Source organism: Blennius ocellaris, assembly GCF_963422515.1.
Source record: "Blennius ocellaris genome assembly, chromosome: 10".
Taxonomy (NCBI): Eukaryota; Metazoa; Chordata; class Actinopteri; order Blenniiformes; family Blenniidae; genus Blennius; species Blennius ocellaris.
Window position 1 is genome coordinate 3214113 of NC_137659.1, and position 60948 is coordinate 3275060.

A 60948-nucleotide genomic window follows, 5' to 3' on the forward strand; every position below is an offset into this window, starting at 1 on the left:
AAGCTGAGGAATGTTTGCTTTGCCTCCTCCATCTGAAAACACGTCTGAGGAACACAAAAAGAGTGAGAGAGGGAGAGAGAGAGGAGGATGAGATACAGCTGCCAGAGTTAAAAATAAACAGAGAGTGCACTTACGGGAAGAGAGCTGCTGAGAGCTTTAGAGGCGGCTTCAAGAGGCTGACCCCGTGGTCCAGAGGTCGTACGGCGAGGGAGACGACGAGGGAGACGGGAGTTGGGGGGGATGTTGGGAGGGGAGGGGGGGGGGGGGGGATTTTGGTTTGGAAAGTCCAAGATTTTCGCAAGACTGAGCAAACTTTGTCCAGCACAAACAACCGGCAAGCAAAACAAAAGAAATCTGAAGTGTATCTGTGAAAACAGGAAACATGATGATGAAATTAGCAGAGTATGTGCTGACTTGGTGAAAAATGCCACAATGCAATGTACTCGTAACTGGTTACTGGTTATAGTTACTGATGGTTCATTGTTGGGAAACAGTTATAGAGCTGCCACCTCTCTAACTCGTCGACAATGCCCTTGTGGATTCCTCACCCTCCTACTACGATGTAATTTGTATAGTCCAGATTATAGAGCATCTTCCTCCACTAACGTCCAGATTATAGAGCATCTTCCTCCACTAACGTCCAGATTATAGAGCATCTTCCTCCCACGGCTTTGTCCAAATTATTTCTGTCATCTTTGCAATTTGAGCACCGCTGCGCACAAAACTTTTTGTAACATTTATGGTTTTTACTTTTTAACGATATTCAGCTATTTAAAAAATAAAAATAAAAAATAGAGGGGTGTATTATAACAAAACATTACAGTAGTTTTTATATTAAAAACACGTGCGGTTTTCTCAATGGAATATTTTAAAAAAATGTCCCCTGTTCCTCATTTATTTGTACCTATTTTATCATGTGGACATGACTGATTTCACAATTTCTTTAAAAAGGAAAAAAAAAATACCATTAAGCTTCACACCTTCATCCATTTATGTGTTCATTCTATCAACAAACCTCATTACACCTTTACAAAGGACCGGTTCCAGCAGACCCACTGAGATTCAAACGATAAATGAAAAATGTCTTTATGGAGGCCTTATTAGGATGCAGCTTCAGCCCACTATGTTCTGAAGAGAAGAAAGAAAAGCAGCCTTCACATCATCCATGTGGGAATTCTGGCAGCTGTCGAGATCCTTGTGTGATAATGCGAGGCGGGGAGGCACGGCGGATGTGTTGAAAGAGCCGCGGTAAGAATAGTAACTTATCAAGCGCAGCAGATCCCGCTCTCTGACAACAGCCTGTAGCTGAGTCAAGGCCTCCACCACCACCATCACCACCACCACCACCCCATCCCACCCCCACCTTCGCTCTACGCTTCATCTCGTCCAGCAGAACAAACCGGAACACATCCAGCACCTGGTTAATGCATGTGGGAGAACCGGGGTGGGCTTCACAAAAACTTCAATTAAAACTGCAATTAATTATTTTCAGTATTATTAATTTGAAGTATTATATTACACATTTGGAAGGATTATTAAGTCTATTTGTCACAGGAACAGAAGATATATATTTCATTATGAAGCAATCTTCATTGCATATCACAGTAAATTTTTATACATACGAATGTACAGGTCTACAATAATCACAGTAAATGTATCAGTAATACACAGTTTCCCCAGATGTTGAGCTGGAAAACCAGGAAGGTTGTGGCTGATTGCTCTGCGGGAAATCAGGAGGTGTGATCAGAGAAACAAAGCCTTATAATATGGTACTATGTATATATATATATGGACATATACTAGATATATGGAAAAAAAATATTAAATATCAATTAGAAATAACATGTACATTGTACAGGATCTATTTTGCACATTATTCGATTACAGTTACTACTTTGAAGCCGGGGGGATTACTTTCAAAGGTATTGACAACGTAAACTTGTGCAAGTTACAGAAAGTTCTTTTAAAAGTCACTTACTGGTTCATGAAATAAAGAAACGTGTCGTATTTTACGTAATAAGGGAGACGATCTGTCAAAGAACAGGAATGGACGGGGGGATAAAATGGCACATAACACATACGTCCCAATTTTATCTCGATCATCTTTCTAGTGGTAAAATAGTGCCATAATAGTCATATAACATAAAATTCAAAGTTTTACTTTTTCATGGTGCGGAGCATGCATGGGGAAAGCGTTGACGTTTTCACAGAACCAAACAATTACGTCCAAATATTATGACTTTTAATGAAACCTTCTGGTGTGTATGTAGTGAAACGTCAAGAAAAAAAATTCTCCTATAGCTGTTGCATTCGGCATGTTTTTACAAACTCAACCTGACAATCTGTCCTTGAGGTTTTCATGGCAGCATCACCGATATCTCAGCTCGGGTCTTAGTGTTTTGTTGTGTCTGTTACCTTTTAATACATTTGTTAAAAAAAAAATATATATATATGTTTTTTATTTTTGGCCTTATTACAACTTCTATTGGGCCAATTTTGGCCCACTGGCCTTATATTTGACAACTTTCAAAGCAAAACTGCACAGACACTGCAAAAACAAAAATCTTTTTACTACAATAACCTAATAACCAGCCACTGATGTAAAAACGTATAAAGTTACTGGAAAAATGTGGCTTAAATGCTTTATCACACTTTGGACAATTACATCTGATTACATGTTATTATTATTGGTTGCTGTGGGGCAGTGGTCAGCGCTCTCGCGAGGAGGTTGCAGGTTCAAATAAGGGCGCCGGATATTTGTGTGTAGCGTTTACATGGTCTCGTGTTGCGTGGGTTTCCTCTCGCGGTCGTCCAAAGACATGCATGTCAGGTGACCCTAAATAGCCCCGAGGTGTGTGTGAGAGTGTGTGTGTAGTTGTGTGTTTGCCCTGTGATGGACTGCGGTGCGGGTGCATCCTGCCCTCGCCAGTACTACGCTGGGATCGGCTCCGGCACCTCACGACCCTCCAGAGGATTAAACGATATAGACGATGGATGGTTGCTGCCCACCTCCTTGTCAAATGCGTATTAGTCGCCGTCTTTGACGGGGACCAAACTAGTAAATCTTCCTCCCTCTGTGTAAGCGTCATTTCTTAACTTCTACTTAACTGAGCGCCCAGGCCTGACGTCTCACCTGCGTTTCGTAAATTATGTAACTTCCTGCAGCCGGTGTCACCGCCTCACCCCTCCACACACTCCTGCTAGTGCAAGATAATACTCAAAGCTTAACCTCCAAAATAATTCACCGTTGCATAAGATTTTGCTCCTGCAGGGGGGAGGGGATTATACTCCAGCTGTGGGATTCTTTTTTTTTTTTTTAAGCATAAGCTAGAGTGGCACAAAGTTCCCTGCAACGTACACAAGTGACAGATGGAAAATGTTCCGATTCCTCCACAGGCAATCCTCCCCGTGTGGAGAGTCACTGAGGTATTGTTTTATCAGAGGTTCATATAGAGCCTCCTAATGGACTTTCCACGGCGGACAGTAAAATTGGTTCTTTTTCTTTTTTTTTCTCTCCATTTGCAGAATGGGATAACATTTTATTTTCTTCATTCAGTCGTATTACTTGTTGGGCCCAATTAACCTCTCCGTCTGCACGCAGCCCGACACCCCCCCCCAACCCCCCGGCACATTGAAAAACCCGCTCAGAGATATGAATGCTTGTGGAGTGAATGCTGATGTTACTCCAAGCTACTCTGGGGGGGGTCAAAGGACAAAAGAAGAAATGCATTACATTGACGGGTACAGGGGGGGGGGGGAACAGAGAATTACCTGCAGTAAATGAAAGCTGGGGCAGGAGAGGCGGGTGGAGATAAAGCGGGGCGGGTAAAAATAGACAAACGTGGCCGCCTGTTTGCAGATTTGTTGTTGTGGAGTAAAGCCGGCTATTATCTGTCCAGCCAGGAAGGTTTTTTTTTTTTTTTTTTTCTCGAAAGCACGGTGTGAGGAATGCAAAGGTGTGTCCTGGCATGTAATTAACAGATAAAACTGTTGGTTCATTAAATGCATATGCAGTGTCATGCATTCACTGTGTCGGTATTGATCGTGCGGACGTCTCCTACGAAGCTCACCGGACTTCTGACACACTACATCCATCACGCCACCTTCCCTCCACCATATTTATAGAATTTTAATTAGTTCGGAGCTCAAGCCAGCGTCATTAGCTTCTCTCTCTCTCTCTCTCTCTCTCTCTTTCTCTCTCTCACTCTCTCTCCTTTTTTTATTCGCAGCAAACAGCCACGCATGGTAATAACGGTGCTCTTAGACACAAGGACACAGCTTCAGAGAGGCTGACAGTTTGAAATGACAATGAAAAATGGGAAGACGAAAACAGCCCAACATGTGAAACGCAGACAGTAATGTCACCTTGGAATAATTTCGCTATGATTAAATGAGGAGCCGCAAACGCTCCAGTGTGATGACAGTATCTGGAAACAGTCAATACGGCTGAATCTCAAGCAGCCGGGAACATCATCACGGTTCGCCTTCAGAACATGACTGGACAATACATATTGTTTTTTTTTTGCACAGGGGAAACCGATGCCACATGTCACAGCCAAGCACCTTGTGTGGATGTAATGGAGACGTCAATGCCATCTTTTCTTTGTGCATGCACAAAAACGTGTTTTTCTATATAAACTACACAAGCGGTGGTGGTGGTGGTGGGAGGGTGGGGGGGGAGGATCTGGAGGAATCGATTGTGTTTTCAATCATTTTTCTTCCAAAATAAGCCAAAAAAAAAATCAACAGAATTGACTTTTGATTAATACCATCCCTGAAAACAAACTCGCTGTGTGTGTGTCTGTGTATAAGCTGCTAAAAGTGCCATCAACTGTGCAAAAACAGTTTTCTTCAGACGCTAACGCAAATACACTCCATATCATTCACATACAAAAACACAAACATTTAATTATTTTTACACTTTTTAGAAACCAGCAAATACCAACAGTGTACTCCATTTACACATTAGAAAATGAGTTAAAACGGTCGCAAATTACTTATATTTCGCCTTTTTAAAGCTCAAAATTGTCTCCATGTAGTGAAATTCTCTACTGAATGCTTCATAATTACAAAATCCAATCCGCCAAGAGTTGCACAGTTCAGAAATCTAACAAGTTAAAGAAATGCATTGTTTTTGTGTTTTCACTTCTCCTGTTTACACAACAATGTCTTGAAAACCGAAATGGCAGAAATGCTAAAATGTATGTAGTTTTCCTGTTGTGTCACTAGTTGGTGCCGTTTTGTGTAAACGCAGCCGAAAGCGAACGTGTGGATGATCTTTCGCGATTCCTCTCGCAGCCGAGTGGAAAAGCATTTTTTCCACAGCTCACTCTGTAAATGTGCTTGACCCCCTCAACCCCCCCTCCTCCCCACCCCCCCTCCAGGTCTGCTGGGGGGGGGAAACACCATTTTGCAATCCTCACTTAAGGGTGACCTAATTAAGCCTGAGGGTAGGTGTAATTACATGCAACCTTCATCTGCCCTGCTCTCCATTGTTGTGGCTACTCACCGGTGATAAACTGAGTCACCATGACCTCCCCCCCACCCCCCACCTCGCTCCACCCCCCCCCACCCCCCGAGACTCTGGCCTTTTTCCTTTTTCTCTTTGCTTTCCTGAATCTATTGGTTTAATTCCACGGAGACACAAACATCATACATTTAGTTTTAAGGAAAGATATATTTAGTCTGCTGCTTTAATATTCCATTTACTTTTCAGTGGAATCACATATGGGATCACATTCGGGTTCTTTCATTTGGTTTGATAAAGGAGAGGTATAAAATAATTACTGAAATGAATAATTGAGGTTGGGTTACTTTTTTGTAAAAGACACAGTAAGTACATTAATTTACTGAACTTAATAAGTATATATATATATATATATATATATATATATATATATAAAAGTGACATTTTATCCATCAATATGGAGGGGGGGGTTTCGGGGGGGTTTACATATTTCAGTAAAATGTAACATTAAAGAGTCACAATAGGCTTGAAGTATCATGGGTAACATTGTTCTCTTTAGATTTGTACTCGCGTATCACCATTTAGTGAATAAATGCTCATACCTGCAGGTTTACACCTGGCTTCCTCTGATTGGTCGGACACAGTCATGTGACTGAGCCTGAGGCAGAAGTTTAACAACATGGGCAATTTTTCTCAACATATTCATTCAAAAGTAACAGTAATGAGTGACATTAAGCTCAAAGCAGCAGTATTTTTTTTTTTCCCCCCTTTAGATTTAAACTCCAGTAAAAGTGAAATTGAATCCACGCTACGGAAGAACAGTTTAGTAAAACTGTTTCCACTGGGAGCTGGAAGCCGCGGGATTCCTGCAGGACGCCTGTTACCTGCTGACAGCGCGCTCACACGTTCTTCTCCCGGTTATTAATGGGAAGTGTTTTACCTCATAAATACACCTTAAAAACACACACACACCGTATATTTCTCCACCTTTAATCCTTCAACTGTATTAATAGAAGCTCTTTCCACTGATGATAAACAAGCGGCGCCTCTTCAGGAAAGTGACTTTACAAAATGTTTCCCCATATTTCAAGTTGTCTGGAGCCTCTTTTTGGGAGAGACGACACAAATGTGGGCTATTTATTCAAAACGTTTGACTTAAAGTTAAGTTGCAATGAGCAGATTTGGACGGGTACCTATTTATTACATTTATACACGGCTTTTTCGCCAGGTTTGGTTGTATTGTTTCACTCTGACAAATTAGTGCTTACCCTCAAGTGCCACTTCGGTATTTTATTTTCTTGACTGTTTTAGTTGTTTCCCTATTTAAAGCCTCTGTGCTTTTCCTCATAGTAAAACTTTTTAAGCTATACTAGCAATTTTACTCATTTTTCCTGGAGTTTTTTGGGGGGATTTTGTCACTTCTTATAGAAGTGTATTGCATTCACATGAAAAAATAAAAATTCAGTTTTTTCTGAATCCATGAGATCACAGTTTTCTGAAAAAATAAAAAAAATCTGCTTTTTTCAGAATTTATGAGATAATTTTCTCATCATTATTATTATTATTATTGTTATTATTATTATTAATATTATTATTATTATTGTTGTTGTTGTTATGAGATATTATCTCATTGATTCAGAAAAACAAGGTATATCTTTTCTTGTGAATGTAATAAGCTTCCATAGTTTCTACTGTTTATTTTTTATTTATTTTAGTAGTTATAGTAATGTATTCATTTTTAGGAATTCCAACGTTTTGAGCTGTTTTGCCTTATTTAGCTGTTTGTTTTCACAGTTATTTGAAAACAACAACAACAAAAAACAGTGTGGTATGCACGTGACATAAAAATGAAAACAAAATGTTTATTCACACTATTTTCTGGAAGTTTCCGGGAGCCGCTACAGTGGAGCTGAAGAGCCACATGTGGCTCCAGGGCTGCAGGTTACAGACCCCTGATCTCGATGGAGTTTTCGAAAAGTAGCGTTTTCCCTCATTTATACAGACACAGGGCCAGAGGTTGTTTTTTTGTTTTTTTTAGTTTTTAAAGCATTTTCCACCTGTTGCCATGGAGACAGACTTGGAAGTGTTTTATTTATTTAAAGCTCCATCTTTTGAGCCATTTTCATAAAGTTTTTTTTTTCCTTTTCTCTCATTTTGGAAGACAAATGCTTGCAGATTCCACTACAAGATTTCCACTTTTTACTTGAAAAGATTGTGTAAACGCAGTCATGTTGTTGTTGTCCTGCTGGTGTTACGCATTCGCTAAACTGGAGTTACATCAGTAAGTGGGCGGAAGCCGCTGTAGAATCTCACCGCGAGTGGCAGAATTCAACAGCTTAATCTAGACTAGGACGTCCTTGAGTCAATCCATTAAATAATAAGAATAATAATCTTTAAAAAAGAAGCACTTTCTTCATGGATTTTATCAGCGTAATCTCCACTTGCATGCGCTCGCTGAGTGAGCAGACTCTCACGTCATGTGTGACTTCACACATCTGCGAGGTTGTAATTTTATCTTTCTTTAGCAGTTTTTCTCGTGATCTCTCGCTCTGACCTGCGTCATTGTTTAACACCTTGAAAGAGGAAAGAGAAAAGGGAACATTTCTGCTCTCCTCATTCCTTCGTTCATTCCGGCAACAATAACTCCATTAACGCCTTCCAGGAGAGACGAGCTGACGTGTGTGTGTGTGTTCGTGATGTGAGCGATGAACATCACCGATAAGAAGTGTTATCGCGCCGGTTGTCATGTGCAGCGTTGATTCGCTGTAGGCCGCGTTCCTAATGAATCACGGGGCGTCTGAAAATATGTTCATCCCATGAAGAAAGAGAGGATTGATCACTGTGGACCCTGCAAAGGTCACACTGCCGAGGAGTCGGTCATTCTTGCACAGATTCTCTATATATGCACATATTAAATAAGAAAGACTGAATTTTAATGTGTCTAATAGAATCTTAATTAAAAAGAAATAATTCTCACCACAGCAAGTCGGTGTACAACCACGTTTAACCCTTCATAGTCTCGACATTCCTTTTTTTCAAGCTTGAGCTAAAAATTGTTTTTTTTTTTTTACTTTTTTCATCTTTTCTTTTCTTCTGTTTTTTTTTTTTCTTCCCAATGTTAGGCGGGGGTGGTGCTAGTCTCAGATTCACCTGATTTGTGGGGAACGATAAAAAATTCACAACACTTAAAAAAAGAAATAAAATGAACCGGGCGCTTCTCACAAGAAAATGTGTGAGAAAAAAACTGAGAAGATCTGGAAAAAGTCGTCATATTTAATTTGGAGGTGCAATGCCTCTGGTGGCAAATAGATAGATTTGCCACCAGAGGCACCATAGGTTTAGGGTTAGATTTAACATAACCCTATAGATAGATAGATGGATAGATACAGTAGATAGATAGCATATGATGTTTTTATTAGAAAAACCCAAAATAGACTGCTTTCTTTTTTCCTTTTCTAAAACCTAAACATCGAGGCCCAATTTATTCAGCGTTTTCAAGTGAAAACCAGAAACCTTTGTTGTGTTTTAGGGTTCAGAGCCACATTGACAGTGTGAGTTGTAGAACAGTGCCTTTTCACTCGGCTGAAAGAGGAATCGTGAAAGACCATCCACATGTTCACTTTAGTTGTGTGTTTTATTCTTTTTGATGTTTGAGGGCAAATTAAAAAGGGAAAGGAAAACACAGCAAAGTTCTACTGATGTTCATGCGTTTCTCTTCGCCTCAGCCTATTTTTTTCTTTCTTTTTTTTTTTCTCAGGTTGAACTTCTGGTGTAAAACCAAAGTTGCTGTGAGAGATGGAGGGAGACGTCTATCTCTTTTCTTTGAATCTCCCTCGACTGTTTTCACTGGTTTTTAAGTGAAAATGTAACGTTTTGATAAGAAGCTCCGTCTCCTAAACGGTTGAAATGGCAACTTTTTGAAAACCGTGCCACTCAACATGCCGTAGTTTTCAAAATTTGCTGGGTAAACATGAAACTTTTCAAAAACAATGCATTTTCACTTGAAATATTATCATGTAAACGGGGGCCTCAGGCTTTTTATTAGTGCAACACATACACACTTTTATTGTTTTAGATTTGTGTCAAATTCCCGCTAAAGCTGTTGACAATGTGTTGTTGTGTTCCAATGCGGTGACATTAATTAATTCTGCTCGACAAACGGAGCAGAATTAGGAGGAATTCCAGCGGTTCAGCCTCCCGGTGCCGGAACGGCTGACGATGAGCTTTGATTTGACCCCTTGCCGGAGAGGACGAAAGGTCGGGAGGAAAGGAATGACTGCCAAACGTTCTGTCATTGATTTCTCCTCCTCCATTATTCCTTCACCTGCCACTCACAATAGATGGAGTGATTTCTGGGATGTCGGGGAGGCGATCAATGAGCGGAGAAGAAGAGGAGGTAGTTTGGGAGCTTGTAAGAAGAGCTGAAAGAGAAGCTTCTTTTTTTTTTCTTTCTTTTTTTCCCAGCAGCGGCAGAGGAACAGGTGATCCTCCGTGGGAAGCAAACAGGTCCGGGTCGGATGTTTGCTGAGTGAGATCTGCGCTGGGAGCAGATGACACTTTTTTTTTGTTTTTTTTTGAGAAAAAGGGGTAAATATAGAAAGCTGTAGCACACCGTTTTATTACTTTGCTACAGGAGCGCTGTTTATTTTAGGATGACTGAAGCGGAGGTTTAGAAGAAATCGCTCTACATACTCCTGCATATGTGTCAGTGTGGGAAAACTTGGTTTTGGCGAGGAGAGATTTGGAGAACCGCCCGCAGGCAGACAACTTGATCTACCAGAGGTTTTTGCAGGAATAAAAACGAGGAAGGGTTGACACTACCAGATGAATATACACATATAATGCGTTCGTTTTTAGTTTATAAAAGGAGGTGTCAATCAGCTGAGAGACATTTTCTCACCTGGCCCACCGCAGGTTTTTTGTTTTCCAGAAAGTTTTTGGAAGGTAGTTGCAGTTCTTAGGCCCCGTTTACACAGCGTTTTCATCCCTAATCCCTTAAAAAAAGAAAAAAAAAAAGTGTGTGTGTTTACACTTCTGCAGCAGACACACTGACAATGATGTAGTTAGCATGCCGGGCCATGGGATGGCGCTGTTTCTTGTGTGCAGAGAATAATGCACTATAAACCCGAAAAAAATGTAAACCCCCCCCCATAGTAAAGAAAGTTTTGCCAATACACTCATTTTTGTTGTCATGTAAATGGAGCTTGAACTCTTCTGCCCCTCCCCCCACACACACCCACACACACACACACACACACACTTTTTTAAAGCCAAATTTATTAACTTGTAATGCTCTGATATGGGGTTTTTTTCTTCCTCCTCCAAATCCTTCCATTTGTCAATAAATAGGCTCTAATCCATGCAATACGCTTCTTTCAATACTATTATTTACATGTGATGCAACTCGTGGCATTATTCTTAGTTGATCACTTGCAAAATGCATGAAAGTGGATGTAAATTAAAACTTGTTTACACGCCATCTGTCAGACTCACACCCATGACAATGTGCTTCAGCTTGCATCTATCTGCAGATATCATAATCAGGATGAAAAAAAAACTTTTTTGTGTGTGCGTTTCACGATACAGCCGAGGGCTCGTGAGGAGTTTCATGTCAACTTTTGCGTTGCGATTACACGGACGTGACGTGGCCCCATAAACTGGCCTCAGCAAGGCTCGCCGCGCTCTTCCAGTCGAAGGCAGGAATCTAAACATCAAGCTTGTAAACCGAGTCTCCAACCAATTAATGCGGTTTCTCCGGGTTCACCTTTTGGAGCAGATCGCAGGGTGGATCCGTAAACACGGAGCACACCGCTGCGATGTCTTTCATTTCTATCGATTATCCAATTCACGGACTCGGTTGAATCGTCTCTTTAGAAGACATCCATCACCCGGCTGCCAATTTTCCCAGTGAATGCCGGCAGCCGAGTGAACTCTGGCAGAGATCATCAGCTCCGTGTGACACTTCTTCTCCGGAGCCACTTGCAGGAGATTCCAGGTCGAACCGTCGCTTGCTGGCGTGTTTGTGCGGCACGTGGCCCGCCGCTGCATATCGAGCTCTTTTGTCGAGGCCGAGGCCAACTCGAGCCTGACAGCAAAATCAATGCATTCTATACCCTCGGCATCAGTGTTGGTGGATAGAAAGAAATGTGTCTTTTGAGCTCCGTCTGTGAACATGAAAGGGATCAACATGTAAGGATGTGTCAGGGCGGTTTAAGTCCTCCTGACTTCGGCATGAAGAAACAACAAAGTGGCCACCGGGCTTAGTGAGAGATTTGCTGCCTCACAGTATCTGATTGTTTGGCTCCTGCCGTAGATGTATTTATTCAAAGATAATGAAGTTGTATTCGTTTGTGTCTTCTTGTACATATAGTGTTTGCAAGGTTTTTTTTTTTTTGCAAATTGTCCTCACGATGTTTGATATACAGCTGCTTACTCTCTTTTTTTTTAATGTAAAATGCATGAACTGGGCACATACCTGTCTTTGAATACATCTGGAAATGTTAAATAGGAATGTAGTGCTTTTTAAATTAAAGCAGTGGTATCTTTACTGCTACCGCTGCAGGCGTGGTACATTCACAGACACCGAAGGTGCTGGAGGGGGGATTTATAAACGCCTCATACTTGGAAAAATAGAAATTATTCCTGAACCTATATAATTATAAGAAACACTGGATCAATAGAAGCATGTCAGAGTGGATGAATCCAATTTCCAGGAAAGGCTCGCTGCTCGTGAAAAAGCACCTTATAGTAAAACTTTATCGATAATATTTGAATCCACAAAAAGGTGCACTTTATTAAAATGCTTAAAAACAGCTACCTCTTTCAAATGTGGGATTAGACCCTTCGGAAAAGATGCATATATGTAGTTTTAGATCAATTAAATGAACCTAAAATCAAAGGGTCGGCCATGTTCAATCCATACTGACTCACTGCGAGAACACAGACATTCTAGTGGACAAATGACCAAGTTGGTTTGTTATTCCAGTGGCTCTCAAGTATAAAACTACCAAGATCCAGGAGAATATCGACTGGGAGTCGTGACACTCTGGAGAAAACACCGTTTTTAGTGTCCACCTACTGAGCATGTGCAGGAGAACCGTTTGGCCAGAGTTCACATCTGCAGTGGCAGCATTTTCAACACAGTTGGTTTCCCCCGTTTCCATGGACACTGAACCGATATGTTTTCAAATAAGTTGTGTTTTTGGTGAGTCTGAGCACCGTAAACGGACACACAAAACACGACGAAAGTTTTCTGTTTTCACTTTTAAAGGTTGTGTAAATGGGCTAAAATGTCTGTTTTTACAAGAAAGTTTGTAAATTCAGTTAAAAAAAACAAAAAAAACCCCGGCTATATGTGCTTTTTATTAAAAGGAAATGTAAAATGGACAAAAATCTACACATTTTTCATGATTTATTTATGAAAGTCTTATTCAGGGCTACTCTTCTTAAGGTGAAATACATCCGTGTTTGTTATTATAAGATTAGTTCAATGTGCCATGACTTCTGATTATTCACACAAGTCACTAAATGTTTATGCCATCTGTGATCACGATAAACTTATCACAGTTGGTTTGGAAGAAATCAAGAAATTACAAAATGTGAATGAACACGTGGCTCGTTCTCTAATAAAAACCCGCTCAAATGTCCTTCAGTACTGGAATAAAACATGCAGATTCAAACCTGTACCTTCAAACTACTCCTCCACCGTGCCACGCCAATAGCTCAAGAAACATTTATATATTATGAATTCACGTTCACAGAAGAAGAACTCGGTGAAGTTCAGCTCAAACTTGAGTTCAGTGCGGTTCAGTGTTTAGCTTTCATTACCCTCGTCATGTCTCCCAGACATATTTGTGCTCAGGTCACGCAGCGCTGGGCTGAAAAGAGAAGATTTAAAAAAAAAAAAAGAAGAAAAACTCTCAGAATCGTCGCTATAGAGAATCCCTAAAGCTGTTTAAATGTTTACATGAAGTCCAATAATCCTCGCATATGTTTCTGTTTTATTTATTTTGAATCTGAGAGGTGACTCCCGGCTCCAAAACTTTCTAAACACCCTCATCAATATGTAAATGTGTGTGTTCTGGCCAATGAGCTCGGAGGTCTTGAGGGGGCCGAGATTTGGGCCGCGAATTCTCCAAACCTTTCGCTCGTCTCGTTCTGACACCTACAGTGTCAAAACACTCCCCGAAGTTAAAAAAAAAAAAAAAAAAAAAAAGGCGCAATGGGCCAATTAAAGTCCACATTGAGACTGTGTGGTCAGCGGGGCGTGACCCCGGGAGAGGCCCTGTTTTGTAGTCAGCTGGAGTCTCTTTGTGCAGGCGGCGGCGGCGGCGGCGGCGAGGGAGAAGCTGCAGCTCGTATGGTCAGCCATATAGATCCAGACTGCAGGATGAGACTGGGGGGGGGGGTTGCGACGTCAGTCTCTGATATCAGCTCGCCAAACCACACCTGAAAACGATCTCGCCTCTGCTGGTATGTGCGCGACAAGAAGCAGGTGAATGGAGGACTTCTGGAAGAAAACTCTATTTCTGTCTCATTTCAGTCACTTCAATGAGTTTATCACTGAAAAGGGAAAGTTTTCAAAAGTGCTGCTACTGTACGTGCTCGCCAGGCCATAACTATTCAACTTCTGTACCTATGAATTCCGTGTACTCGCCATTCCCGATATTTGTAGCGGATTAATTACAAAATAAAATGTGAAAAAATCAAGACAGAAATTGAATCAATGATGAAGACAATACAAGTCTGGGTTAAAAACAGGTCAAAAGAAATTATTGGAAATATTAAAGTAAATGGAAAAGCAGAAAGAAAGAAAGAAAGTATTGAACAAGATTTTTTGTAATTTAAATTCTTGATATAATAAACTACTATTTTCAAGAGAAATAAGACAATAAATAAATAAATATTAATGTTAAAAATTTAAGAAAGTGTGAAAATACAAAATAATAAAATAAACACCATGTTTCTCGAAGAATCTGAATATTAAATATGAGTAGTTTTAAAATAATAGGATGAGATGGATGAAAAAATACCGAAGAAAACCAAACAAAAGAAAAGTTGATGAGGGGAAGAAGGCAAGATATATATATATAAACAAAAGACAAAAGACTTCTTTATTTTATCATCCATTATCCCTAGTTCTTTGAAAAATAAACAAATAAAAATTACAATAAAATTGAATAAATAAAACCATAGCAGAAGCTATTTAAATCAGATTAAACCACAGAGTGTGCAGGCAGGCTGAATGGAGCCGGAGCCTCACCTGTCAGGCACTGCGCTGCTTCTCTTTTCATGCTCCTAATCTATCTGTTTATCCTCGTCTCCTCGGCTTGTCTAACCCCGTCTATCGCTTTTCTTTCTACTCGGCAACTCCGCTGATCCCGCTACGTTCGCCTGTTAAATCCGAGCGGTTCAGCTGCTAAATTCCAGCAGTTAGTGAGACATGACAGAGGGCTCACTTTGATTATGACGACTACAGAGGAAAACACAAACGCGTGAGGCCCCTGTGCTAATATGTGGTGCTTCTGACGGGCAACGTCGTCACACTGAGTCCCTCAGTCAGATCTCTTCTCTCGAGGCTTGCGATTATGAGCCGTTACCCTCCCCCCCCCACATATTCATTAAACAGATTATTTGGTGTTGTACTCCGACATGCAGCAGCAGCCGCAGAAGTCACTTCTGCCTCATAGCAGCAGGACCAGCACAAGCTGTGAAGTTCTCTCAGAACAATTTTCAAAGCCCAACCACCTGACTGGAGAGTGTGCGCTGCAGTGTAAGCCTCAGCTGGATGAGCCGTAATGAACCGGAGCCTTCACGCTGCCGTTGCGTCGCGCACGCATGTGTGTGTGTGTCCTGTGTCGGCGGCCCGACATAAACTTTACTGCACTTCTGCAGCACTTTTGTTCAATAAAGGCCTCGCGGCTTTTGATGTGGCTCCGAGGTGCCGACTGCGGAGCCGAATGGGATCACAAGCAGGCAACCTCAGCTCCTCATTTGAAACAGTAATGAGTGTGAGGCCGGCGTCCTTCACCCAGCTGTTGCTTTTCCCGTCGCTCCATGGGTGGAGAGAGAAGAAGAGCGCGGCGGCTCTGTCGTCCGGTGTCACATCCTCATTAGGAAACTGAGGATGAAAGTGGAGCTTTTATCTCGTTACGCACCCTTTTAACTATTAAGAGCAATGCAGAAAGCTGCTCTTCTGTGTGTCGGCCGTGTCCTCGTTTGCACCTATTACCACCACACACACACACACACACACACACACACACACACGCACACACACAAAAATGCTTCTGAGGGATAATGATCACATGGACTTTTCAATGACTTCACAGAGACTAATGACACACTCATTTAGACGGTATTTACAAATGTCAGCGCACTCATTATCTTTTCAGGTTGAGGTGGTTTGGACATGTGGAGAGGAGAGATAGTGGATGTTTTAGATGAAGGGCGAGGGAAGATGGAGCTGCCAGGCGGGAGGAGGCTGTGGAGATGGTCGGTTGGAGAAGTGGAGGAGGTGGGAGGAAGGGTGAGACGGGAGTTAAGCAGCCAAAAAACAAAAAAACAAGAAGAAAACATTTCAGAAAGCGTTCAAAGTTATATCTTAACCGTATGATGAATACATGTGTGGCCCTGTCGAGACTTCAGAGTGTGAATTCATTTCAAAATATGTAATTAGTTGTATAAAAGCAAAAATAGAGAGCCAGTAAGTGCATTTTGTATAAACTTGTTAAACTTATGTTAAAACGGTGTTTGTCTCGTAGTCTCGTAGGTCTCATAGATCTAAAAACATTGTATTCAAAGTTTATCACCCCATTGACACTATATATATATAGGGTTTGATTTCTGATTGGCTGGTTGGAGCAACACACTTTTTAAAAACTTAAAACAAGCCAGGGAGAGAGAGGACACACTTTCTTCACTTCTGGTATGGGGACGATTATTACTGTTGGAAAACCTTTAGAAAGTGCGTTTTGAATAATATGACCCCTTTTAAAATGGTCTAAAACTGAAAAAATATATATTTTTTAATCAAAATGTATATGTTGAGTTTGAAAGTAAAGTCTTATAAGGTTTAACATGTTTTTCAGAACAGTTATGTTGCTAAAGAAAAAACAATCTTAATATTTATGGAGTTAAAATAATGTTGGGTTGGTTTGAAGCCACCAGATGAAAAGTGGTTTTCAAGGTCAGAATGTCACTTATTGTTTTCCTGTACTTCCATTAGACTGAACTGAACACAGACAAGAACCAAGAACCAGAAAAACATGAAATACTGAATCAACAGGAAACGAGAAGGAATATAAAAACATGAAAACAAGTTGACACTTTCCTGAAGGTTGGGGCACTGTGATCAATCTGTGTAAAAAATAACAACATAGTGATATGTAAATAACACAAACACGTATTTGTTGCCAGACATTTAGACATTAGAGACATTTTACCATTTCATGGTAAATATGAATTTATTCAAAAAAAAAAAAGATGCAACAAGTGCTTCCTCAACTTCCACATTCCAAAAAGAAAGAAGGTTGCTTTTCTCCTCACTGTAATCATCAATAACATACTTTTAAAGGTAGGATTTGTCATATTTTTGTTTAGGCCTCATCCAAACAGAAACAAGTTTTAATGTATCTAAACGTTTTTTTAAATTTTAATCACATCAGAGAGTAAAACAGCAATTTATATCTGTAAAAATGCTAAAAAGGTGACGCCATAGCCTCGTCTCGACCTGAACCATTTGTGTAATACAACTTTCCACCACAAGGTGATGTATTGAGTCACTCAAAGAAGCAGCAGAAAGTAAAGTTAACCCAACAAATACTGAAGTGAATCCCGACTACAGGGTGGTGGAAAACCTTTACTTATTGCCACAAACAGAAGCCAAAGAGCCAAAACTCTGGCAGTTAATCGGATTAAAGTGACCAGTTATTCACCAGAGGTGTGACATAAATCGTACATATTGCTCATTTACAGCCAAGACTTCAGACTGTAAGAATGCTACTGCGGTGGATATAAATATCAACCATGTTTACACCGCTGGCAACCACACAGAAGACCAATTAAGTAATGCATATTTTCATTTCTATAGCTATTGTCTTTGGTGCATTATCATATATGTAATGAATGGAGTAAATCTGGTATTTATGTTTTTCTCTATAAGCTGAATTCTTTGTATTAATTAAGAATTGCGAGGTCTTATCGAAGCCTCATTAACACGTGGGCTGCACGGGGCACTTTGACTGAGAATGATATGGAAGTTTAGGTGGAGAAGCAAAGCCTCCGACAAACATCGTTAACAAGCAATTTAAGCTCCTGCATAGCTAATGGAGGAAAAGTTTGTTTGTGCAGTTCACTGAAATACACCTCAATGACTGCTCATCCCACACTTTTCAGACGAGTATCATACTTCATTATAGCCTTTGTTTATTTGGAATAGATATGGAAACTGGGAATAGCCTTTAATTCTCATGGTGACAAAAACAAAACTCTGAAATTAATAACTGCTTTTTATATCCGGTGCTTATGTCAGCAAACTTTAAATGCAGGAATTCAAATAAAATTTGTTATAAAAGGACATTCTTGAGATTTTTTAGGATTTCACCATGAACTTATGCAGACTCAAATTGGCTTAATATCATGAAAAGTATGTGAAAAATTGTGTAATTGAATCACAATCTGATACCTGCTGATAATTCGACATGATGTTATTAGACTCCAAACTGAGGGAAAACAATCCATGATGGTGCGGTCATGAGCACCACACGTGTATGAAGATGATGGTTTAGCTTAACAAACTGTTCGTTTCAGTTCTCAAACTCCTGTTAAATCCATCAAAATCTCAAAAAAAAAAAAAAAAAAAGCCTGTTCCTATTGAAGTCTGGTGCCAGTTTGCTTTCCTGATGTGTAATGATCTGACTGCGGCTCAGTGGAAACCCGATACGAACCAGTTCTAGTCCTACTCTCTGGACACCACAGCCAATTCAGTCCAGTATTGGGCCGATTAATGCAAGTTATTTTTTACAGGTGTGTGATTGAAAGAAAGAAAAAAGGGGGGAGTGGGGCAGAAAAAGGGAAAAAATAACGGTGCGTGATTGAAAGGGAAAAAAGGAAAATGAGAAAAAAAGAAAAAAGGGGGGGAAAAGGGAAAAAATTAAAGGTGTGTGATCTCATACATGCTGTGGTAAAGTACAGTCAACATACTGTGTGTGTGTGTGTGTGTGTTCTATACCTATACACATATTTCTTTGCATTTAAAGGAAAGGTCTTTCAATGCTACATCAAGATTAATGTCAGACTGACAAACCAGGATGTTCTTTCCCCGTCCTTTGTAAATCAAACAATGTCCCTCTGAGACGACAGAAGCTCATCACTGTCCCCGTTTGGGTTGTGATTTGTCACATTGTCACATTCCCACCATTAGACGGGCAAATTTTGAGATGAATTCTTATTACCGGCGTCGCTTCTTTCTTCATCGCGGCCTCTTGAGTGATGCGGCGGTCTCTTCCAATCTCCCTCCGGTGGTAATGAGCGCGGAGGTGCGGCGCACATGTAATGAGAAGCCTGATGGTGTTAGATAAGTGACACTAAACACCACTGAAGGGGGGATGTGGAGCACGTGGCAGCCAGACAGATGCCGCGCATCAAAGAGAGTGAGCCGGGGCTCCTGCCACCGGCGCTCCCCGTCACTTCGCTTTTCAGCTGCGCCGTTGTGACTCCACCGCCTGATTTGAAGAGATTCCAGGTGTTTGGTTACACATGAGTCAAGCCGGGGGAAGAGTCTTCACCGGAAGCTGAGTCCTTTCCACAAATACTCCTCCCGCACCTCAAGCCGCTGCGAGGGAAGATACAAGCCTGCCACCTAGTGTCCGTGTCCTCGAATGTCAAGGAATGGACACTCCTTGAGTCGATGGGGGTGAAGACAAAGCATGATTACTGCCTCTGGTACAAGTACGTCACGGTGAATCCTGAATACGTCCTCTTGATTCTCAGTGAATTATCCACAAACTAACTTAAATTCCATCTGTGCTTGAACTAATTATAGGCACATCGAATAAGAAGACGATAACAATTTGGCCATTATGGCGTCGTTAGCCGCTAAAATATCTCACACATGCCACTTAAAGCAGTAAATCCCGACGCCAAAGTCAACAGGGGGTTAAGACGTTTGTGTTGGCGAGCTGAAGGCCGGAGTCGACTCCGTGTTGAACCGAAATGAAGCCAAGTGTCCTCAGACTCTCCGGTGGAGGGTGAAAACACCCTATCTTGCGGAGATTGTTTTCACAGTATGACGAAAACTAATTACGAGCAATAAATTAATTTCACGCTCCTGCTTTAGAATTAATTGCATCTTTACAGAAGTGACTGGGAGTGATGGCTCAAGCAGCCCCGATAAGGCGTGGACACACAAAGTGGTCTATTGAATTAATGCGGGCTTATCAGCAGCAAGTGCTCCAACGCGGGGAGGGGATGCATTTGATAATCCTTCAAGAAATTATCTAAAACTCCCGTTTGTTGTCGTTTTAATTGCCGCTGCTTAGGTATTTTTTTTGTCATTGCAGCTCCCCAGGCACCCACACACACACACACACACACCATATGTTAGGACAGCTGAGCTTGTTGTTTTTGTGCAGCAGGCCTTAAAGGTGCAGTGTGTGATATTGTTTTTCATTTAAAAGATTGAGCTAATCAAAGAACTGAGAAGCAATATCTTTACATATGTTGCCCTCCATAGGTTGTGAAGTTAGCGGGCTAACAGGCTAATTATAACCCAAGGGTGTCCAACATGGCCGCCCCTCGGGAAGATTCGACCTGGTGTAACCTTGAACAGTGGAATAAAAATAGAAAAGGACATTTCGACAGCAGCAATGCTCCTGGCAAGACATACGTGAAAGTTTAATACCTTATTGGTTTTAATGCCTTACAGTGATCTTGTTAAATCACGCAAGCTAAACGCCGCTGAAATAGTGCGATCTGTCGTTTTAGACATCCGACCCAACCGACATAGATTCTGTTTGACGGATGAACTGGTATTTGTTTTACACACTTTTACGAATGTCTGTGTTACTTGCATAGTTGTTAATGTTTAAAGTGTATTGTTCTGTTTAAAGTGGATTATTCTCTGTGCTCACGTGTGCATGTGTGTGTGGGTGTGTGGTTTCAATACAAAAACATCAGGCAGCGCCAACTTGTGGTCTGGCAAGATAGCTAATTAACTTTCAGCGTTTCATCCGTTTTTGTGTAAATGGACAGCGTTTTTTTTTTTTTTTTTTAAACTAAAGATTTCTGAAACAAAAAATTCAAAAACAATGCATATTCGCTTAATCCAGAGGTGTGCAACTTGGTTCAGTTCAGGGACCCCACACTTTTCATTTTCATTTGAACTAATGATTGGTATTTTAGATTTTTTAAAAATAATGAAAAATCTGCATCTCTGATCTATTCAAAACTGACTCTCGACTGCCACCTAATGCACACAAGTGGTATTACACAAATTGAACGGAGTGCACGTTTAACCTTTTTAACCTTTTGAGCACACACAGCTCAAATTGATCTCAAAAGCAGGTGGACATGTGATCACAAACAAGGTGATTTTATTCAAAAGTCAGGTTTTCTAAATGTTTTTGACACGATTAAAGGAGCAATTTGGCCGACGGGCCTCATGTCGAACACCATTGTGTTTCACGTGAATATCGGCGAGAGGAGACTCTCGGTTTGAACTCCAGCGACACATTTCACACTCGCTGGAGGAGTGAGGGCCCATAAATAACTCGCCTGTGAAGTGATTCACTCCCAAGTCCCGATGCTAAGTCGTCACTTTGGCACAAGCAGGGAGAAAAAAGGAGGCTGCGACTTTCACCCACAACGTGCTGAAGACTTCCGCTCGTCCCGGATTCCTCCAGAAACACGAGTAAAAACTTTACAAATGCATGGGTTTGTAATTAAAAGGTGAAATAAGGCAGTGGAGCTGCTGTCTCTAGCCCCTTCTTTAGATTTATGAGCGGGCTGCTTATTTTCATTATTCTGAGTTAAACGACTTTTCAAGACTCTTCCTAATTGGGCCCGGTGGGATTTGGAGCAAAAACAAAAGAAAAGAGAGACGGGGAAAAAAAAGAAAAAGCCTTGATGTTTCACATCTCGTTCACAACCTCCTCTAACTGTGACAGTATTATTTTAATCTGAGCGGATAATATTGTTGTATTTTTAACAAGATCCCAGCAGTGTTTGATCGAGGCGAGTCCGATTTTATTCCAAGAATTAATTCATGCTCTTTTTTTTTTTTTCATTTATATTTCCTGTGTGCTGTCAGACTAAATCCCCCCTCAGTGCAGTCACATGACAGACTGACCCCCCCAGGACCCCCCAGGACACTACAGGACCCCCTTGTAGTATTTCTGTTTCATCTCTTTTTTTTGAGAGAAGCACAGAAAAGTAGTAAAGTGTATCATCTTTGAATTAATAATCCATAATCCTCCTCAGATGAAGTACACGGAGGGGATTTGAATTTTGTTTTATTTATTTATGAAGACTTGTGAACAATGTCGCTGAGCTCATTATATTGAAAATGTTTATAAAGTGCTCTGAATAATGTATTTAAAGTTAGCGTACATGTGGCTAATTAAGTATACTTAATGGACAGAGAGACAAAGTAATGACTAATAAATGTTCTTTTTTTTAAAATACATTCTATGGTCATTTAGTTGAGTATTTGTTTTTCTAAATACTTTTTGAAGATCAATATCTCTACTTTCTTCTCTTTACATTCTTCAGACTGACCGACACCTTCCTAAAGCATCTAAACTCTGAGCAAAATTAACATTTCAGATCGAATTCATTGTTTTTTTAATACACAACTAGGTTGTTATGTTGTATGTACATAATATTAGAAGTCGTAGTGTTATTTGTAATTATTATTTTAATGCAATTTTTTAAGTACTTTCTTTATTTATTTATTTATTGAAGTGTAATCAAGAGTAACAAATTAAAAAAAGATTGAAAATTTTGGGAGAACCAAAAAGTATAATTGTAGGAAATGCCTACAAAGCAATTGAAACAATAACAAAAAATACCCCTCATAGTTAGAAGTAAATTTTTACTTTTTAGTTTGGTATTTGCAGACAACAGAACCTGCATTTTATTTAAAATACATTTTGTAATTTTTTTCCAGTGTTATTTAGTTTTTATCATTTATATATATATTGCTTCATCATTTTACAGACATTTTGAATTCATATTGTATTTCTTATTACATTAAAGATGGCCTTAAAGGGTGTTTTCGTGTACTAAAGGTTGTTTGTCTAGCAGCAGAAGTGTGAGGTGGAAATGTGAAGGTAAACATTAACTCAGCTGGTTGAGACTTTGATCTCTTTACAGGGACACACCTAGAAATGATTCACAGAGAGAGAGAGAGAGAGAGAGAGATCGTGTGTTTTCCTTTTTGTTGTTTCATGCTCAAATAAAAAACTTGGAGTTGGACATTTTTCAAAAAGTTGTGTTCTCACCGGTTTTCGCAGAGATAGACTGCTTTCAAAAAGTCGCTTTTTTTTCTCCATTTCCATGGAGACGGAGTTGGAGCATTCTTTTAAGGGTTGCATTTCCCTCCATTTCCATGGAGATGGAAGCAGAGTGTTTTCAAAAAGTTGTGCTTCCCTCTGTTCCCATGGAGACGGAGTTGGAGCATTCTCTTGAGGGTTGCATTTTTTCAGAAAGTTCCACCTTGGGAGCTGTCTTCAAAAATGGAGGTCCTCCCTTTTCACCTGAATATGTAAACAAGCTGGAGAATGAAACTTTTTGGAGCCGAGAGAAAACCGGCTGCTCTTCCCACAAATGCCACGAGTTTAAAAGTAAATAAAGAAGAAACTGACCGGTTTCGTTTGACTTTTTTGTGTTTAAATTTCTCCTCTGTGGCCCGTCCATTTATTCAAAATGGAGCAGGCAGTGTAGGAGACACCCATCTCCTCCCTCCCTCCCTCCCTCCCTCTCTCGTTCACGCCCTTGTGCTGACTTTCACAGGATTACTGTGAGAATGTGGCAATAACCTCGCTGACGGGAGGCTGGAATGTGTCTCTGCACATTATTGCCGCATGATTCATTGTGAAGCAAGTGCAAGTCAACCACACTTAAATCATCTCTTTTTCTTTTAATGAAATATTGCCATTTGAAATACTTCTTTTTTTTTTTTTTTTAAAGCATCCTTTTTAAAAAAAATTGTGAGAAACTATGAAATTTAACAGGCAATTACAATCAGCCACAGTATTACAAACAATCTCTCCAATGATTAATAAAAACCACGAAAAAAAAAAAAAGACCCAGAGTTATGAATCTATAAAGAACTCCCTCTCTTCATGTATCAACACAAAAAAAAAAAACCTGTGAAACCGAAACTCTGAAACCAGTAAAACAGGTTGCAACAACCAATAATGTAAGGATGGCCAATAATATCAGAATTTGAGCCTTTTTCCATGTAATAAAGACAATAATGTAATAACGTGCCAATAGTGTCATGACATATAATAACGTGTTATAATGCCAAATAAACGCCTCTCAAAATGTAATAATATGCGACTGATAATAATACATAAATAATACTGCATTTCTTGCAGGCTTTGTGCAGTTTGCTTATGAAAAATAGTCACAATATTCATTTATTGAGGATACAAGCTCTGTAATACTCTCTGGATGGAAAACATCTTTTCACTATTCCATTACATTATTGTCTATTACATTCAAAATGGCCGACATTATTACGCTACTGGTTGTTACGCACGTTAATACACGGTTAGACGCTAAAAAAAGTATGTACATCTGCAAAGTTTTGTTCAGTGCAAGAGACTTTAAACCAGGAAGCCGCAAAGAATTGAAACAAAAGCAACGCACACACACACACACACACACACACACACACATTCAAACTCATACACACACACCTACACACACACTCTCACACACACACTGGCACCACTTGCTCGTTCTCTTTGTTATTCATGTTCGGGGCGTGCCGTAGCTCGTCCCCGGGCCTCGGCATCCCGTTTTGGCCCGGAGGTGAACACTTTTTTTGCATCGGGAGCAAGAGCGTTCATGTTTTCCTGCAAACGTCCGCCAGAGTGTTGAACTTCGGTCCGAGCTCGTTCAGGAAGTCCAGGCCCTCGTCGCCGCCGAAGTCGCTGCAGCAGCCGACGGAGCCGGCGGCCGAGCCCACGCCCTCGTACCCGTACGCGTTCAGGTAGTCGTCGGCGTAGCGTCCGTCTCCCTCGTTTCCAAAATATCCCAGTTTCTGTGAAGGCAACATTTGGGAAATTAGTAAATTATTCTATTTTCCAGACCACTTTTTTTTTTTTTTTTTGCAGTTTCTCACAAATAAATGTGACCTATAGTCTGGATAATACGGTAAATATAATTTCATATCAGCAATTATACTGCCTGACTGTACTCAATAACAAGAAATTACTGTATTTTCCAGACTACAATCAGCATTTTTTGATGATGTTTAAAAGTTGTTTAGCTTTCATGTGGCAATATGTTAACTTGTACAGGTAAATACCATCTGGGACCACTAGATGTCACTGTATGACAATGTAATGTTCATGTAGAGCTGAAATTATGCCAAAAATTATAGGGAGTAAGAAACTGTATGTTGCTATAATAAATGAGAAATTGTATTTGTCTGGAGCTACAAAATAAGTCTCCACTATTTTAACTGTTGTAACTGACTTAAACAAGTCGTTTAAATTCTTTCAGCAGTTTCAATGCAATTTTAAGTTTAATCAGTTTTCGCTGCTTTAGCAATTTTATCGTATAATGAAGTATTGGAGTTATTTATTCAGTTCAAGCCATATTAGTGATTTCAGTTTTAGTTTTTGTGCAATTTTAGTCTTTTTAGCCATTATAGGTCTTTGAGCCCAAAATTCTTTTTGAATTTTTTTTTGTTATTAGCAAATTTAGGTGTGTTTTATAAAAAAAAAAGAAAAAAAAAGTTTTTATTTTCAGCTATTGAATTTTTTTAATCCAAATTTTCTTTAAATTTTTTTTTAAGTCTTTTTAGCCATTGTAGTTCTTTTAGTAGCTTGGGAAGAATTAAGCATAACTTATAAATATTTTTCCCCTTTGAGTTCCACAACTATTCAGGCGCAATTTATAATCCAGAAAGTTTGGTATATCAGATAAATCATATAAATTCAAGTTGTGGGTGTATTCAGTAGCGACTTATAATTTTAAAAGTATCAAAAGAGTGAATAGTGCTTGAGATTGCGTGGATGTACTTGCTGAAATACAGAAAGTAAGGCAGTTACATTGAATAAATCTCAGTAAATGCATGAAAAATGTGGCGGAGCTGCCGTATCTTTGCTGTGGATGGAGGTGGAGGAGGAGGAGCGCTTAATTAATTAATCCTGTCCTGATGACAGAAACAAACGATCCCACGACTGCAAGTGACATTAGCATTAGCCTGCATGCACAGTAGCTGCGGTAAACATTTGCAATCTTTATATGAGCTTGTGTTTGTTTGTCCGTCCGTTTGTTTCCAGGCCTGGTTTATTACACCGAGTGGACGTGAGCCTGGGAGATGGGAGGGGAGATACCCGGCGCTCCGGATATGACAGACAGTCGGATATTACACAGCGAGACCACCAACTCGCCGACAAGTTAGAGAAATAATAATATTTCCCACCAAGAAGTTGAGAAATATTAAAGTTTACAGAGGATACTATCAGGGCTTAGAGAACAAGATTATATTCCACATGAGGGTTAGCTAAGCTCCGACCGATAACAAAGACGTTATTAAACCTCAGGGAATCAAACGTGGACATTTTCATTCTGTCTCTGCTCATTTTTTTTTTTTTTTTTTTTTTAAACATCTTTAATCCTAAACACGGCTGTTCCCGTGGAAACGGCCTTACATGGTGCAGATAGATGCCGTTGGTTCGCCAGGTGTTGATGAAAGTCGAGTCCTGGGCCATGTTGCTCATGTTGCCCATGTTGCCCATGGAGCGGTAGTCGTACGTCATCCCGGTTCCGAGAGATTCAAACCGCTGACCATCGTACTTGGCGGACTTGTACTCCCGCATGTTGGTGGTGGTGGAGATCCCGTTCTTGTAGAATCCGTTGTCGTTGACGCTCTGGCCCCCGAAGGTGCTGGTGCTCTTGTCGCCTGCCCAGCCCATGTTCGGAGCCGCCGATTTCACGCCGCCCTTCGCCGTGTCCGTGTCGATCATGGGGATGATGAGACTCGAATCCTTGAAACAAACACGAAAAGAAAAAAGAAAAAAAAAAAGATGAAGATCGGGATTTCCTTACACGTTAATGACAAGCTGCGGTCGGCGTGCGCGTACCACTTCGTCTCCCGGGGCCTCGGTGTTGGACTTGAGCAGGATTCCTCCGCTGTCGCCGACGTCTTCCAGTGGGATTTTCTCCCTCCCCGTGGCGCAGAAAAGTGCAAGAAGCACACCTGCAATAAAAAAAAAACAAAACAAAAAAAACAAGCACGTTTTACAAAGATGGCAGCATGTGAGGCAGGAAACACAGTAACGAGGCCACGTGGGGAAAGAAACCTGCAGCGTGTCCTCATACGTGTCAGTTTTCAGAAAGGGATGTGTGAGCTGCAGAGTCTTCAAACACAATCACAAGCTGTGGGAAGCGTGTGAATCTTTAATATTTCATCACGTCACGTGTCTTGACGTGTGTTCGGCTGATTCGCACTTCTAATGTGCATGTCCCCTCCGTGCATGAATGTTGGGTTTTCTCAAGGTACTTTTGGCCATAAACGTGTTTCAGGTGACTCGAAGGGCCAGATTCACTCAAGACCCTCCATTATTTGCGAAAATGCACTTTCACGCAAATACATTGTGCTTTCTGTTTGCGTACGCTTTTGCAGGTGAACCTTATTCTCACAGTTGCCGGACTGAAGGTAATAATAATAATAATAATAATAAGGGTAAAAGTTGTGCTTTAGGATCAATTTATAGCAGGAAAAATTTCACGTTTACACAGCAACATTCTGAAAATTACGTTTGTTTACAGGGAAGCGGTGAAGACTATGTCGTGTTAATTGCTGTTGTCTGTTTCTGTAATGAAGTGACACACACCTGGGCCCAGGTGTGCCCAGGTGTAAACATTGAAAAGTGTTGAGTACGCGGAAATTCGTATGGACAGAAGATGAAGTTTTATTTGCTGTGACGGTGAAAGTCAACTGTGAAACTACCAAGTCCCAGGAGAATACGGGCTGGGAGTCGTGACGCACTGGAGACAAACGTTGTTGTTGTTGTTTTCCATCTACGTACCTGCGCCTGTGCAGAATTATTATTTACTACGACTATGTGTGCAATAGCAGCGTTTCCATAGCCTACGGGGATTGGGAGCCGGAGTCTTTCCAGAAAGCGTCGTTTGAGATGGAATCGCAGCACTTCAAAAAGTCAAAAAATTGAGTGTTAGTGTCGGATGATTGGACACAAGAAAAAAAAATGCTGGAAAAGATATTGTTTGTTTGTTCGCTGGTGTCCAGTTGGAAATGGTTGGTCACAAAGTTAAAGGTTGCAGAAATGTCATCGAAATAACAGCGCCGTCATGATTTTAATAAATAAGCACTGTTAAATCTGTTGAAATCACATTGGAATCACGTCGTAGCATCGACTCCTCCCAGTGTTTTATGTGATCTCCAACCATCCTCCATATTCTTGATCACAAACCGGCTAAGTCAGTAGTTTATTGTAGCAGTTCTTCTAACGCATTCTCACACGGTGAAATCCGTAGAAAATAAAACGGCGTGGTGCTCACCGAGCAGCAGCAGCAGGAGCAGCGGCAGCAGCATCGCCAGCACGCCCATCCCCCCGAACACGGAGGAGCGGTCCTTGTCCAGGCATTTGCCGTTTCTGCACTCGCAGATCCTCACCTTCGCCATCTGCACTTGACCGTTGCCCTGCAGGTCCTTGACCATCACGGGGACATTGTGGATGCCGGTGGGCAGCTCTTTGACGTGCTGCAATGTCGCCGCCGTGTCTGGGGGGGGAACGGTCAGACGCCATTAAGGAAAGGAAGGATGTCTCGTGCATTCAACGATGTAGCCATTAAAAAAAAAAAAAGTTAGAACTAGAGAGGAACACGATTCATCCACTGATTATCAGCTGAATAAATACAAAATGCATTATTTCAAATGGAAAATTCTGCAAAAGGATAACTTGTGCAATGCTGGCAGACTCTAAACAAAGACGCAAACCAAACCACAAAATTATTGCAAGACATGTCCAAATAGCGATTTAAAAAAAAAATTTGAATAAAAATTGATAATAAACAAATGAACAATAAAGTCATAATTGTGGACATTTTTAATATAGAAAACCCAATAAAGTTATAATTTGGGAATTTACTAATGTAAGAAAATTATTAATGTAATAATTTAGGTGATTACTAATGTAAAGAAGGAATATTCTGGACCGATTTAAAATTAATACATTATTAATGTAATAAACTAATAATTTGTGTATTTTTTAATGCAATGAAGTCAAAGTAACTATTCGAGACATTATTACTGTAATAAAGCTAGTAAAGTAATACGTTGGGTAATTTTTTTACCTAAGAAAGGCATTAAGTAATAACTATCCAATAATGGTAATGGAATAGTAAATTTAAAGCGAAATACTGAGATTCTATCCTTAAGGTTCATCCAATCTACCAATTCTTGTTGCGCAAACTGTACGAAAATCTCCCAAAATGTAGTTCTACTGCTGTATTCTAATATTACCGGCTGGTATTAAGTTTAATTTACAAACCTACTTTAACAATGTCATAAAAAGTTAGATTGAATACATGAAATATCACAACATTGACTCAAATAAATGATTACACTAGTAAACTGTTACACTGACTGTAGCACTTAATCCCAACTTTGAGGAACAAATCTCAAACCTGATTAGATGATGAATAATCTATCTGTCAGTTTTATTTTTGTTTTGTTTTGTTTAGTTCATCCGAAGAGCACGTTACTCATGTATCATGCTACATGGATGTGTCTGGACGCCTCCAATGTGTGAGTAACTCAACGTCACCCGAACCCCAAAAAATAGCCAAGTTCTCACCGTTAAACCTTCTGATGGTCCACGTGCCGTCGCTGTCGCTGGGCATGCTGAAGCTGAAGGGGGAAGAGAGGGGCGGCAGGTCTTTGTCCTCGGCCACCAGCAGAATGGAGCCCAGCTCGCCTTCCTTCTCGCACATCACCATCTCGCCGGGCGGGAACGTCGGCACGTTGTCGTTCACGTCCTTCACCACGATGATGACGGTTCCCGTTCCCGTCTTAGAGCCTGGAACACACACACACACACACGGGTTTTCAGATCGGGACGGGGCGGACATGTCGGCGCACGTCAAGGATCGAGGATTTTTTTTTAAAATTACATTTAAAGTTAAATGGAAGTGTCCGACTGACGGGATACGAGACCGACTCGAGATCATGAGTCATCGTAACGCGATGAGTCAGATCAGATCGCATCACGCCGGCGGTTTCAGGTGAAAGCGAGTTGGCGGGACGTTCTCACAGATACAGTAAAAGGTGGAGCACTTAAAAAAAAAAAAAAAAAAACGTCGCAACAAAGGGCGTGATGAAGACGAATGTGTCTGTGGTGAGTTGACACACTGACTAAACAAGTTTACCAGACCTAGTTTTTTTCTGGATCGCAGTACGAGTACATAAAGGTACTCGTCTGGGAGTGGTTTTGCAGGCAAAGTTTGAAAACTGAGGAAACTTGTTTGGTGGATTGATAACACTTGTTTGTGTTTGTTTATTTAAATATTTAATGCTGTGACATTTATGATGAACATGGATTCGTGAGACAAGCGGCAGACTTGTGTGTGTGTTTAAAAAAAAAAGTGAGGAGTTTGTAGGAGATATCGCTGTTCGAGGAAGCCGCAATCTTAATTTGAGGACATTTTTTTGACATCAGCTCTGCAGTTAAAGAACAAACAAAGCAGTGAGAGGTGGGCTTAACTGGTAAAATATACATGTGTGTCATCAGCATACGAGTAAATGTAAACAATTTCACAAAGGGTGGAAAACGCGTTGGGTAAATTATTTGTTGCAACAACGCTTCTTGGCAATAAATCGGATATTGTCTAAAGAACATGCATCTGTGGGATGAGCATCAGGGTTGAAAGTGGATTACGCCAGGGTTTCTTGGTTTGCAGTACAATTCCAAGACACTGGGAGGCTTTTAGTGATTTTTTGGGGGGAGGGTAAAATCCAGCCTGGTCGGCCGACTCTGGTTACAAGATGGGCTCCACCTCACATCAATAGGACGACGATGGTTAAACTTCCAACATGGCTTCTTTCTTCAACCGTCCAAACCACCAAATAAGATTCAGTAGCAGAATCTTCTGTTTTGCAATGGCGGAGAGGATTTGGCAAATAATCACTTGTTGCAACTCACATACTCGGCTCTACTGCTCATCCCACAAATGCCTGTTTCTCAAAACAATGTGGCACCAGCTTCCCAACTGTGAAGGATTTATTGGCCAAAAATGCATCCAAAAAAAAGAAGAAGAAAGAAATAACCTGCCAAACACACATTTCTAGACTTTTTGAGATGCAACTGGACATCATGAGTATTTTAAGCGACTTACTGGAATCGACAGCCTTCACAGTGATGTTGTACATCCCGTCCTTCACAAAGGTGGACTCCCTGTCGATTGTATTTGCAACCTTCAGCTCTCCGGTGGTCTTCTCCATATTGATCCAGCCAGCCGGGTCTGTACTCTTATAATACCTGAAACCCAGAGGAGACTTGATTGTATCACTTCCACTCAAAGTTGAGCAATCCAAGTCTGCCCCCCAGTGTTTAAGACGGGAAGCAGAGAGAGGAGGATGCAGTTTAGTCACTGTGTTGATGCCATGCAAGCTCTTCAATTTAGGGGTCATTTTTTTTTTTTGCCACAAAGACTGTTTAACACAGGGGTCTGCAACCTTTACGACCAAAAGAGTTATTTTGGCAATTTTCCACCAGAAATTTGTCCAGAGCCGCAAAACATGTTAAATGTTCTGAAATGATGAGTGAAAAAAAAACTTTATTCATTCATAAAGTATTTGAGGTAAAGTTTTGATATTTGATTACATCTTTAGCTCTTGTTGCCATTTTTAGAGATTATTCCTAAAAAAAATCAAAACGCTAGTAATTTTAATAATTTTCTTTTTACCTTTTCTACCAATTTTTTTATTCATGTAATTTCAAATATTTTATCTAAAATTAAATCATAAAATCATAAATAAATAAATAAATAAAATAGGCAATTCCAGCAATTTCGTCTGTTTAGACCAAGAGTAGTGGCAGAAGAATATCAGTGTGGTATTCAAATCAAATAAAAACGTAAGCAAAGTGTTTATAAATCATTTTCTCAAAATGTCTTGGAGGCGCTGCAGAGGAGCCAAAGAGCCGCAGGTTGCAGATCCCTCGTTTAACACATTAAAAATAAATAAATAAATAAATAACATGGCAGGATGGGCTATCGAGACGCCGTCTGGGCATAAAAGTGTGATTACATGATCCCGTCGCTGCTCTTGGTCTCCGGATCCACCGCAGAGTACGTTCCTAGCAGCGTGCCGTTGGGCGTGTTCTCCAGGACGGTGTAGATGACGGTGGGGGCGGAGAACTCCGGGCCCTCGTCGACGTCGGTGACAGCGACGTTCACGGGGACGCTGGCCCACTGGGCGGTGGTGCCACTCAGCGGGGCTTGGTTCTGCGCCGTGATCTGGAGGTTGACGTTCTTGTTCTTCTCGTAATCTAAAGGCTGGACGCAGCAGACGCACGTGAACAAAGCGCTCCGTAAAGGCAGGATTTAAGAGAGGAATGCTCATTGGCTCACCTTCGCGACGTACAGAAGCCCCTCGTTTGTTTTGGGGTCGGTCTCAATCCGGAAATTCCCGTTCTCGTTTCCTTGGCTGATCACAAATTTGGAAATCCAGTTTGGTGTGTTCTTCAAATCTTTGTCTTCGACGGGGATTCGAAGGATGAGTTTGCCTTTCTCGTTTTCCGGGACGCTGGCTTGATACTGAAGGAAACGACCAACAGAAGGATGTTACAGATGATTATTTCTACTTGTTTCTGTGCCTCCGTTCCTTCCCGAGCAACTCACCGACGCTTTGGTGAAGGTGGGGGGGTTGTCGTTGATGTCGGTCAGATGGATCGTGGCTTGGCCTTGGCTGAACAGACCCGACGGCGCACCGTTCATGTCTTTGATTTGCACGGTCACAACATGTTTGTCTTTGGTCTGGGATGGGAAAAGAGATGAAATGATGTCGGGGAAAAGATGGATCACAGGCAAAAATAAAGCCAAGACTAATATAGTGCTTACGAATGATTACAATTTTTAAACTGATTAATTTTGATTAATCGTGATTAAATCTCATTCACTTTCTAATCTATACTAATCTGCATGAGCAAAGCCTGCACCGTGCTGCATTTCACATCGACAATGAATAGAAAGTGGGAAATTGACGGATCCTGTGGACACGCAACTCCTTTCTGTGAGTTAATCGCATCACATTTGTTAATCAGATTAACTACGATAACGGATTAATGCACGTTAACGTGTCATTTTTGACAGCACCCCCCCCCCCCCGACGCTCACCTCTCTGTCCAGTGTGTTGGTTTTGGTGGTGATGATTCCCGTCACAGGGTTGATGGCGAACAGGTCCTGTCCGGTCAGGAGGGTGAACTGGATCTTAGTGTGGTCGCTCCCGGCCAGGTCCCGGTCTGTAGCGTTCACCTGCCCCACTCTCTGACCTGTGGCGAACATTTCAGAACGTCCAAACCACGCAAGACGATATCGCACTGAGTGCTACATGCTCTTTTGACGTTCTCCTCACCCACGGCGCTGCGCTCGGCCACAGAGAACACCAGGGGGTCCTTGAATGTCGGGGCGTTGTCGTTCTGATCGTCGATGTCGACGACGATGATCAGAGGCTCGTCTGTCTCCCGGTTTGTGAATTTGTCAAAAACACTGACTTTTAACTGTTGAGGAATGAAACCAGTTTGGAAGGATAATACGCATGAGAATATCGCAATTCCACAAAATATGCACATAGTGCCAATGATATGCATCTAGTAATTACAATATGATGAATTTTTTTAAAATATATTCTTGAAGTTTATGGATTATAACGTCTTATTAGTGGCCATTTTTTATAATTTTACACAATTGTACATGTGTTTTCATTCTAAAATAAACTTTTTTTTCACTTATTTACACTGAAATTAGACTTTTTTTCTCCACCCAACATGTTAAAAACTCCAAACTTTTAATTTTGCATTTAGTGTTTATGTTTTAGGTGTCCATCTGTAGGATGGCCATCCTACGGGTTTGGGTTTAGACGATGTTAGTATGTGGAGGTTGTTTTTAAACCCTATGAAACACATTAAGTGGCTCTTTTTTTTTTTTAAATCAAAAATGAAAAATACCCCCAAAACAATGATCATTATTGCAATCAAAATTATGAGATCTACCACAGAGCAACACATTTACAAAGAGATGATCCTGGCGGACTCACTTTGAATGATGGGTACTCCTCACGGTCGATGGCAGAGTGCACGGTCAGCATCCCAGTTTCCGTGTTGAGACTGAACAATTCGGTCGGCGGCTCATTAACTCCACGTCCCGTGAGGGTGTAGTACACACTGAAGTTCTGTTGTGAATCGGACACAATCTACAACAGAAAAAAAGAAAAATCTTAAATAAAATCTAAATTCTCTCATATATAACACAGTTAACACAAAACCCCGCGGTGTCTTTCCTGCAGGTTGATTCTGTGACGTTGGTTTACTGGAGGGAAATCAAAAGCACTTCACATCCTCAGTCACATTTCAAAAGGATCTAAGTTTGAATCTGGTCATTCAGGTATTAGAAAAAAGTGCATCATAGCAATTAAGCTTCGCATGAAAGTTGCACAACAGATGAGGCGTGTCTGAGTGTGTGAAGGGACTGTTCAAGGAGAAAACACCGGAGTAATGTGAAAAGTAAACGTGTTGCGTTTAAAAAGCTAAACGACAGATTACCCTATCGATCGATCTGGGATAAGGCCCCGGGGTATTCTCCAGTATGTTGAAGGGTGGAGGACTCCAGCGTCTTTTGGTGCGCTTCAGGAAGCCGGCGCCGATAGGCTGTGACATGCAAAGACAATTACAAAAAAAAAGAAAAGGTGAACAACCACAAAAACATAAAAAAAGAAGGAAAAAAAATCAGTGAAAAGCCTTCAGGCTTCATGGGAGGAAAGAGAGAGGAAAAAAAAAAGGTTAGTCAAGTTTTGAACACATTCTTCACATTTCAGTATACCTCTACCAGCACCTAGCCATGACATGGGGCCTAAAGAATCACTGGCCTGTTTTCAGTTTGTGGAAATGGATCCAAAAATTGCCCTTCGAGGTCTTATGAGCTTTGCTGATCTCAGCAAGTTTGTAGCTACTAGCACAGGGAATTAAGTGTCAACATAAGGAGCAATGTGGTGGGTGAGGTGGAGGGTCTGATACAAAGTCTGATCAAAGCACATTCAACTCATTTGCATCGAATTCCACATTTCCAGCATGTTCAGAGTAGACCCATACACAATGGATGAGTTTCAAGGAACTCCAATGACGTTATTTCTCCAAACTTGGCAACATTGTCTTTTTTTTCTGTCCCTGTTACAGGTTACAGCGACAAAACCCCACGAATAATAAAACCGATTCGTTTTGGGGGGTTTTCTTAATTGTTTACATCTGATTGTCTCAGATACCTCAGTAAAAGAAGTTGTGCGCATTTACGCACATGGCACAGCAACTTATCCGTGATACTTACAGTCAACATGAAATAAATACACGATGGGGAAGAATTTAACAGTACAAAATCTGATCACGTCTTTACAACACACATTACATATCCTGTTGGAACGGGCACTACTCGCTTTAACGCCCAGGGCTTCATCATATACGCACATTTAAAATATTGTTTTTAGGTAATGATCAAGGATCGGTCGCTGTTCTAAAACAAGATAAAGCTCTCCTCGTGAAACCGACGGCTTTTGTTTTATATATCGCTGTCCTTTTAAGTGTATTCTGAAGAGGTTTCTTTCAGTTTTACGCAGCGCACAAAAGGAGAATACCATGTTTATGGAGACCGGCTTCTCTAAGCTTCTCTAATCTATGGCTGCGCCATAATCTGCTTTCGTTTGAGAACAGTTCAAGTATTTAGACAACCAGAAGCCGACACGATCTCTATGAGTTTGGCATATTGTTGATTTAGAAGACTTTCTTTCTCAAATCCTTCGCCATTCAGTCACTATGGAACATGTTGAGTGAATAGAAAAAAAGCCGCCACCCTCCCTTGTCCCAGCACGTCTTTTCCAACAGGTAGCTGAAAAGTTTGAGAAGCACGTCTGGCAGTCTTACTTTTCGACCCTGCATTGTTCTACGGACGCGGTGCGCTTCCATGTCACTTCCCGGTGCCGACGCAGAAAATGTCCACAGGCCCGCAGCCGCACACACCAGCGCGACCTGAGGGGAGAAACCGGATCTCACGGTGAGTTACACTTTAATCCTGATCACAGGTTCTTTTTTGATATATATATATTACAGAAAAAGTGGAAAATATAAAAAAGAAAGCGAGAGTGAGCGCTTACCAGCATTACGCAGAGGCTTGAAATTAATTTATTCGCCATTTTTTTTGGAGTAATAGTTGCCGGGAATTCGTCCTGGTCCCCCGTGGAAGTAGTCCACTCGGTGTCGACGGCCGAATGGCTGTCAGATGGTTGAGTGATATTCGGTGTGTTTGCCCGCTCGTTTGTTGGCGCTCCTGTGCGCTCCTGAGGCGGACGCGAATGCGAGACGCTCCTTCAAGTCGGTTAGTCAGCGGAGCGGACACACCTTGTGTGAGGCGACACACCCAGGATCCTCCCTGCGAAGGTCTGGGAGTGAAAAGCACCTTCGGGCTGCGCTCTGGGTCGTTTCTCTATTGTTAAACTCACAGAGAGAGAGTGAGAGAGAGAGAGTTGCGAACCCAGCGACTCCTCCGAGTTTGGAACGGCTTCTCTCCGCCAGCAGGGGGAAGCGTTGCATTATTCATCTCTCAGGAAAGGTGATCCACAAAGGTACAAGACTACGCAAGTGGGTACATTGTGATTTACCATAAGAATAATGCGATTTTTGAGAGGCAAAATGACCAAAGAGGAAGTGCGTCAATACATGCGACATGATCACACTTGGAGTTTAAACAAAGAGGAAATGAGTGATAATAAGTCGTAGAGACTGACAATAAAAACATGCAAAACTGCAACAGTTGACAATACAAGGAAGATCTTAAACTTTAAGACTCCAAAAGCAACCAATGATGGTTAACACACTCTCGCAGTGAGAAAATCCCCAGTTTGAGTTTGACTTTGACTTTAATAGCTTTCCTCCATTAGTTTGTACGTTCTTCCTGTGTGTGTCTGGATTTTTCTCCAACAGGCCAGGAACGTCTGCAATATCAAGTCTGTGCTGCACATGTTTTTTTATTTGACATAAAAGCTGACTTGACTTGTTGTTTTGGTTTAATTGATGTTGGTAAATGTCCTTTTGAGTGTGTATGAGTGTTTGTCCTGATGACGAGCTGCTGACCCGACCTTGTGTAACCTGCTGTAGTCAGCTGGGATGGGTTCCAGACACCCCCCCCCCACTCCCGCCCAGCCCCCACCCCAACCACTTTCTGTATAAAGAAGATGGATGGACGATCTAAAACAAGCAAAAAGAGACACAAACAGGATTAAAAGAAGTGATGTAAACATCTGACCCAAGCATGTTCACGAAGTAATATGTCTGATGTAGTTAAGACACTGGAAAAACTTCATATCCAGGAGTAATAAACACATATTGAAGATCAAATTGACGCAGAATTCACACATTGAGATAAAACAGAAGAGAGCAGAGAGAACAGATGAAAGGATTTGAGGTGATCACATATTTTCTCGAGGTGATAAGATTTACTTGGCTTATATCTTTTCCTTCAACTGGCTTCGGCTCATTCTACTGTAGTGTTGTGCAATGAAACTATAAGATACAGCAAAATGAAATGATAGATTTCTAAGACGTTTGGCCTCTTGTCCAAGTAGTTTCATCACTTCATGCTGTTGCCAAATGAACTGATGAAACCAAACGTCTTGTCGCCAAGTCTTTTATACGCTGTCCTGTCTGAACAGTCCGTGAAGGGTCTGCATGAGAAATCTTTGTGTTTCTTCTTTCTTTTCTTTTGCTTTGGGAACAATGTCTGCTTGCTGCCTGCTTGTTTTTTCTTTTTCTTTTTCTTTCTTCACAGGACCTCTCCCAGGTCCACACGGAGATTGACCCCGGCTCAACTCCTCCTCTCCTCCCCTCGGCTGCTCATTCTGGTAGGACGAACAGAATCGGGCTACTCACTCAACACCGCAGGAATGCAGGCTGAGTGAAGCCTGGTGTGTGTATTTGTGTGTCTGTGTGTGTGTGTGTGTGTGTGTGTGTGCGTGTGTGCGTGTGTGTGTGTGTGGAGGAGGCTGGGATCTCACACTATCTCTGCAAACTGCCGATAACAACAGTGAGAGTTGGTCTGAGCCAGAAACCGTTCCACGTCCTTTTGACACACTCAGTGGGGCTGGTTTTTAGATGATTCATTTAATATAAGAAAAGAAGAAAAGAAAAAAAGGGAAGTGAGACGTCGTGGGGGTTGGAACAGGAAAAGTGAGGGAAATGTCAGGAAGACAGACGGTGGGCGTGGACATAATGACTGCAAAACAGCCTTCCAAAGCAAAATGAGAGTTGTGACAGCATGGAGGTTCAGTGTGTGTGTGTGTGTGTGCGCACGCACACAGTGAACTATAAAACACTGTTTGTATTTGGTGACAACATGTCTGACCTCTTTCTTCTTAAGCTCACTAGACATTACAGAGCGCTTATAAGTAAAGTCAACATCCAGATTATAGAGCATCTTTCTCCCCTTAACTTGATTAAACATCCAGATTAAACAGCAGAACATTAAAATAAAAGTAACACGTAACTGTAGTCAGGAGCTACGTTAGATTCCTCTTGGCACCACATCTTTCCAGGTGTTTGAGCCTCTCCTTTCTCTCAAAACATCTGTTTATTGCTTTCTGACATCACAACGTGCATCTTTTAGACCAGCGTGACGACAGGAAACTGTCCCGTGGCGCCGGAAGGTCCGAACTGCCACCGGAGGGCCTGATTCATCCCACGACCATCAAGAACCTGCAGTCCTGGTTGTCGGCTTCTCACTCTTTCTTCCTTTTGTTTGTTTTTTGTTTGTTTTTTTTATGATACTCACTTACCCCAAGGTAAGAAAGTTTCGGCGCGCACCTCAAGCATGCGCCCCACCCCGGAGCTCCACGCCCTTTGGACGAGCGCCAGAGGAGCTGCAGATAGAAACGTCCACGTCATGAGCGAATGGCTTGTTGCCGGGCGACCAGCCAAGACAAACATTTCGAAGGCATACCTGCCTCATGATCCGGAGATGGGTTTTGACACAACTATACATCTCATATTTACTACTGATTACTGCTTTATACAGGTGGGGGGGTCAGCGGGAAAAATCTGTGGACCAGGAAGTTACCCCCCCCCCCCCGTCATGTGACCCTCCCAGGATTTAGCGTTAAACTAGCGCAAATATAATCTGTCGCGATCAAATAAAACATGATCTGGGCGAGAGGATCATCTCCGACGCTCGGGTGTCAGAGGTGATTTGGAATCTCGTGGTTTTTGTTGTGAGTGTGTCGGGTCATACTTCATGTGAAGTGTGTTTGTCATCCGCCGGGTCACGCCTTCCTCCACCTGCCTCGGCTCTGCGGTTTCACGGAGCGCGGCGATGACACTGAGCTTTTGGGCGTGACGGCCGGGAGTCGTTCCGCTCGGCGCTAGTGACAGATTCACTGTCACAACATCAGCAACTTCACATAAGAAAAAGGACATGATGCAAACTTGATTTTTTTTTTTTGATATAATTTAATTTTTATATTGATGTCTATTTTTTAATCAAAGTGAAATATATTATGCACAGGGATGCAGTGCTGTATGTCATACATTATCATGCTGTACTTTACTACAGTAAAGATTTTCATCATCTCTGCTACACAACACTACACCATGAAATCTATATGCCATGCTGTACTGGACTATTATAATACACTGTGCTATGTGATTTTTTTTATGTTATTCCATTATATTGAATTGTTTTCAGTTATTTTCAGATATACTAAGCTATATTTTACTGAGATATAATATAATACCCTAAAATATACTATACTACACTCAACTGTGCTATACCATACAAAACTACACAATACTACATTGTACTCCACCAAACTATGCTATACCAAACAAAAATATACGAAACTCTAGGCCGAGTAAAGCCTAGCATATAGTATAGTGTGCTATGGTAGTTTATTATAACAGTACATAATACCATAGAGCTTTATACAATAAAAAACTATAATATACAATACCAAGCTACACTATACCTCACTAAACTATTCTATACCATAATACACTATAGCAACCTGTAACACTACACTACACTCAAAACTATACTATAATATACTAAACAATGCTAAACTATACAAAACTATTACATACTTAACTAAACTACACTGTACTTCACCAAACTTTGCTATACTAATCTATAATATATTATGCGATAACCATAATAACCTATGATATACGACACTAAACTATACTATGCTGTTATATACTGACCTGTACGACATATACTAATAACACCCTATACTCCACTATACTAAACTGTACTGTCATTACAACAGCTGCATCGTAAATTCACCAATTCTACTTTTATGGGACAGGTTTAGTTGACGCCCTCAGACAGATAAAACCTCTATACTGTGTTTATTACCGCAGCGGTAACATATACAAGTTATTGTACCGCGGCGTAATATGATGAAAAGTGTTTCCGACAATCTGCACTATGATTAGGGGATTAGTCAAAACATTGCACACGGCCTTAAAGTACAACCTCAATAAGGAAAAGGTGTCAATGAGTAACTTTGTGCAGAGGAGGCTTCTGGAGTGGCCGTCGTGAGTTTACGCTTCTTATTAAGTACTACTAATGCTGATGTGGTCACTATAACAATTTTCACAAGCTCAATGTCCCCGATTCTTCTTGTCATGGACACATAATTACCCGGTTGTCCTCTGCCGGTGCAATCAGACATGCAGAAACCGATACCAGCCCCCCCTCACCCCCCCCTCTCTCTCTCTCTCTCTCCGCCCTGCCGAATAAAAGTTTCATGTCTCCTGGCAACTCCGCCTGTGCTCCACTGCATCTATTTCTTATCTCTTTGTTCCTGTGTAAAACAAACTCACTGCACCCTCACACACACACACACACAGACACACACACACTGAGGCCATTGTGCCGGAGAGTGTATAAGGACGTGGTGACCCCAGAAACTGCGCTGCACTCCTGAAGAATTTCCCGGGCTTCGGTGAAGTTTGACACTCCAGTGAAGAAAACAGTGAGCAGATGCAGAGTGAAACATTTAGAAAGGATTGTAAAAAAAAAAATTAATAAATTGTGTGGGTCATGGTAGGGAAAAGGGTTAGGGCCACATGAAAAACTGGAATAACTGTGTGACGTGGAATTCAGAGAATTCACAGGTGAAAATTCTGACAATTTTACTCAAGTTTCTGACTTTGTTTTAAAAAAAATTTGAGATGAAATACAGACGTCTTTCTTTTTTTTCTAATATTTCATGAAAGCATTGGCAATTCAGTTGTTCTTGAATTTAATTATAAAAAAATAAGATTATAGCCACAATTGTGCCCTTTATCCTCATAATTCTGACATTTCCACTCAGATTTCTGACTTTATATATTTTTTTAGAATTGTAACTTTTTGTGTCAAATTTCTCACAATAGTCACAAATGTGCAATTTTACCCTCATAATTCTGACATATACTCTTAACATTTCAGACTTTTTTCCACATTTTCAACTTTGGTTAAATTCTATTTCTCAGATTAAAATCACGATTTTATAATTTATCCTCATAAGCCTGAGTCCTTGTAGAATTTTAACTTTGTTTTACTCAAATTTTACAGATAAAAGTCCCAAACGTGACATTTTGCCTCATAATTCTGACTTTAGAGTGAATTTGGACATTTCTTTCCCCTTACCTGATTAAAGTGAGAAATTTGACCTTTTACCCCCAAGAAAAGTAAAATAATAATAATAATAATTATATATTGAGGCTGTCTTATTCTTCATCCACTGTAATCATGATTTTCAAAGTAGGCATGGAAATGTTCAATATGCGTTGTTAGATAGATTAGAAAACTGAAAAACAAGCCTGTTTTACGCACCAGACTCATTAAAAAGTGCAAAACAATATGAGTTTGACTCTTAGTTTTGCTCGTGTGGTGTTTGCAGACTAATTTCCCTTTCTTTTCCCTCCCTCTACCTGCTTCTTCCTCCTCTCTCCCCTCTCAGACTCGCAGACAATGCACTTGCGCACTTGCGCACGGTGGACGCGTCCGGCCCGTTCCTCCGCCCGTTATCGGCAGCTCATGAGCAATCAAACGAGCGTTTGGACCCGCCTCCCGCTGTATAACGCCTTCCTGCCCTTCCATAGGGTCAAAGTCTCCACCACACCAACAACAGACGACAGATTCAGTCAGGTTTCTTTCCTCTCCGTTGACGATCCGTCACTCTTTTATTTAGGGAAAGAAAAAAAACAACAAAAATGGCTCCGCCGCTGAAATGCAGCTTCTTCTTCCTCCTGGCGACCCTCCTGCATGTAAGTGAAGCTCCAGTAACTTTAAACAGACGTGAGGATTCTGGGTGGAGGTTCTCCGGCAGGTGTGGCTCTCTGGTTTCGCTGCGATCAGGAGAAAAAGATCCGCTTCTGCTGCGCAAAGACGCCAAAATGCGCTAAAGTGTTTACGCATTGGTTTTTTTTCTTTCTATTGTTCCTGTGACGACGCGCTTCAGCTTTACGCACTTTCTTTTTAACGCTGAGGTCAGGAAGCTGAGTGGATTCACAGGAAGAAAAAAAAATCCAGAATTAAATTAAAGGGTCTGTTTTCATCACGGAAGTAATCTATTACTTATACTCACATTACCGTTACTAACTAATACAAGTTATTGTATCTTTCACTTGTAACGGACTGATCATTTAGTTCTCTTGATGCAAATAAAGGTTTCTGGAAGTAACTAATACTCTATTAGTGTTGGAGATGAATACATGTTACATTTACTTGAGTATTTTGTGAAAACAATACTTTTACTTATTGACAAAAGTGCCAAAAGTAACTATTTACTCTTACATTAATGTAAAAAGTACAAAAACGTTACTTTTACTTGCAATTGAGTAAGTTCAAAGGTATGTAACTGTAGGAGTACTCAGATGGAAATGGAATGGGTTACAAATACTCACATCATGTTGCAGTTGAACTTTTTTTTAATAAAGGTACTTTTACTTGTAATTGTGTGATGGTTTAATGATCTTAGTACAATCAAATGTGCCTGGAAGTAACATTACTCTGAGTACTTAACATAAGTAACTTTTTTGTACTTGTATTGAAATAAGTTACACTTTTAGTTGTCATTAGATTACAATTTAAGTAGAGAAGTAACGGATTACACATGCTCACTTTACTGTGAGTAATTATGTTCTAACCTTTGTTGCAACAGTACTTTTACTTGTAATTGAGTACAGCTAAAGCCAAGTAAAATGTAGTTCTATTTACGATGTAGTTAAATGTTGAATGTTGACTTAAAAGTAAGCAATACTTTCAACAGTTATGATTTGCATTTTGAGCATTTTGTAACTTCAGGAACTCAAACTTTTGGAAAAGGTTACTTTTTTTTCTAATTTACTGTCATCACAATGTACTTTAAAAAATTTCACATATTTTTGATGTATTGACACTGCAGTTGATTGCATGTGAACTCTACCTGGTCATTTTTGTATTTTTAGCTAGTTTACTAAAATGATTTAGTACTTTTTTTAAACAGCAGTACTTTTACTTGTAATTAAGTATAATCTAAGTTGTGCAACAATAGTGATATTCATAGTCAGAAGTAATAGATATTCACATGACTAGAATCTAGTAACTTCAGGATACGCCCACAATTTGGAGAAATGTTCCAGTTCCTTGAACAGAGAAGATTGAGATTAATCGCCACACTTGAGTATTTTCATGTCACCTGGTGGGATTAACATCATACATAACTTTGAGGTTACGGCGTGTAATCCCGACGTCTCCGTGTCTCGCAGGTCGTTTCCGTGGAGTCGGGGGGAAAAGAACTCCAGAGACACAAGCGAGAATGGATCACGATTCCCAGAGAGCTGCTGGAGAACAACGACTACACCGGCCTGCCATTCATCGCAAAAGTGAGCCAGTCTCCGTTGTTGTTCAAACGTAGTGATTTGATTGGAGGAATGGCTGTTTCATAAAGTAAACAGTCTTTATGTAGCTATGAGATGTGTCATCAACACACGTAAGTTTCCACCAAATAATCTGATATATTTGTGCATCTATACCAAATAATTGGATATATTTGTGCATCTCTACCCAATAATCTGATTTATTTGTGCATCTATACCCAATAATCTGATATATTTTTACGTCTGTACCAAATAATCTGATTTAATTGTTCATGTATACTAAATAATCAGATTTGTTCATGCATCTATACTCAATGATGTGATTTATTTGTGCATCTATACCAAATAATCTGATTTATTTGTGCATGTGTAGACACTGTTTTCTGAGCTAAGATGCTAGCACTGATTAGCGCCCACGTTGCTAACCCTAACCCTGCCACAATGTTAAAAGCAGGCATTTCCACATTCAACGAGACAAAACCAAATCACTTCTCGCCTAAGGTGTTCCTCCTCTGTGTTTTCGTCTTCCAGATCCATTCGGATAAGGCGAACTACACCCAGATTCGATATTCCATCACGGGGCCCGGCGTGGATCAGCCGCCGGTCGGCATATTTGCCGTGGACTCCGTCACCGGCTTTGTAAAGATCTACTCCATCCTGGACCGGGAGGAGATCGCCAACTATCACGTGAGAGCTTTCAAGTACCAACGTTATAAGAAAAAGGGAGGTTTCACGGCAAAGAATTGGTCTAATTGTTTCTTCTTCTTCTTCTTCTTTTTTTTTTTAGTTAAGAGGCATCGCCAAGTTCGTGGACGGGACCCGGGCGGAGAAAGACATCGACCTGAACATCATTGTGGGCGACGTGAACGACTGTCCGCCGGTGATTAAGATGGCTCAAGTGGGATCTGTCAATGAATCGAGTGCCGTCGGTAAATAAATCATTCTATCGTCAAGCTTTTTAACGACGACTCCGGAGGAGGCAAAGCCTCAGACCCCCATTGTTGATATCCAGTGGCCATTTTGGGAACCTCTGGTGTTCAGGGTGATGCAGCAGGATTAATTATACTTTTAGAAAAAAATAACCTAAGCCATGTTGAAATATGTGTGATTATTATGTATTTATTTTTCACTTTCTGGTTGATTTTATGAATCACAGAAATGATTGTTTTTGGCAATTATTGACTTTTTTTGTCTTGACCCTATGTTTTTGCAGGTTAATTTTCCATTTTAACTACCTTTAAACTATATATTTCACTTAATTCAAAGCTGTTTAACTAAAATTTTGGGTGTCTTCTTTTGTGAACTTGATCTCATTATTGTATGATTCTACAATAATTTATTCATTTTGACATACTGGATCAACACACTGGACCTAAAATTACAACAACAAAAAAAGACAAAAAGTGGTAAAATGTTACATATATGATATTGAGAATCACAAACTTGTAGTGAAACATTTTCACAATTTAGGAAACATAGTTGATTTCACAAACCAATCCTCCAATTTCCAAGTACTTTAATAAGTGTGTGATAAAATGTCGTGTTTCACATCATTTAACTAAATTTTATAAAGTTTTTCGATTCCAGTCAACACATTAAGTTGTAAATGAACCAAAGTTGACCCAAACCGGCAAATTTTTGCATGTTTCTTTAAAAAAAAAAAAAAAAAAACAGACAATCATGAATATTTCATGCTTTGTTTGGACATCCAGGTACTATTGTCATGAGAGTGGTAGCTACCGATGCCGACCAGGCCGGCACGCTGCACTCACAGATCCACTACACCATCGTGGAGACGAGCAACGCCGGCAGGATGTTCTCCATCAACTCTCGAACCGGAGACGTCATGGTGCAACGCAACACTTTAGACCGGGAGGTGAGTCACGGCCGGTCGGCCGTTATCACACTCACCTAACTGAAAGCACAACTTTGGTTTTAATGGATGAGTCAGTGCTTATTTTTCTTGCTTATCATGTTGTAGACAAAGGACACCTACTCGCTGATGATTAAAGCTTCCGACCTGAACGGATTGTCAGGCGGTAACACGGGAACCGGACAGATCCAGATCAAACTTCTGGACATAAACGACAACGTTCCAACTCTGGAGAAAGAGACGGTAGGTGTGACCGACAAAGACGAACAAATCCGGATCCGGATCACCTCCAAAATGGAATGGTATCTTCCATGTCCTAATATCTATCTGTGGTGAAAATTCCAAAAAAATCCGTGAAGTAGTTTTGCCGTAATCTTACTAACAGACGTACAACCATAAATATATACCAATGATTCTATTACATCCTTGGCTGACTTAATACATGTAAAATAAAAGGAAGTAAAGAATACAGTCTTTCATTATACGTCTCTTTGACACATGTCAACTGATTCACAAGCAGTAAAATGGACAAGACCATTGTCAAGCAGATTTCGGGGGGGGGCGGGGTTTGTATTTGGACATGAAACAAATGAGAGGGAGGACATAATGTTGACAAATCCGTAATTTCTTCAGCAAATGCTAATGCTAAGGTGTGTTTCCTGTTCAGTATGAGGGCAGCGTGGAGGAGAACACCATCAACGTGGAAGTCTTGCGGATCAAAGCCGTTGACATGGACATGATGTACACGGCCAACTGGGAGGCGGTTTTCGAAATCGTCTCCGGAAACGAAGCCGGTTATTTCACAGTAACCACGGACTCGAAGACCAACGAGGGGATTATCATGATTAACAAGGTTAAAAAAAAAACGTGTTGATTCGATGCACTCAAAGTTAAGATAGTAGTGAGATCCATGTCCGTTTTCTAAACGATTGCACTGGAACCTCCAGGCTCTGGACTACGAGGAGCTGAAGGTGGTCAATCTGGACGTGGCCGTTTCCAACAAGGCGGCGTACAACTTCGGCAGCAGCTCCTCCACGGTGGTGTCGGGAAAATCCTACCCCATCAAAATCAACGTGGTCAACCAGAAGGAGGGCCCGCGTTTCCAGCCGACCGTCAAAGTGGTGACCGTCTCGGAGGACCAGACGTCCGTCACCAGCCACTCGGTCATCGCCAACTACGCCGCCATCGACAGCGACACACTGCAGACGGCCACCAACGTGAGGTGCGGCGTCAACAGGATCACTTTTCCTGACTTAACTGTACCAAAAAAAAAAAAGTTCTTACTGATGAATTATTCCAGATTTATAAAGAGGTGGACTTGTTCAGGAGATTTTTCTGTGAGTTTGGGCTGCACACACACAGTTTGAGTTAATTTGGATTAAAGAAGTGCAAAAAACCCCCAAAAACTAAAATAATAATATGATAAAAATATAAAAGGTTATATCATAGAGAAATTGTTCAGTTGTGATGTACATAATCTATCTGGCCCTTAATGTGTTTTAAGGGCCAGGTGCTTCAAACTGCAAATGTTTACAAGGAAATCTTTGTACAGGAGCACTGTTTGGTCAAAATGTGTTATAAAATCAATACGTTCTGAACCTAATAAATTGTTTTTTAAGCTATCAACCACCCCCCAATAAATGTAATCATAATAATAATAATAATACATTTTATTTGTCTTGCACTTTTTAAAAACACGCAAAAGACACTTTATATCATGATATTATAAAATAAACATAAAATATTTCCAATCCACTGAGAAAAAAAAGAAAATAAACTAAAGAAAATAGAAAAAACGTTGGAAAAAACCCACAATATATAAAAAAAAATGACAAGATGAAACCGAATGAATAAAACTTTTTTTTTATATCTATAATATAATTTGACATAATATAATCTTTAAAAAAATTTAAAGAAAGTTTATTGTGTAACAGTCATTGGCAGTATTTACACCAAGATAATAGATAAAAGAATAGTATATTTTTGCTTCTCTGAAAATCATACCTTTTCTTCATTTATAGGTACGTAAAGATCCAGGACGACTACAACCTGCTGATTATTGATGAGAGGACGGCAGACATCCGGCTGACCAAAGTGCCGGACCGAGAGTCCAAATTCATAGTCAACGGAACGTATTACGCCAAAATCATCTGCGTCTCCAACGGTGAGCCTCGTTAAAACACACGTCGCCGGTGAAAAACCCTCAGCGGTAACCGCACAGACGAATTCACCCCCGGTGTGCTGACGGCTTTCAGAGACTCCCTACAAAACTGCAACGGGCACCATCGCCATCCAGGTGGAGGACGAGAACGACAACTGCCCCACGTTGATCACCACCAGACCCACCATGTGCCTGGAGGACAACGTGATCTACGCCACGGCCGTGGACGAGGACCTGTTCCCCAACTCGTCTCCGTTCGAGTTCTCCGTGATCGAGGGCAGCAGCTCGGGGAAGTGGACGGTGGAGCATTTGAACGGTACGTCGACTTACAAACGTTAATCCAGGGGTGTCAAGCAGAAGGTCTGTGATTCTTTCCATGAATCACGTTAACTTCTCGAACGCAACCTCTTTCTCTCGTCTTTAGAAACCACCGCCATCCTCCGAGACCAAGCCAACTTGTGGCCGGGCGTCTACAGAGTGATGCTGGAGATAAAGGACCAGCAGGGAAAGGTGTGCGCGGAGGACCAGGTCATGGACGTGACCGTATGCACCTGCAAGGAGGCCACGAAAGGCTGCGTCTCGCGCAGCACGTCCACAGTCGGCCTCGGAGCCGCGGGCATCCTCCTCCTGCTGCTGGGACTCCTGCTGCTTCTGCGTGAGAACACACTTTTTTTTTTTTTTTTTTTTCATTTTACTTGCTCGGTTAATTTGATAGCCATCATTGGCGTCTCCTGAGCGTGGTTACCTAATCCAGCGTGTCGTGGCGTGCTCGGAGAGTGGGCCACAGCGTGCAGTATCATGCAGTTATTAGCATATTGTGTCTCTTGAAGTAACTCTGATTGATGAGGGCTTCGTTTGACATGATCACAAGGTTTGATGTGGCATTAAAACATTTTTTTTTTTGTTCAGTGATCCCCTGTCTGATGCTGTTCTGCCTGTGTGGGGGAACCGCGGCAATCGGAGACTTCAAGCAAATACCGTTTGAGACGAAGCAGCAGCTGATCTCGTATCACACCGAGGGACAAGGAGAGGACAAGGTGCTCTCATTGGTGTCCAATGCAACATTAACATTCGCCACAAACTCTGCAAATCTGACCGGATCTCACTTTTTGGACTTTCTCCCCCCCCCCCCCCACATGCAGGACGTTCCCCTCCTCCAGATCCCGGTGGAGGTGGACGGCGGCACGCTGAATGCCACCAACATCAATAACTTTGGGACCAAAGGCTACGAGTTAGGAGGAGCCGGCGGAGGAGCCGGCGGAGGAGCCGTCGGAGGAGGGGGGTTTGGCATGGTGAACACATCCACCCTGATGACTGAGAACATGAACATGTACAGCCAGTACAGACACGCTGGCGGGCTGGATGAGATGGGCATGATGGGAGGACAAGAGTTTGGCTACTCGCAGTACAGCGGCGGTACTTTTGATGGGATGGCTCTGTCTGAACAGTTCCTGGGGGAGTACTACCATAGCGTGAGTGTCTTTCTCAAGACTTCTCCATAAGACATGCCAAATTGTAGATGTCCCTCTTAACGAAGTAAATGTAACGAACGACTAAAAGTCTGTATTGTCTTTGCAGAAATCGGGCCACGCCTCACAGCAGCCTCAGCAGAAGGACAGCTTTCTGGTCTACGACTACGAGGGTCGCGAGTCGCTGGCGGGCTCCGTCGGCTGCTGCAGCCTTCTCGAAAACGAGAATGACCTCTCCTTCCTCGATGACCTGGGGCCAAAATTCAAGACCCTGGCGGAGATTTGTCAGGGAACCGTAGTGACCGAGATGGTGGACGCGACGGTTTCGGTCGCTCCGAACAGGCCGGTGTCTCCCGTCAGGCCTTCCACCTCCACTCACGTCCACACCCACACGGAAACCGCGAGGGACCGGGACCGCCTCGGGATCAACACCCTCAACACCTCCAACGTAACGTCCGGATCCTCCACCTTCATCCAAGAGGGGAGATTCACCGAGCGAGCTCAGGGCTTAACCGCCGTTCCCAATGTGCAGATTCAGGATAAGATCGTCATTCCCAATCAGACGGTGCTCATCCAGCAGCCCACCATGTACTACACCGCTGCGCCCATGTACGTTGTCGACTCCAAGCCCCAAGTCATGCTGGTGGCCGGCACCGCCCAGCAGGCCGTGGGCCAAGCCGGCCTGACTCAGGGGCTGGTGCAAGTCGGCGGCCTCCAAGGCTCGCAAGGCATGGTGCTGGTCGATAGGCAGGTAGGAGTGGGTGGGGCCACAGTGCAGAGTGTCACAGGCCTCTCCGCTGGAACCATCTCCCGGCCCAGGCAGGTGCTGGTGGTGGAGAACGGCTCATCGGGCCTGGAGCACGTCGCTGCCGCCACCACCACCACCACCCGAGGTTTTGCTCAGATGGGGCGGGACTCTGAGGAGCACAACCTGGAAGTCAGAGGTCAGGGCTTCCAGATGCACACGCCGGGCTTTTCGATGGGCTCGCGCGGGTCCGCGGGGTCGACGGAGGATTTCAGCCTGACGGCCGCGCCCAAGACGCAGGGGAGCCAGAGAGTGGTGGTGCAGCACAAGAAGGTGTCGGTGACCGAGAGGAACGTGGAGTCCAGTTCCAGAGCCTAGGAGGGCCGAGCTTCCGACCACCGAAGTGAACGACACTAAATAAAAATCCACCTATTCAAGCAGGTCGAATTTAAAAGTGTGTTTAAAAAACCAGCAGAGTGCAATACTGCGTGTCAGAATCTGAATTTCATTCAGTACATACAGCAAAGTATTACAGTTAAACAAACCATCCCGCGGCATTGAAGATGTGTTATGTGAACTAAAGGTATTTTCAGCTCCTCCTGCTCCCAAAAATGACCAGTCGGGTGTCAGATTTCAGATTCCATGCAGCTTGAATCAATAGGACAGATCCAAACAAGCCTTCAGTGCACTGAGGAAACCAAAAAATAAAAGAAAACTTCATGTCTCAATGCAAGAGTACCATGAAGAAGCATAGAACACATTAAAAACGGTTAAATGTTTAAAGCAGGTAGAACGCAAAGAGAATAAAGACATTTCAGCACTCCAGTGGGAATGTGAGGGAATCAGTCCTATTTGATTTAAAAGACTGGTAGGAACATGTCTTCAGACGAGCACGCAGGTAATGGAAATATGTACTTTGTGCCACCGGTATCAACGTTTAACTGGGAGGAGGATGTGATGGTGTGAAATCTTGACTTATCTGGATTAGAATTAGCACAAAAAAACTGCTGTGAACGCTACAGTATGCCAAACGGAAGCAGACTTTTTTTTTTTTTTTTGAATTTTAAGCTTTAGCCACACGATAAGTTGTTTTTGCTGACTCTTAGACTGCTGTACTTGATAATCAGGAAGTTCTTGGAGGAACTGACGACTAGAGAGAGAGTAGATTTGTTTTGCTTTATTTGTTTTCATATTGCTGAATCCCCCCCCCCCCCCCCCCCCCCCCACACACACACACACACACACAAATACACCCACACCCCCCTTGCAAACCAAAGAAAAAAACTGAACCGATCACAAATGCGAGATGTCTGTGAACCAAAGCGACTCATCAAATGCACATTGAGTTCCTGCACTGTTCTTTAATGTTTTTTGGTTTTTTTTGTCTTTATACTGTATGTATATTTCTGGATTTCTCATTTATATAGAAAAATCATGACAGCCCTTTTTTTTAAGTGTGTAAAAAATGTAAAATGATTAGGGTATGCGCTAAATAATAAGAGGGTGAGCTTATAAAGCACTGAGATTGTTTTTTTTAATTATGCTGTGTGTAGCACACCACTGCTAAAGCTACATGCTAATTAGTACGTATTAATAATTTTTTAGTTTTTGTACTTTCTATCATAATAAAATCAAACGCAACAAAAATATTTGCTGTGTGCTTCGTTATTTTACACATGATTTAAAAGCTTATATCAATTATGGAATTTACACAACTGTGTAAAAAGTGTTTGAATTTCATGATGTTTAAGCTCCTCTATTTGTAGAAACAGTAATATATTCCTTCCTGTAAGATGTTATGAATTCTTACACACTAATTCAATGTGATTAGTTGTTTGAGACAGTTTCCCAAATGTGTCTATTGTCACTCGTTTTATGGGCATTGTGATTGAACTGTGTTGCAATTTTTCAAAGTTATATGAGATTTTCTTCTCTCACTTGAAAAAAAAAATATGAAAGAATAAACAACCGTTTATTAACATTACAAACCATTTGATCTTGTATTTGTGTTTCACAGGAGTGGAAAAAATAAAATACTCACACTGTCACTACAATCTTGAGGTACTTTCGTGGATATTTTTTTCCCCAAGTATGTTAATTTTTAACACTCCATGTAATATACTTGTAACGTCACAAGTAACTACTGATTACATCCATCATGTCAATAAATATTTATTAATAGAAGAATTCCTGCTTCGTATCTACATTACTTTTCCATATATATAACATTCATACCATTTGATTAATATATTGGTGCTTTGAGTACTTTTACAAGTTATGGAGTACAATTTACAGTTAGTTTTATAAACTGACTCCCATGTGAAAACTATTAAACACACTAACAAGTTTCCCTTGTTCAGGATGAACAAACGTATTTTTCACACAGACGGCTCCATTCTCTAGGTTTTCAGTGGCTGTAAAATGTCTACAGGTTTTCTTTTTACGCGGACCTGTGTTGAAAGGACACAACTGGTTTCATTGTCGCTGACCGGAAAAAAGAAAAGGTCCATTCAAGCATTGGCCAAACAAGGAGTGGAGAAAGTGGCGGATCAGGTTCCTGTCACTGATAACAGGAAAATGCCCTCAAAAATGCATTCAGGGTTAAGAGTGGGATTTCAGGCTCGTAAATGCTGAAAAGGCCAGAGGTCAAAGGAGCTCTCGGAGGCGTTTTGACGACTGATTAACTCATCAGCAGCCGAGTTTCTACCTGGAGGGGGCGGAGCTTCAACAACACACAATGAAAACGACTCGGAATTGTAAAGTGTCTAAAGTTAAGCCTGATCAAATCATCAGTTGATCTCAGCATTACAGGTTAAACAACAATATGGCCACCGACTGTTACGGTATCACAATATTCCACTTCGGCTGCCCGGGGTCACTGAAGGTGCAACTTTTTGAAAATGCTTTCGAAACTCTTTTCTGCAACTTTTCTAAATGCTGCTACTACGCTCTATCACTATTTTAAATGTATTTTTATTTGCTTCATTTTAAATCCTTTCCTATTTTATCATCACTTGTATTTAAATGCATAAAATAAAATAAAAAGTCCTCACGAGAATAGATACACCAGATTCCTGAACAATTGACTAACATGAAGTAATGAAGTATAAATACTTTGTTCCTTGCTACTTTTTCATACTACAAAAGTGTCACAGTGTTGAATGCATCATGCAGCTGCAGACCGTAATATCTGATTCATTAGAAAGAATGAGGGAGGACGCTTCCAACGAACCCGGGAGCGGTTGTTTCCTCAGCGGGGTGGCTTCGTTGTAATTGTTGTGAAGAACTATTTTTTAAGAATAGGTGTGTACTTCAAAACATGTTGTGTAAACTGAAAAGTCAAGATATTTTATTGTAAATGACATCAGCAAATCTTCTTGGGGGGAATGCGTATTTCAAATCAGAATTGGGCTTCTTTAGAAATTCACAAACCAATATGAAGTGATTCACATGTTTAGTGTTGTTGGTCTAGCTCAAACCTGAATCAGAATGGGACTCAAGAGAAATGTATTAATCTCTGTAGGAAATTAATGTTGTGAATTCTCCAGTTTCCACCTAAAAACCATTTAGGAAAAAACAAGTCTATCAACTTGTTCCTCGACTATGAAAACAACTGGGAACACCTAAGTACGCCTAAGATAAAGTACTTCCTGGGAAATTTACTTCAAAAGTAAGTATGTACAATGAGTTTTACAAAATATAAAGTTTATTTATACGATACTCTGACAATTTAGTTCTCAAAACTGTGATAGACGTCATTGTTATTGTTCACGTCTGAGCCGCTGCATCCACACAAACACAGCATTACAGTAATTATGGGTGGTGTGTGTGTGTGTGTGTGTGTGTGTGTGTGTGTGTGTGTGTGTGTGTGTGTGTGTGTGTGTGTGTGTGTGTGTGTGTGTGTGTGTGGTAGCTCAGTTCCTTTCATAATTGCTGTCGGTAATCAAAGAACTTAATGCAGAAGTTTTGCTTCTTGCTTGACCCAAATATTTTTTTTTCCCTTCAGGTATCTATACTTCTACTCAGGTATTCGCTGCTCCGGCATGCATGTACTAGATATAATACTATGAGTGAAACCCCTATAGAAAGTATGAGGACAGTGACTCATTACTGCCACCTAATGCACTAAAGAGGCATTACTGGATTTGAACATGGTGTCCCTTTAACAGTAACGTCCTGTTCTGTGCTGTTACGTTTGTCTGTCATAATGACTGTGGTTATCTTGTAATGCATCGCTCGTCTCCTCACACGTGAACCGAGACGTCCCCCAGATAACATTGTGCCGCAACCTTTCCCAGTGCGAGACATCTGTCAGACACCAGTTGAAAAAAAAATCCCTCCGAGCTCTTCTAATTACGACTCTTTCGTCTGTTTCTGACATCCAGGAGAAAAGTAGGTCAAACAGACGACCTGGAATCTCTCGAACTTCAGCTTGGAGCTCGACCGTCGGCTTGTAATAGAACCGACCTGGAACTCACAGCTCATAACTTCACAGAAGAACGCTCGCGTTTTCACCGTTGTGCCTCCGGCTTTAATTCTTCATATCTCCCTTTTTTTTTTTTTTTTTTTTTTTGAAACTTCATAAATCTGACTCTCATGTCAACGCACATGTTTTTCATCAGCCGTCAGATGGAACATTTTTTTGCTCTCAGAGCCGTGACTTGGGCGCGGCCCTAAGAGAGAAGCCAAGTTCCTTGCTCCGTCTGTCTCGAATGTGCTGACGGGAGGCCCGACCCGGCCGTCACTCTCAGGTTTCATCATGTCGCTGTCACGGCACGCATTTCTTCACAGATCGTCATCGCCGAGAAATTCTTGGGTTCCTCCGCACAGATGTGTTTATTTCACCGTCACCGGGCTCCTCACTGGCCGCTTGGATGTGTTAGCTTCATAACTACCTGTGATGTAATGCCATCGATGTCACGGTGGCTGTCGACCTCAAACCGAGCGGGAATGTCTTACGGCTTCTTCTGATTGCCGCTCTAGATATGTCACGGAAGACTTTCATATGTGGCAGGTTGTCATGGAACCGTGAGGGAATGACTTCGCTATCAATCACCTCACGCTGTGGGTGAAGGAAGGTCGACGGTCCGCCATGTTTGTGGACTGTGGAAGGACGCCAGAGTACCTGAAGTAAACCGAAAAAGGGAGAACATGCAGTCACAGAAGTAAACGCCCTTCTACTTTTTAAAGATTTCTTCACAACAATTGCAATAAAGAAGTCTTTTCTAAGGAAACAACCGCTCCCATGTTGGTTGGAAATGTCCTCCGTCATTCTCATTCATGAATCAGATATTACGGTCTGCAGCTGAATGTCGCGTCAAATACTGTGTCACTTTTGAGGTGTGAAAAACTTGCAAGATATACAACTTCCTCATCTATATTGATCTACAATAAAAATCAGCGTCAAATCAAAGTCTACAATCAAGCAAAATTGCTTTTGACATTTCAAGTCACTTGCATTTTTGTTTCAGAAAGGTTTTGTGTCTACATGGAAACATTTTGCACAGAAAGCAGAAACAGAAAAAAACATGATGTGGTGTGTGATGAGGGCCACGAGTTGGCGCTGCTCGTTGTCATTGTGATGAAACCACAAACACATGAGCGCAGAGAACAGCACGCTGTAAACAACAATGTCAAGTGCACAGACAATCGTATGGACAGGCGATGATGTTGGATTGCTAATTACAGGTAATTCAACTCTAAAACACCAGAAAACATCTAAAAAAGTTCCAGAGTCATGACCTACTTCAGCTGTACACATGCGTAGTAGCAGCATTTGAGAAAAGTTGTGGATTAGTGGATCATTGTCATGATAATGTGAATGAGAATGTGTAAACAGAGCCTTATTCTAAACTTATCTATCAATACTTACTCATCCATAATCTTGAATGACACATTTTCCTTCATTTAGAGTCACTAATTATTCCCATTATTCCCTGGTGACCACGAGATTGTGATGAACTGTCGTCGTTTCACACCCTGAAATCGTGAAGGAAAAAAAAAAAAAAAGAAAAACTCAAGACATTTGAATTGTATGTTTTATTGGAGACTTGAGACGATGAATGCGACGTGGATGTTACAAAACTGTATCAAGGACAAGAGCGGACGTCATGACTGAGACTGGCAAAGCAAAGGCTACAACACTCGCATATCTTCGTGTTTCTAACGCCGCTCGTGGTCTTTGTCGGAACAAGCCGTATTTATATGCAGCATAAGTTTGGTTAAACGCCTATGGTTCTTTATTTAGTTGCATCTCTAGCTCACAGCCGATGATTCCGTTGCACGTGTCCAACGGCAGTTCTTCTGGCTCCGTGTCGGCGTTTTCCGCCATCAGTGGCGAACGCCGTGGCGAATGTCTTCCTCGTCCTCCATTTCGTCTTCCTCGTACTCGCCCATCTCGTCGGCGGTGGCGTCCTGGTACTGCTGGTACTCGGACACCAGGTCGTTCATGTTGCTCTCGGCCTCGGTGAACTCCATCTCGTCCATCCCCTCCCCGGTGTACCAGTGGAGGAAGGCCTTGCGTCGGAACATGGCGGTGAACTGCTCGGAGATCCTCCTGAACAGCTCCTGGATGGCCGTGCTGTTGCCGATGAAGGTGGCGGACATCTTGAGGCCGCGGGGCGGGATGTCGCAGACGGCGGTCTTCACGTTGTTGGGGATCCACTCCACGAAATAGCTGCTGTTCTTGTTCTGCACGCTCAGCATCTGCTCGTCCACCTCCTTCATCGACATGCGCCCACGGAAGATGGCCGCCACGGTGAGGTAGCGGCCGTGTCGGGGGTCGCACGCCGCCATCATGTTCTTGGCATCGAACATTTGCTGCGTGAGCTCGGGCACGGAGAGAGCGCGGTACTGCTGGCTCCCCCTGCTGGTGAGAGGCGCGAAGCCCGGCATGAAGAAGTGCAGGCGGGGGAAGGGCACCATGTTGACGGCGAGCTTACGGAGGTCGGCGTTGAGCTGCCCGGGGAAACGGAGGCAGGTGGTGACGCCGCTCATGGTGGCCGACACCAGGTGGTTGAGGTCTCCGTAGGTGGGCGTGGTCAGCTTGAGGGTGCGGAAGCAGATGTCGTACAGCGCCTCATTGTCAATGCTGAAGGTCTCGTCCGTGTTCTCCACCAGCTGGTGGACGGACAGGGTGGCGTTGTAGGGCTCCACCACTGTGTCGGACACCTTCGGGGAGGGCATGACGCTGAAGGTGTTCATGATGCGGTCGGGGTACTCCTCGCGGATTTTGCTGATGAGGAGCGTGCCCATGCCGGAACCGGTGCCTCCGCCCAGCGAGTGGGTGAGCTGGAAGCCCTGCAGGCAGTCGCAGTTCTCGGCCTCCTTCCTCACCACGTCCAGCACCGAGTCCACCAGCTCAGCTCCTTCAGTGTAGTGACCCTTGGCCCAGTTGTTCCCGGCGCCACTTTGACCTGCCAGATGCAACATTGAAAATAGATATCATGTTGAACAAAGTTTCTAACACACAATAGATCAAACATAGATCAAAAACTTGCCAAAACCTTAAACCGAGATAAATGTTAGACTAAAAATAGGTCAAAAACCTGTCAAAAACTAGTCCAAACACAGATAAACCCCCAGCCCCACCCCCACCCACCCAGAAACTAAACTAAATATAGTTTAAAAAATTTTTTTTAATTCAGACAAAGAAAAAAAAAAAACAACCTGAAACTAAACTAAACATTTATCAAAAATCAGGGAAAATAAATCCTGTAAGAAATGTATCCAAATCCAGAACAACCAGTATCAATGCACTCCGACTCTGAAGCATTTGGCCTCTAACCAAGTACATCTCTACATTTAATTTGGTTTAAGAAACAAAAGTAAATCATTTGTGATGAATAAGCTATTTGTTAAACCTATTGCCATCCCCTGGTCTCCTCCTTTTTTTTTTCCAGCACTGCAGCAATTACTCCCAGTGGATTGTCATTTTTTTCTGCTGAGTCATTACATGAGCTGCCCGAGCCTGACATGTCGCTGCCCCTCGAGCTGTACATGGCACCACCGGGGGGGGGGGGGGGGGGGGGGGGGGTGGGATTCTGCAGAAGCCTGAGCTGTCAGGTGAAAAACGATGACACGTTCACACAACGCCACAGTAGCTGACGCGGCGTCGACTCACCAAAGACAAAGTTGTCCGGCCTGAAGAGTTGGCCGAACGGGCCGGAGCGCACCGAGTCCATGGTCCCCGGCTCCAGGTCCACCAGGACGGCACGAGGGACAAATTTGCTGCCTTAGGACGGGAGGGCGGGCAGGCAGGGATAGAGAGAGGCAGTAGATGGGAAAAGGGGAGTATAATACTCACTATTATCTCACTACCCATGATGTCATTTATCTGACATCATGGCTCATATCCCGACATGAGTATGCACTCATACTTACTGTTTTTGTGCATACAGTATCAATTTCCTGCTATATTTGTTTCTCATAACTACAGTGAACTCCACCCTTCATCAAGCCAAAGTGCTGCAGCGTGCTGTGCTGCAAGAGGGTGCTGAGCTCAGCAGAATCCAACCAAAACGCATTCCCTCTGTACATGCATTGTCTCTTTCATTTCATTTAGAGTCAGAAAGCGACTCGCTTCTGTATAAGCATAAATATGCCAGTTTCTTTTTTTTTTTCATTTGAACTGGATGAGTTAAGAGTTAAATCCACATGCAGTCGTGACCCATTAAGGGACTGATGCCAACATGCAACATGGAAACAAAGGATCAATGACGCCTGCTGCTCGGGGGCTATGACGGTGTTGTGAGAGCAACGGCAGCCGTCCTTTGTCGGGTTCGCATGCTCGCCGGAACAGCTGACGAATGTTTGCTAAGAAAACATGGATTAAATGTTACATCCTCAAAGAATCAGTCTAAACTCTGGCTTTCATAGTCGACTTAAGCTTCATTCGTCGTGTCAAAGTGGATGATGCGAGTGGAACGACCTTCAAGATGTCACAAAACATTAAACTCAGCGGGGCACAGAGCTCATGTCGGATATACAGAGAATGTAGATACCTGTGCTCCCTACAGGGAGGGAGAGGGAGAGAGAAGAAGGGAGAGAGAGGGAGACAGAGAGAGAGACAGAGAGAGAGAGACAGAGAGAGATTTTTTTTAGCAGATTACCCCGCCTCTACACAGAGTGGGACCTACTTTCCCCCACCCTGCAGCTAAACCAGGACTGTGTGGCAGTACGGCCATGCAAGCAAAGGAAACTTCATATGGGATTCGTATGCAAACATGTCATTTACTAATATAAAAGTCGATTTTCCTCTTAAATGTTCTACTTTACCTGACGCCTCATTGTAGTAGACGTTTATCCTCTCCAGCTGCAGGTCACTGTCACCTTGGTAGCTGCCGGTGGGGTCGATGCCATGCTCATCACTGATCACCTCCCAGAACTAAAACGAGGACAAACGAGTGACTTTCACGTCACCGGGGATTCGGAATTTTTAAGAAAAAAACTCAAACGAAACATTTTGAGGTGCGTGCAGGTCACACGGTGGCAGCGCATGCAGCTGTCCGGAGCCACCCGACTGAACCGCACCCTGCACCTCTGGCAAGCTTTCAGAATCAGCAGCACTTTTCTTTTCTTTAAAAAAAAATCTAAAACACCTTTATTCACAAAACAGGTTTAATTCACTCTATTCTGGGGTTGATGTGACACACGTAGCAAGTGACGAGTTTCATCCCCCCTGCAGACACGAGATGACCTTCATACCTTCGCTCCGATCTGATTCCCGCACTGTCCGGCCTGGAGGTGAACGATTTCCCTCATGGTGATGCTGCGGATGCGGGCAGGAGAGCGTCCTTTGTCAGCTTCCACTCTTCGGGGGTCTCTGGTACTCAGAACCTCCGGAGCAGCGAGAGGAAGGTAGGGAGGGAGAGAGGAGGAGGAGGAGGAGGAGGAGGAGGGGCAGCAACGCGGAGAGATGGAACTCGTGACGTCGCATGCATCCTCAGCATCTCTGTCAGCCAATCAGAGAGCAGCAGTTTGATGCAGTGGAGCAGGGGATGGTGCCGCATCATCCTCCTCTTCGTCCTCCTCCTCCTCCTCCTCCTCCTCCTCCTCCTCCCCCCCCCTGTTGGCATCAGTCTGTCCCATGCAGGGGAACAAATAAAAACCTTTTATTCCTGCTGGATAGGGGTGCTATTTGTTTTTATGTTCATCTTTTAAATAAATAATTGTTCGGAAATGCCAGGAAATGTCACATGTTGTCAGTATGAGATATGCAGAGTGCTGATTCAGTGTGCAGGAGTGACATGACGGGACAGTCGATGGGCCATTTGGACATTTTAAGCAGTGCGATTATTCGTCTACGGCTCATATTGATTGGAGTTTATTTCAGCTGATTCAATGTTAAAAAAAAACAGAAAACGAACAACAGAGCAGGATACACCCAAGATGGGAGCAAAGAAATCGCACACTCATTGTCTTTCAAACTGCATATATAAGACTATAGCAGCTTTGTTTGATCCACAATCAAATTAAAATAATAAAAAATGGTTACCCATCTCATAAGTGAGCTTTGTGATCAATATTTTTCAAGTTAAACTTAATATTTTCTGTGATTAAGGTGCTTTACTCTCTCTCGTGCTGTTTAAAACATGCAGCATGTCTCTAAAACATCTTCCTGCTGTTCTGAATTTCCATTTTAAAAGATGCAGAAATACATTTTGATAAAATCAAATTTGTATTTTTAGGCCGGCAATAAACAGCAGGACAGTAAGTAAGTTAAAAAAAAAAAAAAAAAAAAAACATACAATAACAAACCCTTCACCTTCCAAAATGAGTTTTGGAAACTTAAGTATGAACTGGCAGTGATACAAACTATAAGAAAATTATTTTTGCAAATTTCTTTCAAAAAGTTTTCAGTTCACGC

General features: G+C 41.9%; 3 protein-coding genes across 5 annotated transcripts; 1 reads left to right on the forward strand and 2 right to left on the reverse strand.

Moving 5' to 3' along the window:
• Positions 1-23592: 23592 nt before the first annotated feature.
• Positions 23593-36377, reverse strand: dsc2l (desmocollin 2 like). The gene is made up of 15 exons (XM_080503174.1): positions 36093-36377; positions 35863-35967; positions 34495-34599; positions 33990-34145; positions 33309-33453; positions 33071-33225; positions 32576-32710; positions 32306-32491; positions 31983-32230; positions 31070-31212; positions 29533-29754; positions 28235-28456; positions 26794-26909; positions 26362-26697; positions 23593-24740 (listed from the first exon to the last, which is right to left on the reverse strand). Exons 1-15 carry the CDS (start codon positions 36129-36131, stop codon positions 24543-24545), a joined length of 2511 nt encoding a protein of 836 aa, XP_080359300.1. The 5' UTR covers positions 36132-36377; the 3' UTR covers positions 23593-24542.
• Positions 36378-42103: 5726 nt separating this feature from the next.
• On the forward strand, positions 42104-52032 carry LOC308135837 (desmoglein-2-like protein). Its single transcript, XM_080503964.1, has 14 exons — positions 42104-42240; positions 43723-43839; positions 44365-44520; positions 44621-44762; positions 45546-45709; positions 45815-45949; positions 46374-46559; positions 46654-46928; positions 47728-47870; positions 47962-48183; positions 48292-48522; positions 48777-48904; positions 49010-49339; positions 49446-52032. Exons 1-14 carry the CDS (start codon positions 42187-42189, stop codon positions 50457-50459), a joined length of 3297 nt encoding a protein of 1098 aa, XP_080360090.1. The 5' UTR covers positions 42104-42186; the 3' UTR covers positions 50460-52032.
• Positions 52033-56323: 4291 nt separating this feature from the next.
• LOC308135314 (tubulin beta-2A chain-like) lies at positions 56324-59843 on the reverse strand (the record flags this gene model as incomplete). Of its 3 annotated transcripts, XM_080503224.1 has the most annotated exons (5): positions 56324-56798; positions 57405-57496; positions 58204-58314; positions 59358-59466; positions 59787-59843. In XM_080503224.1, the coding sequence occupies 5 exons, from the start codon at positions 59841-59843 to the stop codon at positions 56412-56414; spliced, it is 756 nt and encodes a 251-aa protein (XP_080359350.1). In that variant the 3' UTR covers positions 56324-56411. The 3 variants fall into 3 exon arrangements, with proteins under 3 accessions (XP_080359350.1, XP_080359348.1, XP_080359349.1); XM_080503222.1 differs by lacking the exon at positions 58204-58314 and having other exon boundaries at positions 56324-57496; XM_080503223.1 differs by lacking the exons at positions 59358-59466; positions 59787-59843 and having other exon boundaries at positions 56324-57496; positions 58204-58310.
• Between the last annotated feature and the right edge of the window lie 1105 nt (positions 59844-60948).

Bases quoted from the DNA above. Each gene is read 5' to 3' on its own strand.
- dsc2l (XM_080503174.1), bottom strand. From the start codon at position 36,131: ATGGCGAATAAATTAATTTCAAGCCTCTGCGTAATGCTG. The intron at 31,213-31,982 runs GTAATCACACTT...TCTGGGTTTCAG, and splicing joins AAGAGCAGCGACGGGATCAT to GTATTATAAGAGTACAGACC. The intron at 24,741-26,361 runs GTAAGGCCGTTT...TTGCCTTCACAG, and splicing joins ACGGCATCTATCTGCACCAT to AAACTGGGATATTTTGGAAA.
- LOC308135837 (XM_080503964.1), top strand. From the start codon at position 42,187: ATGGCTCCGCCGCTGAAATGCAGCTTCTTCTTCCTCCTGGCGACCCTC. The intron at 46,929-47,727 runs GTGCGGCGTCAA...CTTCATTTATAG, and splicing joins CAGACGGCCACCAACGTGAG to GTACGTAAAGATCCAGGACG. The intron at 49,340-49,445 runs GTGAGTGTCTTT...TTGTCTTTGCAG, and splicing joins TGGGGGAGTACTACCATAGC to AAATCGGGCCACGCCTCACA.